This window comes from Humulus lupulus, chromosome 2, assembly GCF_963169125.1.
Source record: "Humulus lupulus chromosome 2, drHumLupu1.1, whole genome shotgun sequence".
Classification (NCBI taxonomy): Eukaryota; Viridiplantae; Streptophyta; class Magnoliopsida; order Rosales; family Cannabaceae; genus Humulus; species Humulus lupulus.
In genome coordinates, this window is record NC_084794.1 from 32,747,941 (window position 1) to 32,820,029 (window position 72,089).

Genomic DNA, 72,089 nt, shown 5'->3' on the forward strand with positions numbered 1-72,089 from the left:
TCCTTAGTACAAAATGACCCAATTACCCCTAAGGTAAATCCTTAATACCACCAAGGGCAATCCCGTAAATTGCCACATCCCGCTAAATCCTCGAGTGTTCCTATAAATCCCCATTTAATCTCGACATACTTAATCAGTCGCTAAAATACTACCCGTTATCTGGTGAATCCCGAACACCAACTGTGTTCCCAAAATACCTCTAGGCTCTTCTCTAGCCAGGTATTCGACCCTATTGTGACTATTTAGCTATTTTGCTCCCTAGAACTGTCTCGGATTTCACATTACAAATATATCACCACACTCTTGTGGTATCAAGCACAACATACAAATATATTGCATTTTTGCCCTCAACGGGCTAAAATTACAAATAAGCCCCTAATAACCAAATTGGGCCCGCATGCATATTTAATTCACATAAACATGCATTTCTTATCACATAATCATTAAATTCATATATTATCATAATTAAATCAATTATTACCCTCCCAGCACGCTAATTAAGGCCCTAAACCTTATTAACAAATTTAGGACGCTACAACTATCCCTTCCTTACAGAAATTTTGTCCTTGAAATTTACCTGAATAACTTGGGATATCAATCCCGCATATCAGACTCAAGCTCCAAAGTTGCCTCTTCCACATTGTTGTTCCTCCACATCACTTTCACTAAGGCAATGGTCTTGTTCCGCAAGACTTTATCTTTTCGGTCTAGGATCTGAATTGGCTTCTCCTCATAAGATAAATCTTGATCCAGCTCCATGTTCTCATAATTCAACACGTTCGTAGAATTTGATACATAATTTCAGAGTAGGGACACATGAAATACATTGTGAACCCCAGATAAAGTTGGAGGCATCGCCAATCTGTAGGCTACCTCTCCAACCCATTCTAGAATCTCAAAGGGGCCAACAAACCTAGGGCTCAACTTGCCCCTCACTCCAAATCGGTTCACCCCTCTCAAGGGAGAAACTCTAAGAAACACGTGATCACCAACTTGAAACTTTACGCTCTTACATCTCAAGTCTAAGTAACTTTTCTATCGACTCTAGGAGGTGAGCATTCAAGCTCTAATCTTTTCAATTGCCTCATTGGTCCTCTGAACAACCTCAGGACCTAAATACCTCCTCTCACCCATCTCATCCCAATGGATGGGTGATATGCACTTCCTCCCATATAACATCTCATATGGAGCCACTCCGGTCGCCTGATAACTGTTATGTTATGAAAACTCAATAAAAGGGAGATACTTTCTCCAAGATCCCCCAAAATCCAGCACGATGGCAACATATCCTCCAGAATCATCCTCTCAGACTGTCTATCAGTCTGAGGATGATAAGCGGTACTGAACCGCAACTGTGTGCCTATAGCCTTATGCAGGCTCCCCCAAAACTTTGAGGTAAAGGTAGGATCCTTGTCGGATACTATCAACCTCGAAGCCACATGTAATCGCACAATTTCCTTCACATACAATTCAACATACCGCTCCACTTTATAAGTTGTCTTAACAGGAAAAAAGTGGACTGATTTTGTGTTCCCATCCACAATCACCCACATGGAATCATACTGTCATACTGTCTTCGGTAATCCAACCACGAAGTCCATGGTGATATCCTCCCACTTCCACTCCGGAATCCCTAAAGGATGTAACAACCCTGCTAGCCTCTGATGTTCAGCCTTTACCTGCTGAAAATTCAAACACTGGGCCACATAATCCACCACATCCCTCGTCATTCCTGGCCACCAATACAAGGTTCTCAAATTTTGGTACATCTTCATCGTACCCGGATGTAAGGAATAGGTAGTGGTATGAGATTCATCTAAAATCTCTGGCCGGATATCGAAATCCATCAGAACGTAAATCTTATCTTTATAACTCAGTCAACCCACCTCTGAAATAGAAAAGTCCTTAGCCACTCTGGCTAAGAAGTTCTCTGTGTGCTCCCTCAACTGGAGATCCTCCACCTGTGCTTCCTTGATTCTCTCAAGGAGCGTGGACTGAAGAGTGATATTGGCTAGCTGACCAACTACCAATTCAAGTCATGCCCTAGTCATCTCTTCAGCTAATCTCTCTAATATCTGCCTCGAGCTGAATAACTGTCCCAGGCCCTTCCGACTCAATGCATCGGGCACCACATTGACCTTCCCAGGATGTTATAGAATATTGCAGTCGTAATCCTTTACCATTTCCAGCCAACGCCTCTGGCACATATTCAGATCCTTCTGAGTAAAGAAGTACTTCAAACTCTTATGGTCGGTGTATATTTTGCACCTCTCGCCATACAAATAATGCCTCCAAACCTTTAGTGTAAATACCACCGCTGCAAATTCCAGATCGTGAGTGGGATACCTCTGCTCATACTCCTTCAACTGTCTTGATGCATAGGCTATCACCTTTCCAGCTTGCATCAATACACACCCCAAACCCTGCCTAGAAGCATCACAATAGACTAAAAAATTCTCATTGTCTGACGACAAACTCAATACTGGAGTGGTGATCAGTCGATACTTCAACTCCTTGAAACTGTTTTCACACTTGTCTGTCCACACATATTTAGTCTTCTTACATGTCAGTTCGGTCAACGGAGTGTCTATTAAGGAGAATCCCTCAACGAACCACCGATAATACCCTGCCAATCCCAAGAAACTCCTAACCTCTGCTACACTGCCCGGCCTGGGCCAATCTCTCACTGCCTAAATCTTACTTGGGTCCACCAAAATCCCCTCCTTACTGAAAATATGGCCCAGAAAGGTTACTTGGGGTAACCAAAACTCACACTTGCTAAATGTATCATATAACTTATGCTCTCTCAACTGTTGTAGTACTAGGCAAAGATGTCGCTCGTGCTCTGTCTCTGACTGGGAGTACACCAGTATGTCATCGATGAATATGATCACAAACTTGTCCAAGTAATCCCTAAAAAACCTATCCATCAAGTCCATAAAGGTTTTTGGGGCATTGGTTAATCCAAAAGACATGTCTAGGAATTCATAATGTCCATACCTCGTGCGAAATGCGGTCTTTGGTATGTCCTACTTTCTAATCCTCAATTGGTGGTAACCGGACCGAAGGTCAATCTTGGAGAACACCATCTTCCCATGTAGTTGGTCAAACAAGTCGTCGATCCTAGGTAGTAGGTACTTATTCTAAATGGTCAAATTGTTCAAATCTCTATAGTTAATGCACATCCTTAGGGACCACATTCCGTAGAGGTATGGTTGTTGGATTGTGTATATCCTATGAGTATCATTTTCAAGTATACTAGCATTTCCTTAAGTTTTTAGTATACCATACACACGTACATGGCTTTTCAATGTATACCATGCATATTTCCACACACACATAAATATCAAACTATGTTGACACTGCAAAATATCTCAAAAAGTATTTTCAAGTAAGTTTTGTGCAACTGGAAAATGTAGAGAAAACTTGCCAATTGTGCAATATATGTATATTTATTTATGGTTGATTTATAGATTTCTATATTTTACTTACGTTTTTGTAAGGAGAAGAAATTAAACGTGGATCATAATGCTATGATAAAAAAAGTATATGTGTATCTTCGAATTTAATTAGCTAACCAAGTATTGGTATTAGTATTGTTTGAATTTTGGTTCTCTCTATATATATATATATATTCTTATTATAATATAATTATGTTTTTTATTCAAAAGTAAATAGTTGTACAAAATATTATAATTATATCATCAATTATCAATATTAATAATTCTATTTTTCTCTCATTTAATATTTTCTCAAGCTTGTAACAAAATGATATTACATTGTTTGGATTTGTGATTTGTTTTCACTATAGTAAATAAATGTTTTCTAGATTGTAATTTAGTAGATAATCTAGCAGTAACAAAAGATGTGAGGTTGATGTGGCACTCTAAAATTGCTCCAAAGCACCCTTTCTATTTTCTTCTTTTTTCACATTTTTTAATTTGAATTCAAATTTGATTAGATATTTAATTATGACAACTTTTTAATTAAATTATAAATATAAATAACTATTAACTTTTCTCATTTTTTATTTTACTTTTTTAATTTATGGCTATTAATTAATTAAGGAAAAAACTGTATATATTTTTTCTTTTTTCTCCTTTTTATTATAATAATAATAATAATAATAATAATAGATGCCAATTAAAAATATCCATATATAATAATAAATAATCTATATATCTATTTGCATTTTTAACCTTTTGACAAAACACAATGCTAAATACATTATATATTACACTCTCTTTTGTACTCTCTTAAATCAATAAATGACACGTGAATTCCACTAATAATTTGAAAAAATATTAAAATGTAAAAAATTGAATAATATATACATGTCATGCATTGATGAATGAGAGTGTAAAAGAGAGTGCAATAGAGAGTTTCCTTAGCACTCCTATAAAAAAAACAATAAAGGATCCAAACGAGTTATCAATATTTTGACAAAAAACAAAGTCCACAAGTTAATTTTAAAAAACAAATGGTCCAAACTGTTAGAATACTATAATCTGAATTTAGCCCTAATTAATTCAAGAGAATCTAACAATAAATAGTCAAAGATTAGCGGAAGCGTACCGGAGTCCATAGAATCGATTTTAGAGTGGTATGATCTTCCAATTTTGCATCAAAACTTTCTCTAAAACTTTTTGTCTCTTGATGATGGGGATTCAAGAGTGAAAAGATACAATGCAAAATGGGGACCAATACCTGTTTATTAATAACTGGAAAAAAAAAACAGTAATTAATCATTTATGACTATTTCTAATTTGGCCCCTCATCAAATCAGAAATTGTCTTTATGGTATCCACATATTAAAATCATGACAATCATGCCCTTAAGTCATAAACTTTATTCCAAAATAGTCCACATAATTTTGACTCATTTATATGATGACCCAACACACATTTTATATATACAATTGTGACCCAAATAAATAAATTTCTAACAATCTCCCACTGGGCCACATATGTATATATATATAAATGTGTTAACCGTATTGAGCTCATAACTTTATCATCATAACCATAGGCATATGCAATCTCATCCATTAACTATATCAACATAGGATCACAGCGATTTTCGTTGTATCAATAACAACTAAACCCATCAATGGTCACATATATCGATACAGTTAAATGACATAGATCAATCATGATAATGTGGTATGAAATTACATGCATGGTGATCTATTCATGTCAATTTTCAATTGGTCCTACTTTACTTTATAGAGATCAAAACTTTAGCTTAATGTACAAAGTGAAATAAACTGAATAACATAATTTCTTATCAGAAAAATATCCAATTATACAAGTTTCATGAAACACATAAAAACACAAAGGATAATAAAGACAAACTCCCACTGAATCTAGATATCCTCATACTCTAAAACACCCATACGAGCAGTGTGCTCATGAAAGACCTTGGGCGGCAAACCCATAGTAAGGGGGTCTGCAATCATGGAGTTTGTACCTAAGTGTTCTATACAAATCTGTCCACTCTGTACCCTTTCTTTTACAACAAGGAACTTGATGTCAATATGTTTTGACTTTGTCGAGCTCCTGTTGTTGTTGGAATACAATACAGCTGACTTATTGTCACAATACAACTTAAGTGGTCTTTCAATTCCATCCACAATGCGCAGCCTGGTGACAAAGTTTCTCAGCCATATACCATGGTTGGATGCCTCATAACATGCAACAAACTCTGCTGCCATGGTGGATGAAGCTATGAGTGTTTGTTTTGCACTCCTCCATGATATAGCTCCACCACCTAACAGATATATGTAGCCCAAAGTGGATCTCCTACTATCTTGGCATCCCGCAAAGTCGGAGTCAGAATATCCAATGATCTCAAAGTGATCTGACCTCCTATATGTGAGCATGTAATCTCTTGTTCTCTTCAAATATCCCATAACCTTTTTGGCTGCTTTCCAGTGATCAATTCCTGGATTGCTTAAGTATCTGCCTAACACTCCAACAATGTACGCTATATCCGGACGCGTACAAACTTGAGCATACATTAGACTCCCAACAGCTGAAGCGTAGGGAATCTTTTGCATTTCTTGAATTTCAAGGCTTGCGTTAGGGCATTGCTTAAGACTAAATTTGTCTCCATTAACGACAGGGGTATCACCTGGTCTACAATCTTGCATGCCAAACCTTTTGAGTACTTTTTCGATATAGCTCTTTTGTGATAATCCAAGAATACCCCAAGAACGGTCTCGATGTATTTGAATTCCTAAAACAAAAGAGGCGTCACCAAGATGTTTCATCTCAAAATTTCTTGACAGAAATCTCTTGGTTTCGTGCAACATGCCTATATCATTTATGGCAAGCAGTATGTCATCAACATACAAAACCAGGAAAACATGTTTACTCCCACTGAACTTGTGATACACACAATCATCAACAACATTCATCTCAAAACCAAATGAGAGAATCACTTGATGAAATTTGTGGTACCATTGACGGGAAGCTTGTTTGAGCCCATAAATGGATTTGGTCAATTTGCAAACCATCGTCTTTTGGTCTCCCGACACAAAGTTTTCAGGCTGCATCATATATATTGTTTCATCAATGTTTCCATTGAGAAATGTTGTTTTCACATCCATTTGATGAAGCTCTAAATTATAATGTGCAACAAGTGCCATGATTGTCCTAAAAGAGTCCTTTGATGAAACTAGAGAAAAGGTCTCCTTAAAGTCAATCCCTTCCTTTTGAGTATATCCTTTTGCTACAAGACGAGCTTTATACCTTTCCACATTACCTTTTGAATCTCATTTTGTCTTAAAAATCCATTTGCAACCAATCGGTTTCTTTCCTTCTGGTAATGGGACAAGCTCCCAAACTTTATTGTCTTGCATAGACTTATACTATTCATTCATTGCTTCAATCCAATTTTGAGAGTTAGAACTTTTCACGGCCTGATGAAAGTTGATTGGGTCATCTTCCATCATTCCATTGTCATCCTCATGTTCTTGGAGAAATATAATATAATCATCCGAAATAGCACTTCTCCTTTCTCTCGTGGATCTCCTTAATGACACTGGTTCTTGAGGTTGTTGAGTTTGTTCTTTTGGAGCAATTACCTCATTTTCATTTGGGGTTTGTTGAGGTTCCATATTCACTTTCTGATCAATGATAGGTGTAGGAACCTGAATATTGTCAAAAGTGATAGCAGAAATTGGATTTGAATCCAATTCCTCTTCAAAAGAAATATCTCTAACCTTATTTCTCCCCCCAAACTCAACATCCTCGAAAAATGTTGCAGTACCCGTCTCAAAAATATTTTTGAGTGTGGGATCATAAAACTTATAGCCCCTAGATCGCTCAGAATAACCAATAAAGTAGTTGCTCACTGTTTTGGAGTCCAATTTCTTTTCATGTGGCCTATAAGCCCTTGCCTCAGCTGGACATCCCCAAATGTGAAAGTGCTTTAAACTAGGTTTTTGGCTTGTCCAAAGCTCATAAGGTGTTTTTGCAACTACTTTAGTTGGTACTCTGTTCAGAATGTAAGCTGTTGTCTTTAATGCTTCTCCCCAGAGAGACTCAGGTAAGGTAGAATGAACAATCATGCTCCTTACCATATCCTTAAGAGTCCTATTGCGTCTTTCAGCTACACCATTCATGCTAGGTGATCCTGGCATGGTGTACCGTGGGACAATACCGCATTCCTCTAGGAATTTAGCAAACGGTCCTGAACGTTGTTCGCCTGAGCCATCATATCTATCGTAGTATTCACCACCACGATCGGATCTGACGTTTTTAATCCTTTTGTTGAGTTGATTCTCAACTTCAGCTTTATAAGCTTTGAACACATCCAGAGACTGTGACTTTTCATGAATAAGATATAGGTACCCATAACGTGAGTAATCGTCTATGAATGATATGAAATATTGTTGACCATTCCATGATGCTGTAGGGAATGGCCCACAAATATCTGTATGAATCAATTCTAAGACATTTGTAGATTTGTTGGCACCTAATCTCTTAGTTTTGGTCTGTTTTCCCTTGATACAATTGACACAAACATCAAAGTTTGTGAAGTCAAGAGACTATAAAATGCCATTAGCCACAAGACGCTCAACTCTACCTTTTGAGATATGACCTAAGCGCTTATGCCATAATGAGGCTGAATTTTCCTTATTTAATTTGCGTTTAGTACCACGTGATTCCACGTGCAAGGTTTCATTATAAGATGCAATTGTTTCTAGCAAATAAAGGTTGTCATAAGCATTCAAGTAACTAGTTCCAACAACATTTGAATTTAAAGACAAACTAAATTGATTGTTTCCAAAAGAACAACAATATCCAAATTTGTCCAATAATGAAACAGAAACTAAATTCCGTCTAAAAGACGGTACAATAAAAGTGTCTTTTAAATCCAAATAATAACCAGTTCCTAATAACAACCTAAAATGTCCAATAACTTCAACTTCTACCGATTGTCCATCGCCCACAAAGATGTGTCTTTCACCATCACTTGGCTTTCGGTAGCTTAGGCAACCCTGCATAGAAACACTTATGTGAGTAGTAGCACCAGAATCTATCCACCAAGTGTTTCTAGGTACTAAAGATAAATTAACCTCAGAACAGACCAAAGTAAGAAACACACCTTTCTTGGCACGCCATGCGTGATATTTTGTACATTCCTTCTTCACATGTCCAGGCTTGCCACAAAAGAAACAACCTGTTGGTTCCTTATGTTGTTTCTTTTGCACTAGACCCTTAGTAGCTTCATTTTCATGCTTTCTTTTCTTGCCCTTATCCTTAGAGGCACTGGCCAAGTGAGCACTTTCAGTTTTATCTTGCTTCAACCTTTCTTCCTCTTGCACACAATGAGAAATGAGCTCGTTTAGAGTTCATTTCTCCCTTTGACAGTTATAACTGATTTTGAACTGATTAAAATGTGCAGGAAGCGATATCAAAACCATAAGAACAAGCAAATCCTCATAAAGCTCGTTCTTAAGTGCCTTAAGTTTTGAAGCAATTTGGTACATTTCCATAATGTACTCCCTAACATTTCCTCGACCCTTATACTTCATGGACATCAAGAAAGCCAGAAGTGAAGTCATTTCAGCCTTATCATTTCTAGCGAAACGTTTTTCAATTGCATCAAGGAAATCCTTGGCCTTAGTGATCTCTTCAGATTCTGTGCCTCCGAAGGCTTCTGGAATGCATTGTTGCATGATCATTAGACTCATGCGATTAGAACGATCCCATCTCTCAAACTCCATCTTTTCATCAGGAGTGCTTTCTGCAGTAAGAGGTGAAGGTTGTTCTTGCCTTAATGCATAGTCTAATTCCATGCAACCAAGGTTTACAAGTAATTTTCCTTTCCAAGCCTTGAAATTTGTCCCATTAAGCATGGGAATAAAGTTAATGTTGGCAGTTATTGTGGCAGGCGTAGATGAATTAACTGAATATATAACAAAATAACAAAAAACAAGCTCACATAAGAATCCATATAATACAATAAAATTCAAATAATGGTTAATCTCATCTCAAGATACCAAACACATCATTAATATCAAGTCTTTGGACAGTAATATTAACTGTAAGCGGTACTCTTGTTGTAGCGAACAACCATTGACAATAAATTATGTCAAACAATATGTAATCTTTGGAATAACATATTATTCACACACAATACCTTATAATTGTCACACATTTATCACCACAAGTATGTATGAAACTTGGCCAAATATTAACTCACATTTGGGTTAGTTAATAAATGCATCAATTACATACACATTATTATCTTGATATTTTAATTGAATTAATCTACACAAAAGTGATCACTTTGGTGATATTTTGTTTTAATTAATTTAACTAAAATATTAGATATCTTTAATTAAATCCAAAACCAAAATCAAAATTTATTGTTACTGTATTATTCCAAAATTAATAAACTGTATATAAGAAATATATACAAGTAAGTTAATATAAGCAATTACTGTATTATATGCATACAAATATAAGCAATCACAAATTCTCCTCAAAAGAAACAAACATGATTACTTATATATATATATATATATATATTCAGAACTAATCCTTATATATATTAACCAAACACATACAGTTTCTTACCTATATACATATATAAACTAAAACAGATATACAGTTTCTTACTTATATACAGTTTCAGAATATATACATATATATCTTGGATATATATAAACTAATCATCTACATATATACCAATCGTAATTCTTTTATATGAAACACAAACTACATAATTTTTATAAACTTTATTGTTTCAATCGCATGAAGCAATAAAATATATATATATATATATAAACGATTATAATTCCAGAAAAACAAACCAGAACACGTTATTGGTAAATTTAATCCAAATATATATATACACAACTGCAAAAAATTAATTTCATGGAAGACCACTACCATATATTCTCAAGAATTAATTCAGGGATGCTCTGGTACCAAATGTTAGAATACTGTAATCTGAATTTAGCCATAATTAATTCAAGAGAATCTAACAATAAATAGCCAAAGATTAGCGGAAGCGTACCGGAGTCCATAGAATCGATTTTAGAGTGGTATGATCTTCCAATTTTGGATCAAAACTTTCTCTGAAACTTTTTGTCTCTTGATGATGGGGATTCAAGAGTGAAAAGACACGATGCAAAATGGGAACCAATACCTGTTTATTAATAACTGGAAAAAAAAACAGTAATTAATCATTTATGACTATTTCTAATTTAGCCCCTCATCAAATCAGAAATTGTCTTTATGGTATCCACATATTAAAATCATGACAATCATGCCCTTAAGTCATAAACTTTATTCTAAAATAGACCACATAATTTTGACTCATTTATATGATGACCCGACACACATTTTATATATACAATTGTGACCCAAATAAATAAATTTCTAACACAAACATGTAATCGGCTAAAATACAAAGTTCAAAATGGTGTGAGCCCTTATAGAAAACATAAATTATATAGATAATTATATATATTTGTAAAATTTACTTTTTATAAAGAATTTTTAACACATTGAATAAATACATAGTCCAAAGGTTCATTTTTAAAAATATTAAATGACGGTCAAAATACTCAATGTTTTCAAAATGTTGCACTTTTATACCCAATCTTTTTTTGGTGGTAAATATAATCAATGTCTTTAAAATGTTGCACTTTAATACCCAAAATTCTTTTTTGGTGGTAAATATATTCAATATTTTTAAAATGTTGCATTGTTATACCTATTTTTATTTATTTTGATAAATAATAAGAAAGTGAAGGAAAAATATAGGATTTTAATTCTTTTTAAAATTTTAAATTATTTTCTCTTTCTTATTCTTTCTCAAAATAATTATTTTAAACTAAACATTAATAAATGTTTTATTAAATTTTTTAAAAAATGATTTAAAATAATTAAAAAATTATATATTTTCATCAATTTAAAATATAAGTTTTAATCATCTTGATTAATTTTACTAAACTTAATTTTTTTTTATTATTTTGAAAGTTAAAATAATTTAAAATTTTAAAAATAACTAAAATCCTGTATTTTTCCTTCACTTTCTTATTATTTCTCAAAATAATTTTAAAAAATATGTATAAAAGTACAACATTTTAAAAATATTAGGTATATTTATCGCAAAAAAAAAAGTTCGGGTATAAAAGTGCAACATTTTGAAGATATTGAGTATATTTACTGCTAAAAAAATTGTGTATAAAAGTGCAACATTTTGAAAACATTGAGTATTTTAGCCTTCATTTACTCTTTTAAAAATAAATAGTCAAAACAAGTAATCAGCCAAAATATAGTGTTCAAATATCCAATCTGTCTATTCCTATTTTTAACATTTTGACAAAACTTGAGATCCACAAGTTAATTTTTAAAAATAAAGGTCTCAACGGATAATCTGCTAAAATACAAGGTTCAAAATGGTGTGAACCCTTACAGAAAGCATAAATTATATATAATTTAATTTTTATAATGAATTTTGAACCTTTTGAATAAATACAAGGTCCAATTGTTAATTTTTAAAAATAAAAAGGTCAAAATAGGTAATCAGTCAAAATACAATGTTCAGATAATTGATCTATCAATTCTTATATTTAATATTTTGACAAAACACGGGTCTAAAAGTAAATTTTTAAAAATAAATTGTTCAAACGCGTAATCGGCCAAAATAAGTCTTACGCAAAACTTAAAGTTTTCTTATACATAATTTAAATTTTTAAAAAAATTACGCAAAGCTAATAATGATAATAAAAAAAAAAATTAAAGCCACACATACAACAAGTTTTTTTAACTTTGTTTTCAGCACTTTAATTTTTCAAAAATTTTCAAAATCCTGCAAGAGATTTGTTATACAATAAACACTGTCATGAAAAAAAAATTGTGGTTAAGACGCTCTTTCGTGTCTATATAAAAAACATGTTGTACGAATAAGATGAAAATGAATCTCCACCTTACAATCTCTCAAAATCTATTTTAAAATATGTGTAATTTTTAATAACTATAAAAGATTGCGCGAATAGTGGTTATGTTTTATAGTTATTAATAAAGAATATGTTTAAATAATGACCAACGTGTGGTATTGTATTTTTTTTTTTTTTAAATACTGTGATTCTTGCACATTTGAACCTCAAAGATAAACAAACTTAGTCTAATTTATTTTGTAGTCAAGTAAAGTTGTATCACTCTAAAACTTCAAATTCCAATCAAATAATTCATTTATCATTACCATTAACGAGCTCTTTCATGAAACATTCGAAACGACGTGCATAATTTATGTATTACATTAATTAAATAGCGGACAAGACCAACTGCATCACAAAGTGATTTGTCCACATGTACGTACAGGCAGGCAGACTACGTACAGGCAGGCAGACTACTTATTTTATTATATTTAACTTTCAATATAGGCGTTTGCATACTTTATTCACTTAAATACAAAGTAGCACTTAATTAATTTTTCAATATATATGAAAATTATGGCATTAAAATGACATCTATCATTGTATTTGATTTTTGATATCAAAAGCAAACCAAAATGGAATGCAATAAAATGTTTGACCCAATAATTGAGATCTCAATTCCAACCAAGTTGAAGAAGGCTACAAAATCAGCATGATGAACAATAATGACTTTGTTTTGTCACTTTCGTCAGTGATTGCCTAATCCAGATCCAACAATTATTGTGTTGGTTAATATTTAATTGCTTTTATTTATTTCCTATATTATAATATGGTTCAAATTTATGGTGCCATATGAATTGAGGATTGTTACAAGGAACCTTACTTATGACATAATTAGCAAGACACCTTAGGGTGAACACCTTACACCCTAAAATACTCTTTAGTATTTCTCTCATGGATTAGCTACTTAAATAGAATAGCCTAAACTAGTTTGGTGTTGTCGACAAAGAGAAAACCAAATTTGAAATCTTAAATTTATCTACAACTACATGCATAGGCCCTAGTTGGTAGGGCTTGAGTTTTTTTTAGCTTATGTAGAAACACTTTTCCAATAAACATCTCCTATTAGCTTCTCTAACAAGGACTTATAATAGTAATAAGCATTTTTCATCTCTAAATCCAAACACTACATTTGCAAAAGCTTTTGTAACTAAAAACTACATGGAGTGCTTTTGGGAATATGTGCCAACCAGCCTAGTGTAGGTACAGTGGGCCCCTAGTAAAAATTAATTAGTTCCTCATAATTTTTTTATCATTTATTAATTATTAACAAAAAAAACTTTAAATTCTTGACAATTTACTAATTATTTACTCAATATTAACAAAAAAAAACCATAAATATTTTGTTGCAGTAATTAGTCCCTCATAAAAATAAATAAAACTATTAATTACAATTTTTATTTAAAATAGACAACTATAATTATAATTTTTATGTTTATCAATGCAAATTAATACATATATTTTTTGGGAAATTTTCATAAATATGGCTTTTTAGCCATAATTGTGCAAAAATATGGGAATCAATCTTTTTATAATATATATGGAAGATTTGATACAAGAAAAACTTAGAATATGAGAAAAATAAGTACATGCCATAATTGAAATTTAAACAACAACACATCAGCACAAATCAGGGGTACACATGTAATTACCAATTCAATCCCCCTCTCCTCTGCTCATTTGCTCATGCGTGAAACATGATCAAAAAAACACGTTACTATTCCTTCCATCTCCAGCACGCAATTCTCCGGTGATAGTTTCCTTCTCCGGCAATGACTCGTATCTCCAGCGATCACCGGCGATCACCACAACAATCGACCAACTCTAGCAAAGGTTTGACCTCATCTTCTGTCAAAAAAATGCAAGAAAAATCTGATCACTAAACAAATGGTCCCTTTCTGCAGAAATCAAAAAAATTCCAACATTCTTCCAATCAAACCAGCTGCAATCTTTGAAGATTCCGGCGACCTGCATATCCACTACACGATCAAGAACACAAGGTTTGCAAGAAACCGTTTCCTCTGTCAACTCTGTTCTGCTGTCATTTTTTTTTTTTTTTTGCAAACTATGTTCAATCTACTATATTATTTGCAACTATTATCTTGATTATAATAAAAATGATCATGATCAAATGTGCTTGCTGGAAAACAAAAACAATTTATAAACTAAAAAATAGGAAAAAAATATCGAAGCTCACTGGTTTGTATACATTGATTAACCAGAAAAAAAAACAAGAAACATTCAGAAACATTTGGACAACCAGTTACTTGGAATAACATACAATAAATTCAACTAAAATGTTTCAGTACAGTATGCAATTACAGATAAGGGAACCAGTTACCTTCCCACTGGTTTTTCTACATTCATTAACCAAAAAAAATAGGCAAGAAACAAGAACTCTGAAAATTTGACACTCTAATTTATCTTTACAAAAAAAAAAAAAAATTATTTGATGTAGCTGGGAAGATTTACTACAAAAACAATCAGTAACAATAGGGTAACCAGTTACCCTGAAAAACAGAAAATAAATAAAACTAAGAGGAAATTACAACTATATAAAACTAAGGGTAAAAATAAGCAATATATGATTCATTATTAAGGTAACCAGTTACCCTGCAAAAAAAACAAACAAACAATGTGTAAAACTAAGTGTAACAAGTTACCCTGCAACAACAATCAATATATATAACTAATTTGAAAAACATAAAATATATAAAACTAAGTGTGACCAGTTACCCTACAAAAGCTAAATGTTTCAGGAGAATATGTGATTAAATATTAAGTTAACCAGTTACCTAGCCAATTTAGAACCAACTAACTGCTTAAAAAATTGCCAAATTTTACAGATATGGACAATATTACTTCTTTGGTTCAATATGGAGGCAATTGGAATGAAAACAACGAGTACCAAGGATACACAATATCTGGGATATTAATACCACCAAATTGTTCTCTTGACAACTTGGTGAATTTGATAAAAAAGGAGATAAAGGAAAAAACAGCAACTATTGAAGTTTCTTATCAAGTAGAAAAAGGAACACCACCAATGAAGGTTGTAACAAACAATTCAGTGTTGTTCTTCCTGGAAATAAAGAAAAAATTTGCTACTAAAATAACAGACTTACCATTGTGTGTCACTATAATTCAAGAATCAAACAATGAAAATGGCCTTCTTCTACTAGCAAATCAGAAAGCTACAGCAGAAGAAATGGAGGTGGGGACATTATTAATGCAAGCAAATCAAGCTTCCATCAATGAACAAATGTTACTTGAAGAAGGAATGTCAAGCACAACAAATGAGGGCATAAATGTGTCATACATACCCCATTTTGCGGAAGAAGTAGCTGATTTCATAATTGAGGACAATACAAAAAGAAAAAAGAAGTTGGATGAAATCCAACTAGTAATATCTGATTACAGAGTGAACACAATAGAGCAAGGACAAATTTACAAGGATAAGAACACAGTCAAATCAGCCCTTAGCTATTATGCAATGCTGCATAACTTCCAGTTCAAAACAAAAAGATCAGAACCTAGAGAGTACCTAATTACTTGCGCAGATGAAAAATGCAACTGGTTGGTGAGAGCATCTAAGTACAGAAATCAAGATTTATTCAAGGTACGGAAATGCAATCCAAATCACACTTGCTCTGTTGAAATTGTTTTGGAAGACCATAGGCAAGCAAAAAGCATCGTAGTTGGGGAATTAATAAAGAATAAGTACAAGTCAATCAAAAGAAATTACACTCCAAATGACATCATGAATGATATGAATGATGACTTTGGAGTAACTATGGGATACACAAAAGCATGGAGATCAAGAGAGAAAGCTTTGCGTCTAGTAAGAGGGAACCCCGATGATTCATATCAGAAGTTGCCAATATATCTTTACATGTTGAAGAAAGCAAATCCAGGAACAATAACACACCTACTCACAGACAAGGAAGATAGATTCAAATACCTATACATAGCTTTCTCTAACTCAATCAAGGGTTGGAGATACTTGAGGCCTATAATTGTTGTTGATGGAACTTTTTTGAAAAATGCACATGGTGGTACCCTGTTTTCAGCATCAACGTTAGATTCAAACAACAACATTTTCGTGTTGGCTTTTGGAATATCAGACTCCGAAAATGATAACTCATGGCTATGGTTCTTCTCCAAACTGCGAGAAACCTATGGAGAACCCGAAGGTATGATAGCTTCAACGATATATTCTTGTTTACAAACAAATAGGAACATTTTACCAAAACAAAATACACAAATACATGCTATTTCTTTTAGAATCTGACCAAAGTAACTGGTTACCTTCACTAAAATAATAAAAAAAAATTGAAAAATACTTAGTTTTTGTTTTTTTATATTAAAATATTTGTACTCCACAGGATTGGCTATAGTTTCTGACAGACATAAGAGCATAGACAATGCAGTACATATGGTGTACCCAAATGCTTTCCATGGAGCTTGCATGTTTCACTTACTCAATAATTTGAAAGGCAAGTATGGGAGCCATGGAGAATAACTACAAATGAAATTCATTGCAGCAGCAAAAGCATACACACAGACAGAATGTGAAAACTACATGAAAGGCCTTGATAGAATTGATAGACGCATTAGGCCCTATTTAGAAAAAGCCAAGTATGAAACTTGGGCAAGATCATACTCGCCAACAAAAAGATACACCATGATGACATCCAACATCGCAGAATCACTCAACGCTGCACTAAAAGCTGCAAGAAATCTCCCCATTGATATCTTGGTTGAATGCCTTAGAAGTTTGGTTCAAAGTGGGTTTGGAACAACTCAAATAATGCAAATGGAACATTCACAAAAGTCTCTACAGCAACAGAAAATGAATTGAGACATGACATTGTTTCAAAAATGAAGTATGAGGTATGCAACTAAACATATTCTTACAAATCCTTATTCTGTCAATTGATGGTAACCAATTACCTTCCATAAAAACAGGAAATTTTTTTTACACAGAAGCATAACTAGTTACTTTAAAACTTAAGTCTAGTTAAAATGTTTATTATCTGATTCTAATTCATGACAAACTATTTTTAGGTCTTGCCTTTCAACACAATAGAATACCAAGTTCGTGATCAAAAGGGGATAAATTTCACAGTAAATATACATAATAGAACATGCACTTGCAATAGGTTCCAAGAAGATGAAATACCTTGTGGCCATGCAGTAGCTGTCATTGCAAAAAGAAACTTAAGTGTCTATGATTATTGTGCAAAATTCTACAGAACAGAAACGTTGAAAGCATTGTATCAAGAAAATGTTCATCCTTTGCCCCATAAAGATGAATGGAATCTCCCACAACACTTGGACATACTAGTGCTGCCTCCAAATTCAACAATCCCTGCAGGAAGACCAAGAAAGAAATGAATAAGATCAAGAGGGGAAAATAAGGTAATAATCACCTGTGGGAAATGTGCACAACCAAGACATAACAGGAAGACTTGTAGGAATCCTCCATTTCAGAAGCCAAATAAATAGAAAAAGCCAAAGACATAGATTCACATTCTACAGCAAAACAAACCTTTCATAGCTTTACTCATTGAAAGAGAGACTTTCATATTCATCAAGTATCATTCAGAATTTTAATAAGATTGTTTCAAAATGAAACACATTGATTGGTTATGCGAACTTATAAAATCCTTTCAAAATAATTTCTTGGATTTGTTTGCTTCTATTTTTCAATGCTACAATCACTATAAATAAACCATGACGGAAAAAAAATGATCATACCCAGTTACCAATAATTAACAACAAAAACAACGATATAGGTAACTGGTTACCCTGAAGTTTCAGTACAAGGTAAATTACCCCACTATAACAATCTAAAACCCAAAAAAAAAACAAAAAAGAATTAAAACCTTTGCTTTCTTCTATCACAAACTCGTTTATATATAATATTAAAGTTACTTTAATATTAATTTAATAAACTGGTTGCATAACTATAAAAAAGACAAGCTTAGGGGAAAAAAAACACTTAAGTAACCAATTACCCTCGGTATATTAGGAAACAAACAGCCTGAGTACCTAGTTACCCTCAAATATCACCAATAAAATTAGCTAAACAACACAACTAGGAACTAGTTTCCCTCAAGTTATTCCATAAAACAGTGGAAAAAAATACAAAAACAAACAGAAAACTAGCTACCTGATTTAAAGTGTTATCTAAAATATATATTAATAAATGTAATTAACAAACAACAAACCAATGGGGAAAAATTAAAATAAAAACAATTAAGTAATCAGTTACCCTTGGTATGTTAGAAAATAAACAACCTGGGTACCTGGTTACCCTCTAAATCATTCTTCCAAAAAGCTTACAGCAAAAGAATTAACAAAACGATATACTAATATGTATATATAAAATGACCTTAAGAATCTCAATGTTTTACATAAGAAGAAAATTAAAAAAGCTAACTGTTAAACTAGAAATTGATTCATCATTCAATTACAGTTGTAGAAAAGATAAAAAACCAAAAGAAATATAATATCACTAAAAGCCTATGCATCAATTTTCATTCTTTTCTGTCTCCTCTCCAGAAGCTTATCAGTGAACTCATCACTAGTTAAGTATCCCTCAAGTTCTTTGTTCTTTCCATGATAGTACAAGCTGACAGCAATGTCTTTACGAAGGAGACGAACATCAATATTTTTAGGCATCTCATTCTCCTTCCCAAGAATTATTTGCTCAGCAAAATAAGTACAAAACACCCCACAATCACTGCATAATAGAAAAAAGAAAAAAAAACAACTAAGAACATATAAACAAAACAGAACACAAAAAAAAAAAATAATAAAATCAAATCAAATAAACAAACTAACCAATCAGTCAGTTGAGGAATGCCTTTAGCAATGCTCAACTTAAAAGCCTCATTCTCTACCACATCATACGGGCTAACATCAAGATGAATATCTTTACGAACATAGAAATCAATCATCTCCAGAAGAAGAGGAATCAAAATAGCAAATGCCTCAACGACAGGTAAAGTCTGATTTTCATGCTTTGCACCAGACATTGAATCATACACCGTAAGAGATCTCTGCTGTACATAAAAGTGCAACAAAATCCAGTGCATAAGACCATTCACATTAACAGGCATGACAACATCATCAAGCAAATTCCAATGAGTTGCACAAAACATGGATTCCCCCTTCATTATCTTCAAAGCAACGCATCTCTCATCTATTTTAAATGCGCCACTACCTTTTTTCTTAAAATCTTCATACATAAACACTATGTTTTGCCCAAAACAAGTGTCAGTCGTAGATACTCTTCTCTTCAAATCTTTAGACAATTTAACCTTTCTCCTTAAGTAATACATCATCACATCAATATGCTGCATAATAAATAAAATACATGATTATAAAATGATATGGGTAGAAAAAAATCTACTATGACAGACAATAAAACTTTGTAACATAAGGGAAACTGGTAACCATCATCAACACAAAAACCAGTTACAATGATTGGGTAACCAGTTACCCAATGAACTACAACAAAGCAAACAGTAAGGTAACTGGGTACCCAATAACATCATAATATATAGCATAAAATAGATCACCAGACTTATTACCTTGTAAAAAAAAAAAAAAACTCCAACATGAAAAACCAGATAAATTAAAAAAGTGAGAATCTCACCGATGAATCAACGAATTGCCCAGAGAAATAAAGGCTATGAAACCAAGCCTTCTCAGAAATATGAACAAAAGTGAAATTAATTGGTGGGTCCACAGAATTATCATCATATTTTTTAAACCTGAAAAATACAATAAAAAACAAAATAAAAAGCTTAACAAATTAATCATACATATTACACATATAACAAACTTTAAAACAAATAATGGTTGTACATACTTGTTCATTTTCTTCAAACCATGATTAATCCACGAATCAAACTCAGACAGCTGTTCTTTAGTGTGATTATCACCAAGTTCATTGGAAAAGGGACAAATATTATCCAATATCATCCTCTTTCTTTTTTGTTTCACTCCAACTTCAGAAGATCCAAATTTTGTTAAGAAAGGAGATTTTACAACAGCGCTTGGCTTCGCTTGCCTTTTCCTTCCCAAAATTAGTCCAGTATCAACTGCTTGTGCATCATCATACTTCACAATTGACCACTTACTTTTATCCTCCAAAGAACTACTCTCTTTAAGTGGCCTCTCAACTGAATCATTAATAACTCTCCATATTGCATTAGAGACATGAAATGTGGGAGTTTGAGGACTTGAGCATACACTTGAGTCAACCTTAATTGGCTCCTGAAAAAGAAATAAAAATATACAACCAATACTACATTACAAACAAGAAAACACGGAGGAAAAAAACCAAATGTTTAAACAAAAAAAACGAAAATAAGATCTTACTTTAACAATAGAAAAAAATTGTGAAGCAATCTGAACGGAATGCTCCAAATCAGCCCCCAACTCCTCACCAATATCAACATTTTGGTAACCCCTAGAGGAATGGCCATCAAAAAAATCCTAAAAAATACAAAAACCAGCAATTTTTAAACAAAATAGACATCATAAAAGGGAAACACACACCACAACAGAAACCAGTTACCTCCGAAGAAGCCTCAGCATGCATAGGATCTTCAAACTCTCCACCAACATTATGATTACCAGCTGCCATAGATGCCTTAATACCATCCAACAAAGATATAACAGAAGAAAAATCAGATGCAAAGGCGGCCTTCAATTCAGAAATTGCAATCAATATAGACTTCTGCGAATCTTGCACTTCAACCAATTTTGATTGAATGGCAATAAGATCCTGATGCATATCTGAGGAACTAGCAGCATCGTCATCGGGTGGATCTGTCGGCAAAAACTTGCTTTCAAAAGACAACCCTCTCAGAATAGGCAGTCTCATTTCTTCAATAGTAGGCATTATGACATTAACATCATAATGCAAGAATCAATTTTTTTAAAAAAAAAAACAGGCAACACAAAAATAACTGTGACAAAGTAACTAGTTACCCAACTATAAAACAAACATAATAAAAACTAGAAAGAAAACGACAAAAAAAATGAAAAAAAAACAAAATCAATACCTCTTCCTCCAACAGAACGTTATCAACTAAATACTGATATGACACACTTCCCCTGCTTGTCCAATTCAGAATCCTTGGAAACAAACAATTAACCCGTCTACACAAAGCTTGAGAACAAGAGGGAATTGTCTCATATATCCATATAAGGAAAGCAATAGGGAAACCATAGCACTTATAACTATAGTTATCCAGTGATCCATCAGCTTTCCTAGGAACACAATCATACATGGCGTTCCTATCTTTCAAAACTGCCCGCATCACACATCTAGTTCTTTGCCACAACACTTTCCCAAAAGCAAACTTCTTCATCTCAGCAAAATTGGAATCAACCATGGCAAAGAATGAGTTGTCAACACGAGTCTCAGTTTGAGTCCCGAACAAAAAATTGGCTAACAAATGAACAATAGCCAACTTAACGACAACCTCGTCACCTTTCTTCTTCAAGTTTTTATCATTGAATGCACATGCAACCTCCTCTTTCCTAAGCTTTTCTTCCTTCCTGGGTTTACCTTCGTACAACGGAAAAAGAGATTTCCTAAGCCCTAAATCGGCCTCTTTGAACATCCCGAAGTCAACACTGCCCACACATTTCAAACCAGTAATCAGGGCAAACTCACTGATTGAGAACCTAACTAATGTGCCACCCAAGTTAAACCAAAACTCGGATTCTTCATTTTTTTTGATAAACCTCTCGAAGCAAAACACTATGAAATAACTGTGCCTGAAATGTAATATCAGGCATATCCAAAAAGTGACCAAAAGGAGTTCTTCGAAACATTGCTTTTTGTTTCGAACTTAAAACTGTCTTAATCTCACTAATAACAGACGGCTTATTCCACTGTTGGACTTTACTTCCAAAATGCCTGTCAGGTTTAATTATGAAATGCGCATCCTAAAAACAAACATGAGAATCAATTACACACTGATAACATAACAGTAAACAGAATAAAGAAACTATGAATAATATGAAGGGGGGAAACAAACAAGGTAACTAGGTACCTATTATAAAACAATAAATGTAAACAACTAACTCGGTACCTATAAATCCAACAAAAAAATATAAAAAATAAAATAAAAAGAAAAGTGGAAAACATACATAAAAATGAAAAGTTAACATTAAACTAAACAAAAATTATACAATAAAATCAACACAAAAGTAACTAGGGACCACATGATAACACATTACAAGACACTAAAACTTAAGAAACATAATAATACGATTAAACCATACAAAGTAAACAGGAACCACAGAAAGAAAAGCAAGGCCAAACACATATAAACTATTAACTTTAAAAAAAAAAACACTAAACATCAACAACTAACTAGGAACCTAAAAAACCCAAAAAAAATTATAAAAAAAGAAACAGTAAGGGTATAACATAGATAACAGGGAAACTTAAAAACATTAAAATAACAACAAATGATAAAAGTAAATCAATTGAAAAAAACTAGGGACCACATGAGAACACATGACAAAAAAAACTAAACATAATCATACACTTAAACCATATCAAATAAACAAAGCACCACAAACAGAAAACAATACCTCTAGAATGCACTTTGAACTTTGTTTTATATGTATGTTTTTCTAGTTACCTAGTTACTTTGAACTTTGTTAAATGTCGAACTGGCAATGTATGAAATCAGTAGTATACGTCAAGGAGTATGAGCAAGTTTTATCATTATTTAATTGACAAAACCACACACAAACACACATTAAGATATTTATATATATATATAAAAACATGCTCTAAACTTGAAGTTACAGCAAGTCAGAGCCAGTTTCATCATAATCTAATATAAAGATGAAGGCATATGATATTAATCATATATGTGGGAATTGCAAATATCATATAAGATTTCCCTCAAGGGAAAGATGCAGCAAAAAGGAAAAACATACATATACACATAGGAAAAAAAAATCAAGGTAACTAGGTACCTTAACTCTACTCTGACGATCTTTCTTTGTCCCAGCAGCAGTTCTCTTGATCCTTGAAGAACCCTTAACTTGAGGGGAAGAACGCAAACAGCCATCAACACTTGTTGAGGAAGAACCAACATTACCTTCCTTAAAAAACATAAACATAAATACAAAAATTGAAAATATGAACAATGAAAACAACATACAAATAAATATACGATTCCAACTCAAAAAAAAAACAAAAATCAAACTAACAACCAAACCAAAACACTGAAAGAAACACGATACATTAACGTTAGCTCCTGCATTGTCGGCAGGAACCGTCGGAGTTCGAGGAGAACGGCGCATTCCGACAATGATCAAGACAGTTCACCAAAATTTCTGAAAAATGCAGTCAACCAAACTCCTAAACAACAACTACGATGACCGAAAACAACTCCAATCACACCAAAATACTCATCAACAAACCCCGATCACCAAACCCAAACCGTATGCAAACAACTGAAAAAAAAAAAAAAGAACGCTCGGGAAACAAAGGGAAAAAAACTGATCGGAAAAGGTAAAGTAAAAGAAAACTACCTTTGTAAAATTTTAAAAAATTACATAAAATAAAATTACCTAACTACCCCTGGAATTAAAAAATAATCATTAGAAACAACATATGGCATAATAAGACATCTTAAAAAAAATATGGGAAAAAAAACCACAAAAGTGATAAAAAAGTATAAAAAGCCATACAAAAGTTAAGATGAAAAAAAAGCCATATTTTTTAAAATATCAATTAAAAGTCCATATAAAATGTAATTTCTACATATTTTTTAGTATTCCAAGCGCCTAGTGTACAAAAATTCTGGGCCCATTAGTGGATAATACTATAAGAAAGTTATTTTCTAAAATATGGAAGAACATTTTACTTTCTCTAGAATTTCAGGTTACTTATTTTGGGAGGAAATAGTATACCACCAATATATGTACTCAATAAATATATGTCACATCATTTAAAATTAGTAATTACTAAATTAAATTTCTAATTGTATTATTTTAATTTAAATATTTTAAATAATGTGACATGAATTTATTGGTTAACATAAATTAAGATACTAAAATTAGTCTCTGTTCAGCAATATAGATTTGTTCAAGTTGTGTGTCTCCCTTAAAACGGTTATATTAATATTTTATAGAAATAAGAGCAATTAATTCTCTTTAGTAAGTTGCTAAAAAAAAACTCTTTACTCAGTTGATCGATCGGGTTCAGATATCTCGGCTGGGTTTTGACTAATAAAGCTGTGCTGTAATGTATGCATGTATCATGTATAAATATATATATATATATGTATATGTATGTATTAAACTTGTAGTTACAGCACCGCAAGATACAGAAGAATCGAAATGAAAATGGCAGGAGTGAAGTTCATTAGCTGCTCTTCTGTACACTCAGTTACTTTCTCAAAGAGACCACCAATTGGAATCTCTGTTAGAGAAGCTTATTCATGGAAGAAGAACAATAAGCTTTCTTCATTATTCATGTCAACCAAGTGCCAGAGTACATCATCATCATCATCACCATTATCAATAGATAACTCAGCAAAGCTAGAGACTCAAGGCCATCAAGGGGTAAGTATATACTAATGCGACTATGGTTGTCCTTACTCTATAATTATTTAGCAAGTTTCATTTTTCTAAAATATGACATAAATGGATTTTTCTGTAATTAATTAGATGGTCGCTGATTATGACAATAAGAATACCTCGGAAGAGCTGTTCAAAAAGGTGCAAATGGTATTACGAAAACCTTGTGATCAAAGTACCAAAATGAGACTAATAGATAGCATCCAACGGTTGGGAGTTGGCCATCGTTTTGAAGAAGAAATCAAACTAATACTTCAAGGCTTGTCAGATTGCAACTCCGGCGAAGACAACCTCTTTGAAACTGGGCTTCGTTTTCGGCTACTGAGGCACAATGGCTTTCCAACTAATTCAGGTGCTCCATATAAACTCAACGACATTGTAATCTTTTAATGGATTTTTTAGCCATTTAGCTGCACGTATTGGATGGTTTTTGAACATTAATTAGCCAAACACTAACATATATATATATATATGTCACATGTATATTTGTTTAACCATATATGTTAAATTTTACATTTTTTTTTTTGTTCTAGCAGATGTTTTTGACAAATTTATCAACGAGAATGGGGAAATTAAGAATGTATCGAGCCAAGACACATGGGGTATTCTGAGCTTGTATGAGGCATCCTACCTTGCAGCAAACGGTGAAGAATCATTGCTCAAAGTCATGGAATTCACAAGATCTCATCTGAAAAATTCAATGCCTTCTATACCCACAGAGCTACAAAATCAAATTGGCAAAGCCTTGGAGCTCCCTAGACACCTGAGGATGGCACCATTAGAAGTTCGAAACTACATCGACGAATATAGCCAAGAATTAAACCACTACCCGGCTCTTCTTGAGTTAGCCAAGTTAGAATTTAACGAGCTTCAGTCCCTTCACAAAAGAGAATTAACCGAGATCATAAGGTAAGTTCATACAATATAATCTTAATTTTTCTAAAATTTTAGTAAAATAAATATTTAGTAATTATATTAATATAAGTTCAAATATTATTATTTAATATAAAATTAGATATTTAATAATTATATTAATATAAATTCAAATGTTATAAAATATAATTATTATAATAATATATAATAAATAATCTTAATTTTTATTAAATTTTTTATCATTTATATTAAAAAATATATGTTATTTTTTATTACTTAATTTAACTTATATAAATATACTATGTAGAAACAGCATGCAATGCACATTTGCTTAGTTTAGTTTCAAAGTTGTAAACATTATCTATAATTTTAATAAAAAATATTTCACTTTTAAAAAATATATTTATATATATAATAGAATGAATTATAATTCTATAGTATATATAAATATTTATATTAATAATCTCTATATATATGGCATCTAAACGCAACGTTGAGATAGATATATATTTATATGACTACACGACATATATATAAAATACAATAATATTTAAAAATAAATTAATAATAGAAATAAAATAAGAATAAAAAAATCATAGTGTAGAGAGTAGTAAGCATGCACAAAAATTATTTTTAGTTTCTAATGTATCTCACAATGTCCTTTGGTGAATTTAATGAAGAAAAATAGCTTCAATCACTTGATAAAAAACACACCATCACACAAATTTATAAGATAAAAAATGATATGTATGTATTTATTATTTGCAAATAAATATGATTTAATTATATAAATTATCATAAAATATCTTAAAAATATCATATTTTAATTTATTTATTTATTTATTTTTGTTTAAGTTTATGTTTGTTCTAGTTTTTTAATTTGGCAGTGACAACAAAAGATTAAATATTATAGGTTTAATATAATATTAAGTTTATGTTCAATTAAATTTTATTTAAGCTATACAATATATGGTTTTACTTTTAAATAATTATCATTGTAAAATATCTCAAAAATATCATATTTTAATTGTTTAATTATTTATTTATTTAATTATATTTAAGTTTAAGGTATGTTTACAATCTACTGTTAAATACAAGACTATTCTATTAAATATAAGAATATTCCGTTAAAGTTAACGGAAAAAAATTAAAAAATCATTAAAACCAAAAATTTCTATTATCTATACACATTTTTATATAGAATAGATATTCATATTAAATAACAACAAATATTATTAATAGATTATATGTAAGTGTCGTGTGTACAAATAGTATGTCTGTGAAATTATATAAAAAATTAGAATAGTATTTTTCTTTTATCAAGAATAAGCAAGATTATTCTCCAATTATTGATGTGTGATTTGAATAATATTATAAATGTTTTGTGGCTTAATAAATAGAGTAGTTTGTGATATAAAATGTTATAATTTTTTTTTAAAATGATAAATAATGTTTTAGTTAATTTTTTTTTAATATGTTTATGTCTTTCTTTAATATATAATATTTTTTATTTATTTAAAATTTATATAAAAATTTAATAAAATTAACCAAATATGCACTTTGGTTGCTTCTAGTATTTATAAGTATACATGTATGTCTACAAGATAATAATAAGGGTCATTTCTGGTTTTGTTTTAGGTGGTGGAAACAATTGGGTCTGGTTGACAAACTTGCTTTTGCCAGAGATCGGCCATTAGAATGCTTTCTATGGACAGTTGGAATATTCCCTGAAAAAAGCTATTCCAACATACGGATTGAGCTAGCCAAAACTGTTTCAATCTTACTAGTCATCGATGATATCTATGACACATATGGATCGTTAGATGAACTCGTCTTGTTCAATGATGCAATTCGAAGGTTGCATACTTGCATATAAATATATAAGAATTTTTTTAGGGACATTTTTTATTTTCGACACACTGAGAAAATATAACTTAATTTTTTGTATAATGGTGTACATTATAGTTATAACAAACATATCTCTACCCTTAAATACAAAAATATTCGGTTATAACAGACATAATAGAAAACGGTCTTTTGCCTCTAGCAAAAGTAATACCCTAACCTAACAAGCTTCTTTTATATATATATATATATATATATAACATATATAACAGTTTAAGCCACTTCATATCGGTACTAATTTTGCTTCGTCTTTTCTTTAGATGGGATCTTGGTGCAATGGATAAGCTTCCTGAATACATGAAGATATGTTACATGGCATTATACAATACTACTAATGAAATTGGCTACAGAGTTCTGAAAGAACATGGATTGTGCATTACACAACACTTAAAGAGAACGGTATTAATTAATTATCCATCTTTAAATTTTTACCATTTCTAAGCTAATGATGGTTCAGTTTCATGTTCAGACACGCTGATCACAAGTTTGTATGATTCTTGTTACAGTGGATAGACATATTTGATGCGTTTCTAACCGAAGCAGAATGGTTCAACGAAAAATACACTCCAACTGTAGACCAATATTTAACAAATGGGGTGACTAGTGGAGGATCCTACATGGCCTTAGTGCACTCATTTTTCCTCATAGGTCATGGTATTACAGACGAAACTATTTCAATGATGCACCCATATCCTGAGATCTTCTCTTGCTCAGGGAAAATTCTAAGACTTTGGGATGATTTGGGAACAGCCAAGGTACATAAATGTTATTTAAAATTACAAAGAAAAAAAAATTGTTAGGGTTTTTCTTTTAATAACATAAAAGACAACCAAAAAACATTCAAAAGATTGTTCTAAAAACTCAATTATTGTGTGTAGGAGGAGCAAGAGAGAGGAGATGTTGCTTCTAGCATAGATTGTTATATGAAAGAAGAGAATATTGAATTGGAAGATGAGGCCAGAAAACACATAAAGAAATTGATTAGAAGTTCATGGATGGAGCTAAATGGAGAGTTGAAGGCTCCTAGTGCATTGCCTCGGTCGATTACCAGAGCTTGCTTTGACCTTGCTAGAACTGCCCAAGTCATCTATCAACATGGAGATGACCAAAGATTTTCAAGCGTAGTAGATCATGTGCAATCTTTGTTTTTTCGACCCTGTGTCACTAATTTTTCATCAAAATCGCATATAAAAGATCAACATGTATGATGTATAAAATCATAGTGGGTGGGGGATATGGTTTCTCCTTTCCTTACTTTTAAGGGTTCACATAGAATTTATATAGGGTGGGTAACCATTTGGTATCCTGTGTTTTTGTAAAGTATCATTTTGGTACCCTCTGTTTTCAATAATGCTCATATGGTACCATGTATTTTAAAATCGTACATATTTAGTACCCTAAACTCAAATTTAATTAATAAAATTTTACCAATTTAATCAAACTGTTGTCAATTATGTAAATTACAAATTTAAATTTAATTACATAATTACATATAACTGGTGACAGTTTGATCATATTGACAAAATTTTATCTATCAAATCTGAGTTTAGGGTACCAAATATGTACTCTTTTAAAATATAGGGTACCATATGAGCATTATTGAAAACAGAGGGTACCAAAATGATACTTTGCAAAAACATAAGGTACCAAATGAGTAAATTCTCATTTATAAAATAAAGTTGTTAGCTACAAAAAGTGAATGGAAATGCATGCAAAAACATAATTGCATACAAAAAGGATAATACAGCAATATGCCAGTTTAATAAATATCATCTACATCTAAACGGCGGTCCTAAATCATTAGTGCCCAATACAAAATTTGATATTTTTAAAATATTTAATTTTGTATTGGGCGCAAATGCTTTAGGACCACCCTGTAGATGTAGATTAAGCACAAAGTTTGTAATATAACTTATAGATATTTAAATAAGGAGATTACAACTCTAAGCAAAATCAATACACATAAATATGACAATAAATGACAAGATATATAGAAGAAGAAAAAATAAAACTCAAAGCAAAAGTTACAAATCAAACAACATGAATAAAGAAGAAAACTCTCATACTCACACCACCTTAAGTGAAGAGTAGTGGAGATCACTAGACTTGAACAAGGTTTACGACCTTTGTCCAAAAGCATATTTCCTCCTATTTTCTTAGCACTAAGGGACTCTCAAGTTTGGAAATAACTCTCTAGAATTATCAAACCTTTTGTTTTTTTAGCTAAGTGCTAAAATGGATGAAAAACTTATATTCACAAGTTACCAAATGGTCTCTATTTATAGAGTTTTGAGACACCCTATGAATTTCAAATTCCACCAACCCCTTTGGTCGTTACCAATGTAAAATTAGGTGTTTATGGAATTAAAGGGAATATTTTGGAGTTACTTAAAGTGTTCCAAACGTTCAAATTGACACTACTAGAAATATAGGCTTTTACTTCGTTTTTTACACATAGAATATTAAAAAACTAAAGTAAAAGTCTTTCAATGGGTTTTTACTTCGCTTTTGGGAATGGTAGAACATAAAAATAGGCTATTACTTCGGTTTCTAAAAAAACAAAGTTAAAATAGAAAATGAGCAAGGGTCATGTTTGGTTTGCACGCTGTATTGGGGCTTTTCACATCGATTTTTATGAAAAAACTGAAGTGAAAAGTGGAGCAAATCAAACACGGCCCTGAAGGCTTTTACTTCGTTCTTATATAAAAATCGAAGTAGGAAGGGTACTTTCTACTTCGGTTCTTATATAAAAACCGAAGTAAAAAGGGTATTTTCTACTTCGGTTTTTAAATAAGAACCGAAGTAAAAGAGTTTTAATACCCTTAATATATTGCTCTCGCCTCATTTGTCTCTCTGAAGCAAAAATCTCAAACGTCAAACCCAGAAAACCTCCATTGTTGTCGTACTCTCACGAGGGTTTCACTAAATATACCATTTTTTATGTTTTTTTTACCATTTGAAACCATTTTTCTTACTTAAAAACAGAAATATTAGTTCTATTTTTATTTTTGATGGAGAAAATAAAGACTTTGGGTGTAGGTATTTTTAGGGTTCGAAAATGGGTATTGTTATTGGACTTTGACTGGTTTTCTTACATTAAAATGTGTTCTTGAGCTTCAAAAAATGTATGAATCACTAAATCTTTGTTTGTATGATTTTTTTTTATTTTCTATATTATTTTCATATATTTTTTCTTATAGATATAAGTGTTTCTTATATATAGGTTTTAGAGTTGCTAATATTGATTTAGAGTTTATTTTGAGCATCAAAGAATGTTTGTTACCTTAAAACTTTGTTTGTGTTAATTTTTTTTATATTATTCCAAATTTAATACTTATTTTTTAGTATATTTGTGTTATATTTTTTTATTTATTTTGTTATTTTATATAATGTTATTAATTATATATATATTAGTAAAATTTAAAAATTGTTGTGACTTGCTATTTAAATTTCTAAACATAGCTTCAATAGGTAATATTGTTGCAAATGTTAGAGCTTAAAATGTTTGGATTATTAGCGACATTTGTTTTTTATTTTCTATAACTAGCTAGCTTGATATGTAGTTTGATGATTATGTAACTAGTTTAATTAATTATGTAATTGATTTTTATTTGTTTTTGTTTAAGCTTTTTAGTAGGGTTGTTGATTTAGTTGCCAATTTGGTATTGATTTTGGGTGACTTCAAGAGTAATATTGGAGGTGAGTAATCTTTAAATTTTATTTATTACTATTGCAATATTTATTTATAAAATTAGAGTTAAATCATGCATATTTTACTTTAGTGAAGTAGGTTCTGGGAAATTTATTGTTGGCGGTGATATAAGGATGGAATTATGTGTGTTGATTTTGTGTTTGTTTGTGTTGAATTTATATATAATTATAAAATTGGGATATGCTACAAAAACAAAGGAAACTCTACCAATTTTTTATAGATTTTATTAATTGTTTTCCTTTTTCAATTCGCACACTATGTCGAGATATTTTGTGTGTTATTTACAGGTTTTTAAATTTTTGGAGATGTTAAAATGCAATTGTTATGCTGCCAAAATTTTGTTAGACTTGGGAAAATTTAATAATTAAATTTCAATTATGTTGGATGTCCTAGAAAAAAGAACTAGGAGTGGAAGATGTAGAGAGATATGAAATTTGGATAAGAGCGCGAGAAACGAAGAAGACTCTTGTCGAAGATAATTTGGACAAAAAAATTGAAGAAAGAGTTGTAAGTGTTTTAAAGCAAAGTAGGAATTTTTTTTAAGTGTTGTTGCAAGTTATTAATTTAATCTATCATTGGTTTGTTTCGTAGAATGAACTAAATGACAAAATTACTAGTAGCCTAATTGTCGCCAAGGGTCGGGAGGACATCTTGCCAATCCAACAAAAATAGTTAAGCCGATTGATGACTTAAATTTATTAGTAAGGCTATTTTGTTTATACATACTTTTAGTTTTATGTGAGTGTATATATAAATGTTTAGGCTATTTTACTTAATTACAATTATGTGAATGTATATATGAATGATTAGGTTATTCTACTTAACAATTATGTAAATGTATAAATATTTTATTTTATAAGAATTTTAATTCTAAGTGTATAAATTTTGTGATTTTTATTTTTGTTATAAATTAAATGAAAATAAACCAATTACAATTGTAAAAATATATATAACTATAAATTCATATCATTATACTATTTAAAAAAAAATAGGGCAAAAAAAATATAAATAGAATTGGGTCATTTAAAAATAATTAGAAATAATTATTAAAAAAAATGGGGGGCTTTCTACTTCAGTTATTTTTCACTTCGGTTTTTAACTACTTTTTACTTTGCTCCGAACTATTGCGGTTGCGAATTTTAGCAAAAACCGAAGTAAATCCAGCTTAAAAACCGAAGTAAAAGCTATTTTTTCTTGTTGTGCGATGAAAATGAAAAAATGTGATTTGGTGGGCTGTTAGCGCCCTAGCCTGCGACCTAGAGCTTGTAACCTCCCAATTTTTGCAATTTGCCACAAAAGCGTCCAAACTATTCTCATTTTGATTTTGTAACTTCCATACACCTAATAAGAGTTAAAATCACATCTCCAACAACCATATAACATAATGACGCATGAAATTCAATTTACAAATGTATAACTCTCATTTTATACATCATTGGTTGATCTTTTGGAAGTTACAAATAGTTACTGATTTTGTAAGATATGTAACTCCCACAAGTATGTTACAACTTTGGACACACACATTTGTCCCACTTATTTGTAACTCTCAAATTATGTTACAAAATGTGACAAACTCATTTTTTCATATTTATTTAATCTAACATTATATTATTATAAATAATATAACTTTCCCCTACTGGATTAAATAATACTTCTTTTGTAACACTTATTTACTCAATCAAACATTATATTAAGAATATAATATTTCTCCACTTGATTAAATAATTACTATCTGTATAGAAATCATTGCATTAGTGCATAAAGTAAAATGTCTTTCGACTTGAACTTTACCTTAGTGCACTTATCAGAAGGTTTGTTGAATTTTTGGTTGTCGAAGCATTGAACACTATTCCTTGATTATAACAAACTGGTGATAATACACACACACATTTGCTATGCTCACTTGAGAACTACTTGTCTCGCTTTATACCGTTAATGGCCATGTGTACATTCCGTTCATAGACTTTTCTTGAGAATGACTCTCAATTCTCATCAGGGGCGGCACCACCCCTAGCTCTATATAGCTAGAAATCTTACAATGTTTTGTTACCCTAAAATACTTGTCTTGTCATGATTGATTTCTTTTAAAAAAAACATTTTGGTTTTAACCCTCATTTTGGTACACACTAGTACTCATATCTTAGATGGGACACATTTGAGTACTTCTAATATTCAATTGATTGACTCGTTATTACCTATTGAACTTAATACTAGTTAGGTAAATAGTATGAAAATAGGTTACCTTCAACTGTAAATCTCTTTAGGGAGTTTAAGTCCCATCCCTCGAGATGTACTAAATCTTTTATAAAAGATTTAGTTATTTGTCAAGTTTTCACTTAACTTCTCAAAATTGATTCCATTTTGAATCGCTTCTTTTCTTATGTTATGCATGCATCTCTCAATTTATTCAAACTTTTTCCTACAAAGGGTACCTCCCCTTTCGGTTCAAAAGTCACCATCCTGCGCTTGCAGTCAATCGTCACCCCATACTTCGATAACCAATCCATCCCTAGGATCATATCGAAGTCATCCATCGCTAACTCAATCAGATCAACAAACAACTATCTACTGTCTATCTCTACTGGCAATGCTCTAACCCATCTACTAGAGACTACTAGTTCCCCAGTCGGCAACAAAGTCTGAAATCCCCTAGCATACAAATCACTAGGTCTACACAGCTGATCTATCACTCTAGTATAAACAAATGAATGAGTAGCCCCTAGATCAATCAATGTAGTAAAAGAATAACCAGCACTAGAAATCTGATATGTCACGACCGAGGGGCTAGCCTCAGCCTCGGTTTGGGTCAAGGTGAATACTCTGGCAGGAGCGAGGCGGTCGCTCTGCTTTGACTCTTCCTTCCTAGTTTGTGGGCAATCCTTCCTCAAGTGGTTGATACTCCCACAAGTAAAACAGGCCTTGATCCTGCACTGTAACGCCCTAAACTCCAAGGACCGTTACGATGTGCATTTTAAACAATGCTAAACTCACTAACCGAGTCATTTGGCCATAATCGTGTAACTAAGTATGATTAGCGGTTTAGGGTTAAAAATTTTGGTTAAGATACAACGTTTCACTAAAACGTTTACCATACACATTGGGATCCCAAAAATATAATTTAAAGGTTAATTACAACAAAATATTTACAACCAGCCGACCTAAGCGGCAAAATAGGGTTTAACCCTAGTTCCTCTTTAAACCCTCGGTCGTGGCAGTCGAGCAGCCGCATATGTACACATCAACACCTAAGCTCTCCAACTCAAGGATGGTCCAGCTTTCTTTTGCCTTTACCTGCACCACATAGCACCCGTGAGTCGAAGCCCAGCAAGAAAACTCAATATGCTCATGAACAAGTAATAACATGTTACTAAGTCATAATAGGCATGCCTAGCAGTAATAACCCTACTCATGCATGTAAGCAGGTACAAATAAATGTTTGTGATGTCCTGCGCTCTGAGTAGATGACTAATAAGTCTCGTGCTCTGAGGTAGATGACTAATAAGTCTCTCTGAAGAAGATGACTAATAAGCCATTCTTTAAACAGTTGACTAATAAGTCACTCTCTAAATAGATGAGTGATAAGTCTATCTCAGTCAGATGACTGATAAGTTTATCTCGTTCAGATGACTGATAAGTCTATCTCGGTCAGATGATTAATAAGTTTATCTCGGAGTTTGCATACCCTCCTAGCCATGTGACGTGTAGGTCACCTTAGCCTTTTGGCTCTGGCTCTAAATAACTAGCCTTTAGACTAGACAAGTGCTTTTAGTTTTCATCGAACTTGAGGTCGGTCCGGCATTAATGCTCATGATGAGTCATTCAATGCAGATGTCGATTAGATCTAATCTTTTTGCCTTGCGTTAAACACGCTAAAACTGTCCTTGACTCATAAGCCAATACCATATGACCAGTGCTCGGTACTACTACCAAACTTGACTAGTAAGTTACAGCTTCACAGTTAATACTAACACCATTGCCAATTCTGACTAATTAGTCAGTGCCATGTACAAGTGAGCAAGATTTTCTAAGCATTTGATATGCAATCAATGTCCACATTTAAACACTTAACATGCCTCATGAATAACCATGCATGTCACATATGGGATGCAGGTAAAGGCAAAAGAAAGCTGGACCATCCTTGAGTTGGAGAGCTTAGGTGACGATGTGTACATATGCGGCTGCTCGATTGCCACTGCCGAGGGTTTAAATAGGAACTACGGTTAAACCCTAATTTGCCGCTTAGGTCGGCTGGTTGTAAATATTTTGTTGTAATTAACCTTTAAATTGTATTTTTGGGATTCCAATGTATATGGTAAACGTTTTAGTGAAACGTTGTATCTTAACCAAAAAAATTAACCCTAAACCACTAATCATACTTAGTTACATGATTATGGCCAAATAACTCGATTAGTGAGTTTAGCACTGTTTAAAATGCACTTTGTAATGGTCCTTGGAGTTTAGGGTGTTACAACTTGGTATCAGAGCGAGCCAAGGTTAAGGGTTCCTGAAGACAAGTTGGACATGTACACTCATCACTGAAGATAGCTTCACTCAGGGAATGGTAACTATTTCTGTAGTTATGTGCTTAACTGCTTAAATAGAATGTAAATGCTTTACCTACACATTGTATTAGGGAGCATGAGATTCTGATAGAGCTTGGCTCTTGACTATATGATTACCTGCTCCGTGAATATATATATATGTGTGATTATATGATTACCTACTTCGTGATTATATAATTGTGATATTTGCATGCTGGAGTTGGAGGCATGGTGTGAATGTTGGAAGAGCAGGGATTATGATTGATGTATGAATGTTATGGGCATGTGTTTTAGCACTACAGTGGTTTGTGATTGTAGTGTGGTAAGATTGTTTATGTGGGGAAAACTTTTGATATGCTCATCATGTTTAATGGATCAAGTTATTGACTACAGATTCAATCGGCATGTATGTATCCAAGGAAGATAATGAGGCATGATGGTGGTTATACCGAGGCTAGGAGTTTCAGCCAGGGGTTGAGTTCTTCATCTGCCCCTCAGAATTTCCAGCAAATGTTTACAAATGTGCAATTAAGATTGCAGAGGCAAGAGGAAGAGATTAGGTGTTTGAAGCAACAGCGGAGTCTGTCGAGGAGCACCTCTTTCTTTGATATGCCAAGAGTGGCACTAGTTTTGGCTCAGCCTAGGGTTGAGAGCAGACGGGAATTTCTTTGTGGAATATTCCAGGAGTTTTACCCTCCAGTCTTTGAGGGAGGCCTAGATCCATTCAGAGCTGAGCAATGGATGGGTATGATTAGTTCCATTTTGGACAGTATGGGGCTGGTGGGACAGGATAGGGTGATTTGTGCTACTTATGTGCTGCGGGATGATGCCCAGACGTGGTGGGAAGTAGTATCCCATACACGAGACACGGATGTGATGGATTGGAAAGAATTTAGGCAGTTGTTCAATGAAAGGTATTACTGTGATGTGGCCCAGACTGCTAAGATGAATGAGTTTATGAACCTGGTTCAGGGCAATGCAACAGTAACCGAGTATGTTAACAGATTTGATGGGTTGGCCAAGTTTGCTTTTGATATGGTACCCACAGATGTAGCTCGGAAGGAAAAGTTTATCCAAGGATTGAGTTCCAGGATAGCTCAGGGCGTTAGAGTTGCCCCAGTGCATGAAATCTCTATCTACGCTCAGGTTGTAGGGAAGGAAAATTTTATCCAAGGATTGAGTTGCCACAGATGTAGCTCGGAAGGAAAATTTTATCCAAGGATTGAGTTCCAGGATAGCTCAGGGCGTTAGAGTTGCCCCAGTGCATGAAATCTCTATCTACGCTCAGGTGGTAGGGAAGGCTCTTGCTGTTGAGAGCATAAGAAATGAGAAGAAGAGTGCCAGAGAGCACGAAGCTCAGGCAGTGACACCTCCATTTATTGGAGTGAGCAAGAAAAATAGCTGGATGACTCATCCAAAATGCGCCCAGTGTAAGAGACATCATCTGGGAGAATGTTGAGCAAAGACATGTTACTTATGTGGAATGGTTGGGCATTTCATGAGGGATTTCCCAAGACAAGGAGCAGATGAACAGAGGGGGATGGACAGCTCGACTCCAACTCGAGTGTTCATTCCGAGGTAGCCAAAGTCAGAGACTGAGACTGAGGTTAGTTCCTCAAGGATGGCAGGTCAGCTTTCTAGTTATGATTTTGTATTGTGCTAACTAGTTTGGTGCCAAGTTGTTCTTTGTTGTTGCATCTAGAGAAGCATAGAATTGTTATGCAGATTGCATGATTATGTTGTGATGAGTTAGGTTATGGTGGAAATGACTCATCAGTTGTTGTGATAAAGTTGGTTATGACTGACTTCAGTATGATCTTGGATATGGATTGGTTAGCCAAGTGTAAGGCAATGATAGAATGCAGGGAAAGGATATTAATTCTTGGGTTTGAGAGTGGGAGACCCTTATGGTAGCTGGCACGGTGCATGAATTTGGTATGCTGATGACATTTGTACTTAGAGCTAGAGATCTATTGCAGGAGGAGGCATAGAACTCCTAGCTAGTGTGGTGGATACCACTTAGGTCGTGTCAGTGGGATCAGGACAAACTGAGTTAGTCTGTGAAGTGTCGGATGTAGCTCCAGGGGATTTGTCAAGGTTACCTTTACACAAAAAGATAAATGGTGATTGGATTGGTGCCAGGGATGGAATCAGGCTTAGGGCATTGTATTGAACGACTTCAACAAAGTTGTAAGAACTTAAGGCTCAGTTATTGGAGAAGATGGTATTCTCTAAGGTGGATCTTTGATATGGTTATTACCAGCTAAAGATCAAGGAGAATGATATGCAGAAGATTGTTTTTTTATCAGATAAAGGCACTAGGAGTGCTGAGTTATGTCTTGAGGAAATGGTTAACGCTAAGTTATGTTTGGATGGATTAGACGATCAGAGTACTCAAAGGATTATCTAAATTGGATTTGCAATCGTCTTGATCAATGGTATTGTGGTATACTCTCAATTGGAGATTTGCCAAGGTCAAGGAACGCCTTAGAGGGCAGGAGTTTCCTTGGACGGGCAGGATATTACATGTACTCTATGGAAGAGTTCTGAGTCTTCTTACATATCAGAATCAGTTTGTAGGTTGTTATGACACCTCAGTGACATGGAAAAAGGGATTGCCTATGCATCGTGTTATTTAAAGGATATGACCAGGACTAGAGTAGAGTTTCTGGTGGGCCAGGTGGCCAACTTTATGCTTGAGACTATTATTTCAGAAAGGATCAAGGAGAACAATTAAGTGAAATCATAAATGGGAAGAGTGACTGAAAAGTCTTAGCTGGATTAGCTAAGGATTATGCAGTGTCAGATATGAGCTTATTGCGGTATAAGGATGAGACTTGGGATCCGATGGACACTAGGATTAAATGGGAGATTCTGGATGAATCTCATATTATCCTCTTATTCTCTTCATTCAGGCATCATGGAAATGTAACAGGATATGAAAGCTTTATAGTGGTGGCCTGGGATGGAGAGGTACATAATGGAATACATGACAAAGTTCTTAACATGTTTGCAGGTCAAATCAGAGCATCAGAAACCAGTAAGGCCATTGCAGCCTTTGAGTATTCTATATTGGAAATAAGGAAATATCGCAATGGGTTTCGCGATAGGGCTGCCCAAGATAGTGGGTCAGCGTGGGTGGTTTGGGTCATTATGGACCAGTATTTAAAGTGAGCTCACCTTTATCAGTAAGGACAAGTATCATTGTTTATCACTCTCAGACTGATGGTAAATCAGAGAAAGAGTTATCCAATTATTATTGGAAGGAAATCTTATAAGATGAATGAGATATTATATCTGGATCCTGAGGGAGTTCAGAGGAGCATGGAGTTTTTTTGAAAAGGTTAAAGCTTGGATTCTTATTTCTCAGGGTAAATGGAAAAGTTGTATTGAATTGAAAAACAGGAACATGGAGTTCCAAGTAGAAGATTATATCTCCCTTAAGGTATCACCATGGAAAGAGGTAAGAGCAAGTTGAGCTCTAGATTAGAAAAGAATGTTTAAATCCTGGATAAGACCGGTCAAGTAGCCTTTGGATTGGCCATGTCTTTGGCACTGTCAGCTGTATACAGTGTATCTTATATTTTCATGTTGAGGACATGGGTTGGAAGAAACTCACGAGTTGAGTTATGAGAATCTTGGGATTGAGGCTAAGTTATCCTTTGAGGAGTAGCCAGTTCAGATATGAGACATAAAGAATAAGGTTCTGAGAAGAAAATTTATATCTTGGGTTAAGGTATGTTTCAGAGACAGTGAGGTCGAGGAAACGACCTGGAAAACTAGAATCAGTTGTGCGGAATTTGTATTCCGGGCGGTTCAGATAAATTTCGAGGACGAAATTTCTGTAAGCAGGGGATAGTTGTAATGCCCCAAAATCCCTAATAAGGTTTAGGGCCTTGATTAGGAGGTCAGAGCCATAATTGATTGATTATGCCATTAAATGATTATATGCATGTTTATGTGAATTATATTATTATATGATGATAAATGCATGCATATGGGTCCACATTTTATTATAAGGGCATTTTGGTAATTTGGCCCGTTGAGGGCGTAATTGTGTATTTTCATGCATTTTGGTGAATTATAAATAACACTACATTATAATGTGGATTTGTTCGAGCCATTCGGCATGAGACGATCTTTCACTGCAAGTTATCGGTCTGGTCATAACGGGATTAATTTTGGGGCTCGGGGTGAGTCTCGGGGTGATTTGAGGATTAAAACATTACAAGGAATTAAAGGGTAATGGGATATTATTTATTAGTATTTGAGAATGTTGAGAATAACTGGAATTGGAGGGTGTTAATTATGATTAACGAGATAGGCGGGAAAGGACGGTTTTACCCTTGGAAGCCTTTAAAGGATTTTAAATGGCCTAGGGGCAATATTTTCATTTTACCTAAGGATATATTTGAATCAAGGAAAGTTGTAGAAGCTTAAACCCAAAACAGAGCACCAGTTATCTTCTCTCCCTTACACCATTTCTCCTTTATTTCCCTTTGAATTTTGAAGCTCCTTTTGAGGAACCAAGCTAGGGAATCAAGTCTTGATAAGCTAGGGTTGTGTTCCACCATTGAAAATGGTGTAATTCTGAGCTTGGGTTAAGTTTTTAACCATAGAATCTCTTGTTCTTGCTCTGTTTTCATTTGGGTTTCAATTTGGTTTTTGAGTTGGAAAGTTGAGAATTCAGTGGGAGTTTTTGGCAAGGGTTACTTGGGTTATGATGCCTAGGACTTGTGTATATGGTATTTGGGTTCACTTGGGGGTTTGGATGGAGTTTGGGATCTTGTTTTTCAGGTTGCAATTGGAGGAATCGAAGGAGGGAAGAAACGGGGCAATTCTGCTTGTCCTAGCGCTACAGCGCTAGCCAGGGAAAAATTCCCCTGGTTGTAGCATTGGGGCGCTAGGGGGGAAGTGCTCTAGCGCTACCCTGTTTTCTCTGATGCATATTTTGGGCAATTTTGAGGGTTTTTGGCTCGGGGTGTCAATTCCTAAGGCTCGGGATCGAATCTACTAATCGTTTGGGTACAATTCGAGGTCCCGGGAGTGAGGTTTAGGTCAAGGCCCTTTTATTGTTAATTTCATTAATTGGAAGTTATATTTGGTTATGACTAGGTGACCGTTAAGGAATTAAAGGATCGATCATTCTCAAGGGTCGTTCAATTGTTATTTCTCGCTCGAACTGGAGGTAAGAAAACTGCACCCCATATGTGACATGCATGGTTATTCATGAGGCATGTTGAGTGTTTAAATGTGGACATTGATTGCGTATCAAATGCTTAGCAAATCTTGCTCACATGTGAATGGCAATGACTTATTAGTCAGAATCGGCAATGGTGTCGGTATTAACTGTGAAGCTGTGACTTACTAGTCAAGTTCGACAGTAGTACCGAGCACTAGTCGTATGGTATTGGCTTATGAGTCAAAGAAGGTTTTAGCGTGTTTAACACAAGCCAAAAAGATTAATCTAATCGACATCTGCATTGAATGACTCATCTGCATTAATGCTGGACTGACCTCGAGTTCGATGAAAACTAAAAGCGCTTGTCTAGTCTAAAGGCTAGTTATTTAGAGCCAGATCCAAAAGGCTAAGGTAACCTACATGTCACATGGCTAGGAGGTATGGGAACTCCGAGAAAGACTTATTAGTCATCTGACCGAGATAGACTTATCATTCATCTGATCGAGATAGACTTATCAGTCATCTAACCGAGATGGACTTATCAGGCATCTGACCGAGATGGACTTATCAGTCATCTGACCGAGATATACTTATCAGTCATCTATTTAGAGAGTGACTTATCAGTCAACTGTTTAAAGAATCACTTATTAGTCATCTACTTCAGAGAGACTTATTAGTCATCTACCTCAGAGCGGGAGACTTATTAGTCATCTACTCAGAGCTCGAGACTTCACAAACATTTATTTGTACCTGCTTGCATGCATGAGTAGGGTTATTACAGCTAGGCATGCCTATTATGACTTAGTAACATGTTATTACTTGTTCATGAGCATATTAAGTTTTCTTGCTAGGCTTCAGCTCACGGGTGCTATGTGGTGCAGGTAAAGGCAAAAGAAAGCTGGACCATCCTTTAAGTTGGAGAGATTAGGTGACGATGTGTACATATGCGGCTGCTCGACCGCCACGGCCGAGGGTTTAAAGAGGAACTAGGGTTAAACCCTATTTTGCTGCTTAGGTCAGCTGGTTGTAAATATTTTGTTGTAATTAACCTTTAAATTATATTTTTGGGATCCCAATGTATATGGTAAACGTTTTAGTGAAACGTTGTATCTTAACCAAAATTTTTAATACCGCTAATCATACTTAGTTACACGATTATGGCCAAATGACTAGATTAGTGAGTTTAGCACTGTTTAAAATGCACACCATAACAGTCCCTGGAGTTTAGGGTGTTACGTGCACTCTCCCTGATGTCGTCGTCTACACCGAGGACACACTGGGAAACTCCTCCAGTTGTCTCCCCCACCCTGATAGCCACTGAAAGCACCCCGTGTGATGGACCCAAAACGGGTATGTTTTAAATATTTATAAATCGCAAGCGCGCAAATCGTTCATATAAAATAGTGATCGTGTAAGCAAGGATGTCGAACCCAAAGAAGTTGTCTAAAATCGAAAAGAAAACTATTTTAAACCAAAATTAATAAATTCTAACCTAGCTCCAAAGATTGATGAGATTTTTGTATAAAAAATAAAATAAAAGATAATAATAAAGATATTAAAGACAATATATATACTTAAATTAAAAATTTTAAACAAGATGATAAAAGAAAGATTATTAAGATAAAAGAATCCACAAAATATAAGTTCAATAATATTTAAAAGTACATTGATTCCCAAGTTTTAGTAATAGTAGAAATTAATCAAACAATCACTTATTCAAATTAGATATTCTATTTAATCACAAATTTTTATAAAAATATAGGATCTATCTCCAGTTTTTAAAAAGTATAATTTCAAAACATTTAGGGTAAATCAATCTAATGAAATAACAAATAAATCAATGAACATTATTTATAAGGCAAAACATAATATTTTTGTTCTAAGCATAGATGTGTACAATTTAATGACACATCTTACATAAAGAATATTATGTTTTTGCACTAATGAAGAACAAAGTGTAAATATGTGCTAACAATCCAAAATACATGATATTTAAGATGAAAGAAGATATTTGAAGAAGAAAATCCATAAACTTTATTGCACAAAATGGGAAATCAACACACAACATAAATACTATCTAGTTACATATTGTTTCATCATCACCTTAATAATCTTAAAAAGATTAGAAACTCGTAAGTAAAATAGCAAATACAAACTAAAAATTACAAACATAAATAGGAAAATTTGGAGGAGAAACCCCCAAATTTTTCCTCTAAAAACTCATAGGAAAAATGACCAAAAAGAAGAAAAAGGTGAAGAAAATTGAGAGGTTTTGAAAGTGTAGAACTTATGGTATGGTAACCTCCTTCCCAAAAATTAAGCACCCAAATCCCTTATTTATAGGCAAAAAATGAGTATTAAAATAATCAATTTAAATTAATTAAATTAATAATAATATGGCAAATATGGGTAATTTTTAGGGTGTAATGATGATGTTTTGGGGTAAAATGTTTATAAAAGTTTGGGTAAAAAAATGGTATTTTGGGACATTGTGGGACAAGGAGACAATTTGTGCCTTTGATGGGCTCAAGAGAAAATAAAGAGGAAAAAGTGGCTGCTGTGTGTACAGCTGAGCAGAGAAGAGGCTTTTGGGCTTGCTAGCTGGGTGGCGTGGGCTGTGGTGGAGCAGTGGGCTTCGTTGTTGGTTCGACTCAAGTGGAGAAGGTAGGTGCTTTGGCTGGGTGATGCTGAATTGGGCCAGGCATGCCTGGGATGCTTCCGCTGGGAGAGCTTCAGGAGGCAGGGGCGTTAGGTGCTGATGGGTTCTGAAGAGTTGAAGGAACTTGGTGCTGGTAGGTGGCCTTTGTGCTGGAGCTGCAGGAGGCAGGCGATTGGCGGGAGGAATGGAAGCTTCGGCTTGCAGCTGGGAGATGAGGCGTTGGGCCTTGGTGCTGCTTGCTGGGCCGAGTGGGTGAAGCTTGTGAGCCAAGTGGGCCTCGGCTGGTGGTCCTGAAGGAAATGGCTGGTGAGCATTTTTCCAATTTTGCCATTTTTTTCCTTTCTTTTCCTTACTTTTCAAAGCCCTAAAAAAATGCAATAAATTCCCTACAAAATAAATATAAAATAAATCATAATAAAATATTTTCAACTATAAAATAAATCAATTTAATTCCTTGAAAATATTAATTATAGCTTAATTTATATTTAACATTTAAGTTCAATAATACAATATGTTTTTACCTCAAACTAAACAACAATAATTCAAATAATTAATTACAACATTTTACAACAAAATAACTATAAAAACACACAAAAATATATAAAACCAAAATAAACCCAATAAATTCAAAATTACTTAAAAACTTAATAAATGAATTAAAAACTCAAGAATTAAGAAACAATTAGCACATAAAAAGTGGTAAAATAACTCTATTTTGTAGAGTTATCACCGTGCCCTCCATCTTAGTTAGGAGGAACGAAAGAATCTAGGGCCTTTCTCTTCTGCTCACTGGGCCCACTACCCTGACTAGACCCAGAAAAAGGAGGCATCGTCCTCCGGGCATCGCGCCTAGCAGCGCCTTCTCTCCATATCTGATCCTCGGCCCACTCAACTATAAGGGCCTTGTCCACTACCTATGCATAGGTGGTAGTCCCCGAATCCAAGGTTATCTTAACGTCACGAGCGATCATAACATTCAATCCCTGCACAAACCGATCTCTCTGTGCCATGTCATTCGGCACCAAATGCGACGCAAACTTTGCTAATCGGTCAAAGTTTAAAGCATACTCAGTAACTGTCATACGGTTCTGAGTCAGGTTGGTAAATTCATCATCCTTTGCAGCTTGGACTGTGACACTGTAATACTTCTCATTAAAGATGTTTCTAAACTCTTCCCAGGACATAACCGCAACATTCCTTCTCTGAGTCACCACATCCCACTAGATGTGGGCATCCTCTCTAAACATGTAGCTGGCGCAAGCTACCCTCTCATTCCCTCCCACCCTCATGAAATCCAGGATGGGAGAAATCATGTTCATCCACTGCTTTGCCCGTAGTGGGTCTGGTCCACCCTCAAAGGTGGGAGGATGCTGCATCATGAACCTCTCATACAAAGGTTCCCACCTATTCTCCATAACAGGCTGGATTGGCACTGGTGCCACAGCCTATGGAACCTACAACCTAATGCCCTGAGGAGGGGCTTGTTGCCTCAACTGCTGAGGCTCTTCTTCTATTTGGTGAACTCTAGCTTCCATCTCAACAAATAATTGTTGCCAATTCGGTGGGGCAGGTGGAGGGTCCTGACCCTGGTTATCTTCCTCGGCCCTGTTGCCGCAGATTCGGATTGATCGCCAAGGCATCACAACATTATGCCTGCAATCAATTACGCCACTCATCAGGCATGATAACAACATCCAAAACCACCTCCCAATTCACATCAACCAACCACAATCAGCAATCCACATAACACAGATAGCATACAACAATCAAGGGGCCATGCCCTAACATCATGCATATGTCAACTCATTCATCGTGCTTTATTAAAATACTCAGGTAAACAGGACACTTTAACAAACATTTAAACATATAATTCAATAATTACCAACCAACCCTGAGTCGAGTTTGTCACTGGCAGTGAGCGCACATGTTCTGTCAATCTCCAGGAACCATAAACCTTGGCTCGCTCTGATACCAAGTTATAACGCCCTACTTCCTTAGAGTCGTTACTAAGTGAGTTTAAAATGTGCCATTAACTCGCCAATCGAGGTTTTAGGTTAAAAGTGTGACTAAACTGAGATAAAAGCCGTTACCAGTCATTAAATATAAAACATTTGGTTATTCATTGAAATCTCAAAGAGTTTTACAGTTGGGATCCCAAAATAATGTTTAGAAAATATTTACTACTCAAAATACATTTAGGGTCGACTAGGCGACAAATTCAAGTCAATACATAACATTTTCCCAAAAATAACCCTAGCCGTGGCGGCGAGGCAGGCCGACATGTACCCATCACTCCACGCTCTCCATACTCATGGTTGGTCGACCTTTCCTTTGCCCTTACCTGCACCATAGAGCACCCGTAAGCCGAAGCCCAACAAGAAAACTCAACACAAAACAAATAACATATGCATATCTATCAACAACATATAACAAAATAGCCAACAGGCTAAGCACCTAGCGGCCATGCCGTCCCAGCGCTTTATCAGGCCCTGAGTTTGCGGTCTTCACCTAGAAGATGACTCCAGCATCCTAGGAGGGTCTCACCCTAACGGTTCGCACTCCACATGCTCAACGTTGTTCCGGGCCCCTTGCCGTACTCGACTTTGCACTCCGCATGTTCAACGTCATTCCCGACCCCTTGCCGTACTTGGCTTTGCACTCCGCGTGCTCAACATCGTTCCCGGCCCCTTGCCGTACTCGGCTTCCTGCCGTTCTCGGCCTTAGCCATTCCCGGCCTTCGTCGTTCATTCAAAAATATACATCACATAGCATAATATCAACAAATATTTAAACATATACTAAACATAAACACTAAGGCTACACCCTGCAATTCAATCACATAGGGCCATGCCCTACAACATAAACAATAGGGCCATGCCCTGCTGTATGGGTACAACAGTCTTCTTACCTATGTCCCAAGCTTCTTGAGCACCGCAATCCCGAGCACAGTCCTCTAACCCGAGCCTCACTAAAATCCTAGTCACAACTCATTCACAATAGCCATCCATCAAGCTCTAACCCAATAAATAACTTCGAAACATACTTCTAGCCTCCGAGACCTTGGATTCTACCGAACCGGGTGGTAAAATCCTTCCCGAGCCTTAACATTTGGGTTCCCGAGCTAAAAACCTTCAAACATCCCATACTTTGAATTTGAGTCACGGCCCAGCCCCTTAAGGGCTGCAGCGCGCCCCAAGTCAGAGGAAAAATGCCTCACTGTTATGGACACGGATCGTGGCGCGCCTGGGCAGACAGAGGCGTCCAACCTCTTCGATACACACGGGCCACGGTGCCTGAAGAACAGGGCCACGACTCAAACCTCCAAACCCAGAAAATCACCATTTTTCCTGCATTTTCCTCGAGCCTAAACCTCAATTTCCATATTTTAAACATCACTTAAACCCATAATTAAGCTTGAATTCCGTATTCACATACCTTAGACAGCACAACAAGCCCATAAACAACCCCATATACCCAGAAAACATCCAAGATCATACTTTAAAACCCATTCTCATGCAAGCTTATAACTCTAACAAAATTCAACTTGAAAACCAAGTTTAAGAGCTTACCTCTGAATTTAACTCGACCCTGAGCTATCTTTCACAAGTCCTTAAGCTTCAGTTCTGAATTTCTCCTCCAAAACTCCAAAAATCAACTAAGTTTTCTAGAGGATGAGAGAGAGCCGAGAGAGATATTGAGAGAGAGATTGTTTTTGTCTTTCTTTCCAATTCCAGAAGTGTCCTTGCTTTTAGATCAATTAGGCCTACCCTCAGCCTCCTAAATCCTTAAAATACCCAAAATACCCTTGAGTCCATTCTAAATTCAATAATACCACCAAGGGCAATTTCATCATTAGCCATGCTCACTAATTCCTCAAGTGTTCCTATAAATCCCGACATATCCAAATAATTATCAAACTACTACCCGTTACTCGATAAATTCTAAACACATATTATATTCCCAAAATACCCCTAGGCTCCTTCCGAGCCGGGTATTTGACCCCGTTGTGACTTTTAGCTAAATTGCTCACTATGACTGTCTCGGATCGTGCATCACAAATATATCACCACTCACACGTGGTATCAATCATAATATACACAAATATTGCATTTATGCCATCAACGGGCCAAAATTACAAATATCCCCCCTAATAGCCAAATGTGGCCCATAAACATGCATTTCTAATCACACAATCATCAAATTCATTTATTAACATAATTAAATAAATTATTGCCCTCCAGGCACGCTATTCAAGGCCCTAAGCCTTATTAGCAAATTTGGGATGCTACAGGAGGCAAGCGTGAACCCCTCCTGGGGGAAGAGATCGGGCAAAGGACAAAACCGATCTGAGCCCTACAAAAAGAGCAAAAGGGGTTACGAACCCCAATACATAGAATATACCAACCTGGTGGATACCAGGGAGAACATATATCTGGCAACTGGGAGTACGGTCCATTACCAGATACCTACCCCCATGTTCAAACGGGGAAAGAACTCAAGAGAGACCAACAAACAGTGTGCCTATCACAAGGACGTTGGTCATACGAACGAGGAATGTCGTCAACTGAATGAAGAAATTGAAAATCTGATCAAGTTAGGGCATTTCCACCAATGGGTCAGAATGCTAGTGGGAGTTCCGGGACTGTCAGCATCTCTTGGACAACCTACGGCCCCGGGTGCACCTAGATCGTACCGACCTCCCTAGGGAGGATAGGCTACGGGTTCGGGAGCACAAGCCCCTCAGGGGGCCCCAATTGGGCAAACACCCGAGCCTGAAATTCCCTATCCTTCCGGAACCGCGCCCCAACGAATAGATGGCCACGTGGCCACCATATCGGGAGGGCTGCATCGGGGAGGACCGTCCCGGAATGATGAGAAATTCTACCTCAATGAACTCGACCACGACCACGAGGTATGCACCTTGGTTCAGACTCCGGCGCAATGCCCTAAGTTGAGGAACTTACCCATCACGTTCACAGAAAAGGACGCCCGGAACGTCCACTTCCCGCATCACGATCCTTCAGTCATCGATGCCCAAATCGCCAACAAAATGGTGTCCAGGGTGTTGGTAGATGACGGAAGCTCCTTCAATGTGTTCTTCAAGCTGGCCTTGACTGCCATTGGCTTGACTGAGGCAGATCTGGCCTCATGCCCAACACAGATCTACGGTTTCAATGGGGATTCATTACTCCCGATGGGGAAAATCCAATTGCCTGTAACGTTGGGGAATAAGATCCAGGGCTAGTTCAAATTTTGTACGTTCGTAGTAGTGGACTTCCCTACCGCTTACAACGTTATTTTCGGTCTTCCCACACTGATCAATTTCGGTTCCATCACCTCCATCCGCCACCTCTGCATGAAATTCCCTTGCAAAAATGGAGGGGTGGAAAGTGTCCGAGGAGACCAAAAGAGTGCCCGAAAGTGTTATCACATCTCTGCCCGACCAATTTACATGGTCCACGAAGAGCCTCTTGAGGATAAGATTGTTGATCCAGTCCCGCCCCCTCCCCCGGTGTGGAGGGTGACCCGGGACGAAGATGAATTGGATCTGCGACTAGGAGCAAGCAGGGCACTAGAACCCATGGAAGAGATAAAGGAGGTGTGCATTAGTGACAGCGACCCGACCAAAGTAATCCAGGTCGGGAAGAACCTGAACTTAGAAGTCAAGGCTGCCATTATCGCCCGAGTAAAAGAAAACCAAGACGTCTTGGGCTAGTCACATGCGGATATGACCGAGATTGACCGAAACATCATATGTCACGCCCTGAACATTGATGAGAATGCAACTCCATTCCAGCAGAAGCGGAGACCTCTAGGAGCAGAAAGGGCCGAAGCCTTCAAATTAGAAGTTGAAAAGTTATCCTCGATCAACTTCATCCGGGAGGCCTTGTATCCCGTTTGGCTGGCCAATCCGGTGTTGGTGCCAAAGTCGAACAGGACGTGGAGAACTTGCATCGATTTCACTGATCTTAACAAGGCCTGCCCCAAAGACTGTTTACCTCTGCCTCGGATCAATCAAATGGTAGATGCAACATCCGAGTATGAGATGTTGAGTTTCATGGATGCCTACTCTGGATATAACCAAATCTCAATGTACATAGCAGACCAGGAACACACCAGCTTCCAGACAGACAAGGGTGTGTACTGTTACATTGTCATGCCCTTCGGGCTCAAGAACGCTGGAGCCACTTATCAGAGGCTAGTCAATAGAATGTTTTGGGCCCAGTTGGGAAGGAACAGGGAGGTATACATAGATGACATGCTGGTCAAGTCCAAGACCTCCGAAGGACACGCTAACGATTTGGCAGAGGTGTTTGCCATCATTTGGAAGTATGGGATGAAGCTAAACCCCAAGAAGTGCACCTTTGGCATGGCATCCGGGAAGTTCATGGGCTTCATAGTAAGCTCACGAAGAACAGAAGCAAACCCAGACAAGATCAAAATGTTGATCGAAATGCCTCGCCACGGAAGCACAAAGACATTCAGAGCCTGACGGGAAAAATAACGACCCTAAGTCACTTTGTCTCGAAGTCCACAGATAAATGCATCCCGTTCTTCAATATCCTACATGGAAGTCAGAGGTTCGAATGGACGGCCGAATGTGAAGAGGCCTTCCAGAAGTTGAAGGAACATCTAGCTCAGGCACCAATCTTGGCAAAGCCAATGGACGAGGAGTCGTTATACCTTTATATGGTTGTGTCCGAACACGCCATCAGCGTCGCACTAGCGCGGGAAGAGGGAAAGGTCCAACTCCCAGTCTATTACGTTAGCAAAAGGTTGTTGGGCGCGGAGTCCGGATACCCACTAATCGAGAAATTAACATTTTGCTTACTGATTGTGTCCCGGAAGCTGAGACCTTACTTTTAGGTCCACGCCATAAAAGTACTAACAAACCATCCCTTACGACAAGTATTACAAAAACCAGAGTCATCAGGAAGACTTCTGAAGTGGGCCATGGAGCTTAGTCAGTTTGACATTGCATATGTCCACAGGATTTCAATCAAGGGGTAGGCCCTGGCCAACTTCATCGTGGAGTGTACCGGGATCACTGAAGATGAAGAACTCGTCGACTCCGCCGCACCTCTGTGGAAGGTCTTCGTGGACGGAGCCTCAAATGAAAATAGGGTCGGGTTTGGGATCATCTTAATATCCCCCCAAGGACATCAGTTGCAGAACGCCCTACGCTTCCAATTTGTAGCATCAAACAACAAGGTCGAGCACAAGGCCATGTTAGCCGGATTACGTCTGGCCCATGAGGTAGGGGAAGCAAGTATAGAAGTCTATAGTGACTTCCAATTGGTGGTCAGACAGCTCTCGGCGGAATACCAAATGAAGGGGGAAAGGATGGCCGCCTACGCGACGCGAGCCCAGAAGTTGCTCCAATCCTTTAAGAAATATTTCATCCGCCAAATCCCTAGGGAACAAAATGTGTTTGCAGACACATTGGCAAAGTTGGCCACGGATGTTAGCAGTGCTCTTTGGGCTTGTCCTAATCAACCACCTTCCTGCACCCAGTATTCAGGCCCCCACAATCAATGTTATAGATTACTCCACGTCCTGGATGGCCTCTCTCATCCACTACATAACCACGGGGGGGGGTTGCCTGTAGACAGAGCGGCCGCCAGGAAACTTCAGTACAGGCTCCCAGATACGTCATGATGGATAAAAAACACTATCGCATGGGGTTATCCGTGTCGTATCTCCAGTGCGTATCCGGGACAGAAATGAGTGCAATCATGCACGAAGTACACGAAGGTTTCTATGGAGATCACACTGTCGGACTAAGCTTGTCCAATAAAATCTTAAGGCAAGGATATTTTTGGCCCACGATGAAGAAGTATTGTGTTGATTACGTCCGCAAGTTCGAGCAGTGCCAAAGGTACGCGAAGATCCCGCGAGCCCCTCCAACAAAAATAACCCTGATGACCAGTCCTTGGCCCTTTGCAGTGTGGGGAATCGATTTGGTTGGATCGCTCCGGACCAGGAAAGGTGGTGTAAAATATGCCATCGTGGCTGTCGAGTATTACACCAAGTGGGTCGAGGCAGAACCAATGAGCACCATCACCTCCAAAAAGGCCCTGGACTTCGTCATCAACAACATTGTGTGCGGGTATGGCCTCCCTCATAAAATCGTGTTCGACAACAGGAATCAATTTGACAGTGTCCACTTCACTGACTTCTGTGAAAGACATGGAATCATGAAAAGCTTCTCTGCAGTCGCTAGGCCTCAAGAAAATGGGCAAACAAAGGTTTTGAACAAGATCTTGAATGGGGCATATTAAAGAAAAAGCTTCAAGCCTGCAAGAGCAAGTGACCGCAAGAATTCCCCACAACCTATGGGCATACCGGACCACAGAAAGAACGTCTACCGAACATACTCCCTACATAATGGTATATGGATATGAAGCGGTCATCCAAGTGGAAATGGCAGCCCCGTCTCATAGGCGAGACACGTATGATCCCATCCAGAACCACGCCTTACTCCAAGAATCCTTAGACCTCATTGAAGAGATTCGGGAAGAATCTTAGGTTCAGCTGAAGATGTATCAGGGAAAGATCGCTAGGCACTTTAACTCTAAGGTTAAAAATCGAAAATTTGAAACTGGTGATCTAGTCCTTAAAAGAGTCTTCCTTGCAACCCAAGATCCAGGAGTGGGGGTTCTAGGACCAAACTGGGAAGGACCTTATGAAATCCAAAATGAAGTGTGTCCAGGAACTTATCGCTTAAGGCGACTACACGGAACAAAGGTCCCAAGGGCCTGGAACGCAGAACACCTTTGTTGGTACTATCAGTAGTCAGGAGGGCTTGATTTTGTTGTCAATTTTTCTTGTAAATAATGTACGCCCCATGGCGATTTCTTACTTAATAAAATGGTGTGTACAAAACATCATAAAGAAATATTGTAAAAGAAATAAAAGTTCGAGTCCATCGTCCTTCTTTTTCTAACAAGTGACCCAAGACTACAGTCTTCGATCACTTGAGGGGTATGACCATCTATACGAACAAGTCCAGGAATAAAAACAAAACAGGATGCAAAACACAAACTTTTGTCCTGATCAAGATCGTATAGACTGGGGGTAACGAAACCCAACAGGACGCAAGGCTCAGGCCCAGTCCTAAGCTGGACATATATGTTTTGGGGGATACAAAACCCAACAGGATGCAAGGCTCAGGCCCAGTCCTAAGCTGGACATATATGGTCCGGGAGGTACAAAACCCAACAAGACAAAAGGCTCAGGCCCAGTCCTAACCCAGACATATATAGTCTGGGAGGTACAAAACCCAACAGGACACAAGGCTCAGGCCCAGTCCTAACTCGTACGTATATGGTCTGGGGGTAAAAACCCCAACAGGACACAAGGCTCAGGCCCACTCCTAACCCATACACATATGGTTCGAGGGGTACAAAACCCAACAGGATGCAAGGCTCAGGCCCAATCCTAACCCGGACATATATGGTCTGGGGGTGCAAAACCCAACAGGATGCAAGGCTCACAAGTGTGTTGAGGAGATCAAATTGAATTTTGAAGCTTACAAGGAGGCTCTTATTCCTAGCATCATAAGCCAAGAATGTGCAGGTTGGCAACTCCCTTTCAAAGGTTGGGTGAAGATCAATTTTGATGTGGCTTGTGGAAAATACTTCATGATGTTGAGTAAAGTAGCTATGGCTGATGTAGGGGAAGTTATTTGGGTAGTCACGAAGCACTGTATGGCTTCCTCCATGATGGTTGGAGAAGCCACAGCTGGGCTTCTAGCCATCACCACTGCTGTGAATAAGAAAATACTATATGTTCAAATAGAAGGAGACACAACTACTGTGATTGAGAACTTCAAAGGCTCCTCTCGTAGTTTGGAAATAGATTTCATATCTAGAGAAGTTAATTGTAATACTCTGGATAGCCAAGACCGTTTGTAGCGCACCAATTTTTTTTATTATTTAAATTTTGTGCTTTATTTTATTTAATTGTTAAGTGTTGTGAATTATTTTATTTATTTGTTTAAATTAATTGTTAGAATTGTTTGGTAGAATTTTTGTGAATTTAATTGTTAATTGTTTATTTATTTCAATATGTGAATATTTGAGTTTTGGTTGAATACACCAAGGTACATAGTAGGTAGTGATACACCCTAGTTATTGAGTGTGTACATGTGCATGGTTGCATGGTGCACTTGTGTAGAATTTTCTACACACTTTATTATTTTCCTTTTATTAGATTTATTAAGTTATAAAAAAAAAATAAGAAGAGGAAATGGCTTGGGCGTGTGAAGCATAGTGGAAAAGTGAGTGATTCTATTCCTATTTTATTTGACAATTAAAATGAAGACAATAGTTATAAAGGGAATGAGAGGTTGTCATCTTTATTTCCTACCAATTAAGAGAAAATCAAATTAAATAAAAATAAAAGAAAATAATCAAAAAAGGGGAAACTTACCAAATTTTTTTTCCTTAGGTTATTATGGGCTAGGTTAGAATAAAGAGGGAAGGAAAAGGGAAGAGAGCATTTTGCTCATTGGAACCCACGGCTAGAGAGAGAGAGAGAAGGAGAAAGAAAGGAAGAAAAAGAAAGGAGGAAGAAGAAGAAGGTCTTGGAAAGTCTAGGTATGGTTTCTTGTATTGTTAATCTTTTGTTAATTTTCTAAATCTAAGGTTTCTCCCACACAATCCTAAAATTTTTGTTCTTCTTTTCTTGTTATGAGTTTCGATTACCCTAGGGTACTCAAGAGTGATTGCCATTTTGGGTATTGGTTCTATCGAGGTAGTTGATCCCTAAACCTTATGCTTAATTTTGTTGTTTTATTGAAAGGATTTTGAAGTTTTGATGTCAATTTGAATCTATGCCATGTGTTGATTTGAGATATTTGAATATAATGATTGCTGATATTTTTATGCTTGTGTATATGTAGGTTTCGGCCTAGTCTTAATCTAGGGTTCATGATGTTTTGTGTGTATATTGATAAGTATATTTATGAGGTTGAATGTTTGGATATGGTGATTTTTAATTATTCTATGTTCATGTTAATGAAAGGTTTTGGCTCAAGCATGTATAGGGATCTTTCTTGTATGTTTGGTATTTCAATTATGTTAGATCCATATTCTAGGATCCTATGTAAATATTGGCATGGTAATTAAATATAGATTCCTGTGATCTTAGAAGCATGCCTATGATTTAATTGTCTATGTGATGATAGGGATTTTCTTAGAATAACAATATGATAATAGTTGCATGCTAGGATTTGTGATTTATTTGTATAAATTTAAACATGTATGGTTATTGTGTAAATTTTGTGAAGCATGATAAAAAAGATGGATTCTTGATTTGTTAAACATCGCTGATCTTGATGTTTAAAAGATTTAGAATGTGATAAAAATAATGATTTTGCATGCTTAAATGATTTTGCAAGTGTTATAATGTTTTTAAGAAATTAAAGGGAATTTTAACATACATTAAAATTGTGTTTTTACTCAAATAAATACCTTCAGATTTTTTTTTTATATATATTTTGGAAAAATTATGGGATTTTAATTTCAAGATGGTGATTTTGAAGATTTTATTTTGTTGCTAGAATTTTTGGTAAAAATATTGGAAAGTTTTTTTATTAAAAGAAAATTTGTGTGTTTGTGAAATAATATAACACCTAAACTATGTAAATATTAAAAATGATGTTTTTAATATAACCATGAGTGTTCATTTTAATAGATATGATTTTCTTTATTTTAATTAAGAAAAATGTTAAGATTAATTCACTTGTGATTTTTAAATAAATTAAATGGTGGCTGAAAGTTTAGTTTAATAAATTAAAATTAATTATTTGATTATCATATATGAATTTATACTACATAAAAATTAAGTCTTAAAATAATACAAACAAAATATATTTTTCTCACACCTAAAAATTATATTTTCTCACATCAATTTTGTAATTTTATTAGTTTAGATAAAATTGTGATTTTCTAAGGAAACATGAGAATTATAAGTATTTTGAATAATGTCAAGCCTTAATTATTTCTGTTATCCAAAAAACAGACACGGATGACATGGCAGGTGATTTCTAACACGTGGCTGACACCTGGCGGAATTCTGTTCGACTATCGACCAGTAAGGCATTGCAAGCATGGAGCTGAGTTTTATCACGACCAGCATGGTCGTACATTCTAGATATTTCAAAGATAATCTTATAGGGATCATCGTCATATCCGAGATTATCTCCCATGATTTACTGAATATCCGATTATTTAAGAAAGAATATATGTAACTAATTCATGTAATCTTCCTTGAGCCTATAAATAATGAGAAGATAGCTCAAGGAAAGGACTTTTGGCTTTTGCTTAATTAGAATTACATATTCAAGAGAAAATTAGAGCTATTAGATTACGATTGTACTATTTGTCTTTCTCAGGCTAGTGAAACTCAGAGAACCCTAGTTCTTTGATCACTCCTTCGAGATCTCATATCAATAATAGCTTAAGTAGACGTAGGTCATTACCAGTTCTTGGGGCCGAACCACTATAATTCCTTGTGTCCTTTACTGTTTTTGTCATTACATTCATTCCAACACCTCTTTCCACGTCAAGCGTTTTGACTCCATGTTAGTTGGCCAAATCGAGGGTCAACAATTTCTATGTAATTTAAAATAATAAATGGGTTTTTTTACGTCACTGTTCCCACGTACGCATGTTGCATGCAAATGCAATTTTACATTAAAAAATATGTCAAATATTCAACCATATGATTTTTACTTAAAAACCATGCATGTAAAATAGGTATAATTTGCATTTTTCTTTTGGTGATTTTATGTGTAAATATGCATGTTTGGAAAATATGTGTAGTTTTCACCATGTGTGCCTGACCCATGCACACATGGGGTATATGAGTTGGGCACAAGAAAGTCTTATGTGATGCTAAAGAATACTATTTGATTATGGTTATAGGCTCGTTGTGAAGTTGTCAATTTTTGCTTTGCTTGGACCTGAGGTAAGGAAGTTAGATAGAATTCTATTTGTTTATGCTATGAACGGTAAGATTGGCTTGTATGAATATAAATGTTAAATATGATGATGAACCATGTATGAAATGTTATTTTGATATGATATGATGATTGTAAGAAATTCATGTAGTTTTCCTTGGCTTTGATATGACTGGATTGCATGTATTTCTGTATGTTGTATGATATGTAATGGTTGTTAGCGTGTTGAATGCGACACAACAAAGGGGTAACTAAGGATATGAAGACGTAACCCAAGTTACTAAGGATATAAAGACGTAACTCATAGGACGGACGCGCCGAGGATATTCAAGGACCAGAGTTCCTGTTTACCTCAAGATGTGACATGGACAAGATATGGGTCATGTTCACAAAGATATGATGATGATGATGCTTATGTAATGTTCATGATGATTATGTATATGATGATGATGCTTATGATGATTATGTTTATGATGATGATGGTTATGATAATAATGTTTATGATGGATAACGATGTATGAATATGAATATATTTTGTTGTGTCTACTTGTGTATTGTTTGTACTTCCTTACTGGACTTTTAGCTCACCCTTTACTTTCCCTTCCAGGTAGCAAATAAGATTTCTCTTTGGCACGAGTGGTGATGTGGGGAGTTCCAATGTCAGGGTGTGTATGGCGTGGATGGTTATGATAATAATGTTTATGATGGATAACGATGTATGAATATGAATATATTTTGTTGTGTCTACTTGTGTATTGTTTGTACTTCCTTACTGGACTTTTAGCTCACCCTTTACTTTCCCTTCCAGGTAGCAAATAAGATTTCTCTTTGGCACGAGTGGTGATGTGGGGAGTTCCAATGTCAGGGTGTGTATGGCGTGGAAGGTACCCTATGGGTGAGAAAACGATCAGCTTAACGTCAATTTCTAAAGAATAATGTTATGTTTATTTTAACTTTTCAGAACTTATCAATGGGACTTGAACTTTATTTATTTTTAAAATGTTTCACGAAACTATTATTTTTATCTTTAAACTATTGGACCCAACTTGCATGTTTTAGCAAGGCCCCACTGAGATTTTTCATATAATATGTGGCTTTCTTCTGTAAGCTTATGAGCATGCAAATGTTTTACAAAGTATTAGATTATGGCGTTTTACACCGTTACACTGTGTACTTTAAATAGTGTTAGAGTTTCTAAACGAGTCATTTGGTCATAACCGTGTAACTAAACGTGATTAATGGTTAAAAAACTTGGTCAAAATGTATAACTGTTTCATTAAAATACTTACGTTCATACATGGGATCCCAAAACAATGTTTAAAAAAGGTAATTACAACTAGCCGACCTAAGTGGCAAAATAGGGTTTGACCCTAGCTCCTCTGAGAAACCCCCCGCCGTGGTGGTCGAGCAGTCGCATATGTACACGTCGCCACCGAAGCTCTCCAACTCATGGTTGGTCTAGCTTCCCTTCCCCCTTACCTGCACCACATAACACCCGTGAGCCAAGGCTCGACAAAAAACTTAAACATGCTCATAAGCAGTTAATAATATATTACTGAATCATAATAAGCATGCCTAGCAGTAATAACCATACTCATGCATGCATTCTATTCATATAAATGACTACAACTTCCTATCGGGACTAGTTTCCCTAATTAATTGACTAGTATGTCATACTGGGGCCCAGTGCCCTAGGATATGAGACTAATAAGTCACCCTGGGGCCCGTTGCCCTATCCTTTGTATAACCAGCCTTGGAGCTGGCCTAGCGTACCTGGCGCTTTAATTTTCCACGACCATTGGGTCAGACAAGCGTATAATGCGCTCCTGATTAGGCCTAACCATATTGACCAGCGCTCAGCACGCTACTGCCACCCTTGACTTATAAGTCCATGCTTTCGACCAGTGCATTATTGTCGTTCTTGACTTATAAGGCAAGTCTTTTCAATTAGATAATGCAAACAAGAATATATAATTTAACAATTATCCAGATATGGAGCATTCAAGCATGCTCAATCAAGCAATCACAGACATAATCATAATCATGCTCATTTACAGGGGCCCCAAGCCCTAATCACATATACCATGTATTGGGTGCAGTTTTTCTTACCTTAGATCTAAGCGTAAGATAAATATAAACAACCCTCGAGCACGATCCTTTCCTGAACCCTAGCAGTAGTCACAACCATAATAAGCGATATCCATCAATATCGAGTAAATAAAGACTTCCGAACCAGGCCCTAGTCTCCGGGACCTCGAATCCTACTAAACCGGGTAGTAGAATCCTTCCCAAGCCCTTATGTTTGAGTTCCCGCCACCCAAAACCTACTTTGGCCAAAAACCTCTATTTGCACCGCGACGTCCCATAATTAGAGTCGCGACTCTCCATAAATCAGAGAGCCCAACTCTCATTTTCCCTGGACACGGGCTGTGGTGCAGCTCCACAAGCGTTGCGGCGCGATAGCGGTTCAGAGAACCGACCATGCTCCTGGGTTCATGAAGGCTGCAGTGCAACCTCGCAAACCCAATTTTTCAAATGTTTCCTCAGAGCCAATTCCTCCAAAACAGTACCAACCTCATAATTCAATCCCAAAACATCATCAGTACATCCTAGGCAACAAAACCCAACTTACAAACGGATCAAAAACTCACCAAAACCATAAAATCCAATCAAAGCTTAACAAACTTAAGGAAAACAAAACTTAAATTACCTTTGGTTAAGTCACTTTCCAGCTAAATCCCCAAGTTATCAAGCATCTAATCTTCCCTAGAATCGCTATGACTCTAACCTCGCTTGAATCTGGGCTCTAAAACTCGAGTTTCCTTCGAAAACGCTAACGAGCAAAAATGAGAGAGCGGGAGAGAGGACGAGAGAGATTTATGTATTTTTTCTGAGTTAATAAACTCAGCCTTAACCATATATTCAAACGGCCCCGAATGAATGAAATACCCCACTCAACCCGCTTCTCTCTCAACACCTCATAAGGGCAAACATGTCATTTTCACACTCTAATCCCGCTCTATACCCAAATCTCACTAAATAATTCAGCCAAACCCGGAATATTGCTATTTCTCCCCAAATACGACTCACGCTACAATGAGTCCGAGTGACTCTCCAGATCACCTTAAATACCCATTGGCTCGCCCCGAGCCGGGTATTATTCTCCGTTGCGACTAAACCACTAACTTTTTCCCTAAAATAATAATGTGGTCTCAATTATAAACACACACATATATTTAAATATGTCATTAACGGACCAAAATTATGAAAATGTTATTCTAATAAGAAACGGGCCCGTGTACATGCTTAAAACACATAAACATGCCAATATAGTCATATTATAATATAACTCACATAATTCATATAATCATGCATATAATCACAAACATGCACATAATATTCAATTATTTACCCTGTGGTCTCCTAATTAATGATTAGACACTAAACTTTATTAGGAAAATTACACCAAGTTTATGGGTTGTCAATTTTCTTTTGTTTCGAGGAAGTTTAGTTATTTGGCTCATAATGTTACTAAATGAGCTATTTTGAACAATTTCACAAGAGAGTTAGAGTCAGTTCCGTTCCTGAGTATATTTTATGTAATGACCAGGCATTGTCTATCTAATTTAATGAAGTAATTTTCAACGTTTAACAAAAATAAAAAAATAAGTTAACAGTAAAAATGATGGTGCATCTCATTACTACATATTTAAAGAAAAATTACACATTTTCACTGTTTTTGGCCCTTTTCCGTTTTTGTTTTTATTATTTCAACCGGATTTGGGTATATATTGATATATTTTGTGAGAATTATGGCTATTTTTGTTAACAAATTGTAAGAACATCGTATTTTTGAAAAATAATCTCATTTGTTATAACAAACAATGTTCTCTCGTCTCGAAATATCGTTCATCCAACATTAGGGCTCTGTTGGGCCCAAAAGGAAAAGGGGCAATCTGGTAAAATAAGACTACATATAAACCCTAGATCCATCACTCTATGTCTTCAACCAGGGAAGTGTGTCATTTCTTCTTCGCCGCCCAAAAAACCTAATTCTCAGAAATGGGACGAGTCATTCGTGCTCAGCGTAAGGGTGCGGGATCAGTCTTCAAGTCCCATACCCACCACCGTAAGGGTCCGGCCAGGTTCAGGTCTCTCGACTTCGGCGAGCGCAATGGTTACCTGAAGGGTGTGGTCACTGACATCATCCACGACCCAGGAAGAGGTGCCCCACTCGCCCGAGTCACCTTCCGTCACCCTTTCCGGTACAAGCACCAGAAGGAGCTTTTCATCGCCGCAGAGGGTTTGTACTCTGGCCAATTCATCTACTGTGGAAAGAAGGCCAATCTCGTTGTCGGTAATGTTCTTCCTCTCAGATCTCTCCCTGAAGGTACCGTCATTTGCAACGTCGAGCACCACGTCGGTGACCGAGGTGTCCTTGCTAGGGCTTCTGGAGACTACGCCGTCGTTATCAGTCATAACCCGGACAATGGAACCTCCAGGTAATTCAATAATTATTTTTTAAATTTCTAATTTTTAATTGATATTTTTGGCTCTAATATATTCGTATTACACTTGTTTGAGCTGTTTATATTTATGTGATTTAATTCTATTCTGTTTTTTTTTGGGAACATAATCTTTCATAGAAATTGAATTTTAAGGTTAATGCTTTGGTCCATTTCCATTAACAATAGGAGCTCATGTTTACCTTCTGAATTTCATATGGGGTCGAATAATTCTTGGCTTATATTTGAACAGCATTCTTCTATTTTGATTTTACTCAAATTCAAGTGTGTTAGTGTTGAAAATGTAGTCAATTTTGTTGGGTATTCTTTCTTGGTAGCTCGTTCATATTGTTATAGATGTTTTTCTTTAGATTATTTGCTGTCATTTGTTTTTGAAGTTCATTATTAATATTTCACCAGACCCTCATACAGAGTCAGCTGAAGTTGTTCTTATTACATTGATGTACCTATTTTGTAGAGTCAAGCTTCCGTCTGGTGCCAAGAAGATTTTGCCAAGTGGTTGCAGAGCTATGATTGGTCAGGTTGCAGGAGGAGGTAGAACTGAGAAACCTATGTTGAAGGCAGGAAATGCTTATCACAAATTCAGGGTGAAGAGGAACAGTTGGCCTAAGGTTCGTGGTGTTGCTATGAACCCTGTTGAGCATCCCCATGGTGGTGGTAACCATCAACATATTGGTCACGCTAGTACCGTTCCCAGAGATGCTGCTCCCGGGCAAAAGGTTGGTCTTATTGCCGCCAGGAGGACTGGTCGTCTTCGAGGACAAGCTGCTGCTGCTGCTTCAAAGTCCGACAAGGGTTCTTAGACATTGTCCAGTTTTATGTGCCTATTGAAATCTTTCATTGTGGACATTTTGCTCTCTTCGGTACTACTATTTTATTATTCTACTTAGGATTGGCTTCAGTTTCTGGATTAGAACTACAATTTTGCGTTATGATAATTACATGTGTTTTATTTTTTTGCTTTTGTTGGAAAGTACTGATGAGTTTTGCTCATAATGCGATTTTAGCATGCTTGGCATTTTTATAATTTAGGGGAATTCACTTTGTTAGCTTTGCCGGGTTTTCCTGTTTTCGATACTCTGCTCTAAGTTCTCATCTGGGTGTCTTAAACGCTTCAGAAACATACTCTGCAGAAAAAATAGACATGAAGAACACTTCTTGAAACATACTTCTAAGTGTCTTAAACTGCATTAAATATGCTTTGGTTTTTCCGCAGTATACTTATTTTATTTTCATTATATATCGACATTTCTTCCGTTAATTGGAGGGCTCTTTCACTTTTCTTTGATAGTTTGTATTAGCCATAACAAGATTGGCACCCTTCTTGGAAGAAAAATTGCAGAACGTTTAACGAGTTTTGGGAAATAAATATTTGAATACAATTTTTAGCTTAAACTTGTATATATACTATATATAAACAACATGCATTAGGCCCGTTTTACTGTTTAATTTATAGAATTTATTAATTATTTTTATTAAATTTATATTAATATCATAAAATTTTTAAATAAATAATTTATTTATTTATGTTTAAGTACATATTTGTTCTAGTTTTTTAACAAGATTATATGTATAATGTAATATTAAATATTATATGTGGATTTTAAATTTAAGTTTCTTACTTGTTTTTCTAAAAAATTCAATTTGTTGTTAATTCACTGATATTATTTTAATAAGTGAGTAAAATTTAATTAAATTTTATTTAAGTTTTATTATAAAATATCTCGAAAATATTATATTTTAATTTGTTTAATTATTTATTATTTTTAGATAATTATTATTGTAAAATATTTCAAAAATATCTTATTTTAAAATTTTTAATTATTTATTTTATTTTATTTAAGTTTAAGTGTTTACAAACTACCGTTAAATATAAAAATATTCTGTTAAATATAAGAATATTTTGTTAAAGTTAACGTTAAAAAAAATAAAAAAAAACGTTAAAACTAAAAATATCCGCTATCTACAATCTAATTATATAGAAGAGATATATATTTGGATTTAATTTTTTAAAACTAATATATATATATATAATATATACAAATTACATCAAGTGTCCTAGAGATATCATTTAAATTTTAGTCACTTTTTAAAAAAATTAATTTTATACCAATATTTATTTGAATCTACCAATTATACTATTTAATCATACCTAAGTTATATATATATATATATATATGGATTTAGCTTTTTAAAAGGGATAAGTTGAAAATTAGCCAATTTAATGAGTTCTTAACTAAAATTACCTTCTAAATATTTTTAGTTTAATTCTATCTATTTTTATCACAGACAATTCCAAAAATACCCTTGACCACATGATACTCTTCTAAAAACAGTATCCACCAATTATAGGGGTATAATAGGTATATTGATTGAAATAGTAGTTATTATACTAAAACTTAAAAATTGTAGATAAAAAGAAAGTAAATTTTTCAAAAATATGGCTTTTATACTATCAATGTGCAAAAATATGGGAGTTATACTTTTTTTAATTTGTATGGGAAATTTATAAAAGAAAAAGTTAAAGTATGGGAAACACAATTACTAGCTAACTAAAATATGGAAATGTCACATTTATTTTATCATAGTTATGTTTTCTTTGATTTTGAAAGTAGTTTTATTTGGGAAATTTGATAAATCATGCTTACATTAGCTTAATATTTAAAATTTGAACCAAAGTTAACTACCATATGAAACAAATACTCATCTTTCATTTAATACCAAAAATACCCCCATACCTTTCCTCTCTATTCTCCATCTTTCTCTCTACCTTTCATTTAATAGCTTAATAATTAAAATTTGAACAAAAGTTAACCACTATTTAGAATGCTGTTTAGATGTTGGATTTGTAGTTTGTTGGTATTTTTTTGTAGTTTTTTGGGTGAAAATCGTGTTCTGTGAAAATCTGCGTTTTTTTTGGGTTCCTTGAGTTTTTTTCGAAATGCCCGATAGTGTCCGATAGAGGCCCGATTCGGGCACGATAGTTGTTGAGTTTCAAGGTTAGGGATGAAGGTCCGATGGAAACCCGATGGTTGCTCGATAGTTTTGGTTACCCGATAGTTGCCCTATCGTGCTAATGTCGTACCATCATCGTACATTTATGGCAAAAACTACAGTATTGCACACTATCGTACCCACTATCGTCCCACTGTCGTACCATCATCGTACCATTGACAAAGTAAGTTAACATTTTGAAACTAACTATTATCGTACTACCATCGTACCTATATCGTCCCACTACAAATTCTAAAATTACGATGTTATAGTAACTACTTAACAAATTCTATCGTACACCTATCGTGCTAATATCGTACCATCATCGTACCCATTATGGAAATAACTACAGTATTGCACACTATCGTACCCACTATCGTAATACTGTCGTACCACCATCCCTAACCTTGACTATCGGGCAACCATCGGGTTGTCATCGGACCTTTATCCCTAACCTTGAAACTCAATAACTATCGTGCCCGAATCGGGCCTCTATCGGACACTATCGGGCATTTCGAAAAAAACTCAAGGAACCAAAAAAAACGCAGGTTTTTACAGAACACGATTTTCACTAAAAAAACAGCAAAAAATACCAACAAACTACAGATCCAACATCTAAACAACATTCTAAATGGTGGTTAACTTTGGTTCAAATTTTAATTATTAAGCTATTAAATGAAAGGTAGAGAGGAAGAGGGAGAATAGAGAGGAAATGTATGAGGGTATTTTTGGTATTAAATGAAAGATGAGCATTTGTATCATATGGTGGTTAACTTTGGTTCAAATTTTAAATATTAAGGTAATGTAAGCATGATTTATCAAATTTCCCTTTTATTTTTACTTTATTTATTTTTTTCCATCATTTTTTTTATTATTTTTTTTCCTTGCTTGTTTTTTCATCCATTTTTTCCTTTTTCTTTTTTTTTTACCAATTTTTTCCTTCATCTTTTTTTCTTTCCATTTTTTCATTATTATTCTTCTTTTTTTTTTTCATTTTTATTCATCTATCTAATTTTTTCTTTCATTTGTATTGTTTTTTTTCCATATTTTTTCAGTTTTTTTTTTCATTTTTGTATTTATTATTTTCTCCTTCCATTTTTTTTTTCTTTTTTCACACATATGAGCTTTTTTTTCTTTTTTTTTTCTACCAATTTTTCATTCATATTTTTTTTTCTTTTCATTCTTCCATTATTTTTCTTCTTTTTCTTTTCATTCTTATTTATTCATCTATTTTTTTTTTCATTCATCATTTCTTTTTTTTCTTTTCATTTTTGTACTTATTCTTTTCTCATTCTATTTCTTTTTTTTTTCACACATATATTTTAATATTATATAATTATTCTACTATTTTTTATTTATTATTGTAATTTTTGTATAATTTTTTCCACTATATGTAAAAAAAAATTTAAATAAATTTTTTCAGTATTTTCTTTTTACTGTAACACTTATAGGAATATCAAAATTTGGAAAGAAAACTAATAAAAATATGAAAACGTGAATGGGTAACTGGTTACCTTCACATTCTTTGTGTGTATATTTCTAAGGGTAACTGGTTACTTTTACGTTCTGGTGTGTGTATATTTATGGTTTCTTTATGGTAACTAGTTACTTATGTTACTAAAATCATAGTTACTTCTTCTTCCTTTTTTAATAAAGTGTTCTTCCATTTTTTTCCTTCAAATTTGATGTTTATTTTCATATTTAATATGAGTAACTCGTCACCCCTCTTAGGTAACTGGTTACCTCTCTTATGGCAGAAAGTTACTCATCTCAGGATAACTAGTTACCCTTCCTGGTGCATGTTATTTAACCTAGCTCTATATTTTTTTTAAGATCAATCAAGTAACTGGTTACCCTACCCAGGATTTGAAAAAAAATGTACATCTTAAAAAAACATGTTTATAATAAATAAATAATAATTTTAAAAACAATTCATATTACAAAAAAAAATTTACAAAACAACCAAAGAAAAATTTAATATAAAATTAGTTATATAAAAACAATATAAAAAACAAATAACCTAAAAAATAATAATCAAATTACAAACATACCCTTCCAAATTTGATTAAGAGTAAAACTATGGCATAAACCAACTTTTATACAAAAATATAGGAAAATAAACCCATAAAAGTGAAAATTCTTAAAAAAAACCATAGATTAACTTTTTTTTTTGAAAAAAAGCCATATTTTTGCACACTCTATTAAAAATCCCATATAAAATGTAATTTCCTCAAAAAGAAAGGGCTTACCTAAAAATTGTTACTAGATCTAATTTCTACTTTTTAAAACTACTAACCAATATGTGGGCCTCCAAATTTTGAAGTTTTAAAAATGACAAAATTATGGAAAATTTTCATTTTTATAGGTTTTATAACAAAATTTAAAAAATTATGGGGAAATAGCTTTTCTCAAATTTTATGAAAATATTGGTGTTGTTTGGTAACACTTAAAAAAATAGTTTTTTATTTAATTAATTAAAAATTTGAAAATTAAACATAAAATGTGTTTGGTAACTCTATTTTTATTTATTATTTTTTTAAATTTTAATTAAAATTTATTAAATTTTGAAAATAGAATTTTTTTCACTTTCAAATTTTTTTTAAACAGTTTTCAATTTTTCATTTCTTTTTTTTTCTTCTCTTCTTCAAATCAACACTTTATATTGTTAAACAAAAAAATAAAAATAAAAGTTATCAAACGCGTTTATTATTTTTTGTTTTTAAAAACAAAAAACAAAAATAGTTACCAAACATATTTTTATTTTTTTAAAATAAAGAAACAAAAATAAAATTATATTTATATTTTTGTGTTTAAAAAATTATACATTAAATTTATGGGAAATAAAGTGGCGAGAGAACAATTCACAACTAAATTTATTCAGAAATCCACAATTCTCATGCCAGCCTCCTCGACTCCGACAACGGCCCAACTCTTCCGATCTTCAACTGCACCACTATGATTGTCTCCTTGCTTTTGTAAGACTGTTAAAATGATCTCCACCTTAGCCGTCGAACAAGGGAGGAAGAAGACCATGTCGATTGTTCGTCACCCCTGTACTTCTGTGGAATTTGATCTAAATCTCCACCTTTGCTGACTCTAGCTTGACAATAGCTTCCAAGGGAAAAAGAGTTCAAGATCACCCTCAAGAAGACCTTCCTAATTTTTCTGCTAATTAAGGTACTATAACATTGTTAGGCTTCGTAATTATCTTTTGCTTGACGTGGATCGGTGCCTGTGTCTGTGCGTGTTTTCCCTTCTTGGGTTTAGAAGGAGGATGTGTTAAATATAAAATAATACTATGAGCATAAATCCATAAATCAGATTCAAATCAATATAGCATGCTCATACAACAATCCAGGAACGCATTTTATTTAGAGCATTGAATTGAATATATATATAGATGAAACATACCTGACATTGAGTCTCCAATGTTCATCCTTGAATCTCTCACGATCTACACAAAACAATATTAGAAAAGCAATGCAAGAGAGATCTTATGGAAAGCAACCCTTACCAAACCATATACCACTGTACATTTCCCAACAACATATATGTTCTATATATATGTCTCATATGCCTTCTTACCCAAAGGGGTATATTGGGCCTATTGGGCTTATATTATCAGATATGGTGGACTATGATTTAATGGGCCAACCTATAGTCTTTAGGGTGCTACCATGTGCCTCAATTGCAATTAGATTAATATTAACCATCCCATTATGGTCTTTAACTATTCGTAGGCACTCTATAAAATGATTGTGATAATGGAATTATGTTTGTAATTATATTAGTCCATATAAAATTCTAACATTCTCCCACTTGGACAATATAATCAAACCACCATAATGTTGTCCATCACAAAAGACAGTCTAATAAATCATACATAATATCATATCGATAGGATAAATATATTATTTATGATTCGGTCTTGAAGACATTCAAAAAACAATAACAATCATTATACCAAACATGCATGTGGTACATTAATTTGAGACTATGCGCATTCATCTCCTTTTGTACCTGTCACTTCGGTGAACAATAGTATATACTTATATAAACATATATATGTAACAGCAACAATAAGAAGTGACTTCAATTATCATTATGCATGTTCATAACAAAACACAAGCTATAAGCAATCCATACAAAATACTAGCATGTTTGATACATAATAACAAAACTCCCACTGAGCTCAACAAGCTAGGCTCCTAACAATCCCATCCGAGCAACATGCTCCAGAAATACACATATGGGTAAGCCTTTCGTTAGTGGGTCTGCCAACATGCTAGTGGTAGGCGTGTACTCAATAGAAATGAGAGACTCAGCGACTTTCTCTTTAACAAAATAGTATTTTATATCAATATGTTTTGAGCGAGAAGTACTCCTAGTGTTCTTAGAGAAAGCTACTGCTGCGGAGTTATCACAATACAATTTCAGCGGCCTCGAAATAGAGTCTACAACATTCAATGCTGAAATGAAATTCCGCAGCCATATTGCTTGACAAGTAGCCTCATAACACGCCATATATTCTGCCTCCATCGTAGAAGAAGCTGTGAGTGTCTGCTTGACACTTTTCCATGAAACAGCTCCTCCAGCCATCATATAAATGTAGCGTGAAGTTGACTTTTTATCATCCACGCATCCTGCATAATCGGCGTCACTGAACCCAACTATATCAAGAGTGTCAGCTCGCCGATAAGTCAACATATGATCCTTTGTACCCTGAAGATACCTCATGACTTTCTTAGCCGCTTTCCAATGGCTAAGACCAGGATCACTCAAGTATCTACCCAACACGCTGACAACAAAAGCAATATCAGGGCGTGTGCATACTTGAGCATACATCAAGCTACCAACCAATGACGCATAAGGAATAACTTTCATTTCATCTCTCTCTTTATCATTTTGTGGGCATTGGGCCTTTGATAACTTATCACCCTTCATTATCGGTGCCGTCCCAGGAGAACATGCATGCATATTGAATCTTTTCAAGATCCGATCAATGTAAGTCTTCTGAGACAAACGAAGAATACCATTAGCCCTATCTCGAAGAATCTGAATCCCAAGCACATAGGAAGCCTCACCAAGATCCTTCATATCAAAATGGCTAAACAAAAGTTGTTTTGTCTCAGACAACAGATCAGAATTATTAGATGCAAGCAGGATGTCGTCAACATACAATACTAGAAAAATGAAACCGCTCCCACTGACATTCATATATATACATTGATCTACAACATTCTCCTTGAAGCCATTTGCAGTGACAATCATATCGAACTTGAGATACCACTGCCTTGATGCTTGTTTAAGCCCATAGATAGACTTTTTGAGCTTGCAAACCATGTGTTCTTTGCCAGACTTCTCAAAACCAATGGGTTGAGTCACGTAAACATCTTCAAATAAATCTCCATTCAAGAAGGCAGTCCTCACATCCATTTGATTGAGTTCTAGATCAAAATGAGCAACTATAGCCATAATGATTCGCAACGAATCTTTGGTGGAAACAGGTGAAAAGGTTTCTTTGAAATCAATACCTTCTCTCTGGCTATAGCCCTTAGCCACAAGCCTAGCCTTATACCTTTCCACTTGCCCATTGGAGTCACGTTTGATCTTATACACCCATTTGCATCCAATGGGTCTGCAACCTTTGGGTAATTCAACCAACTCCCAAACTTCATTTTGTGACATAGAATTCAACTCATCTTTCATTGCACCCATCCACAACACAGATTGAGGACTATTCATAGCTTCTTGATAGGTAACTGGCTCAAAAGTGTCTCCGACATCAAACTCATGTTCCTGTAAATAGACAAGGTAGTCATTAGGAATAGCAGACCTGCGGGTTCTCTGTGATCTTCTAACCATAGCTTCATCATCCCCAATATCAAGATTTTCACCTTGGTCTTGATTTTGAGGTTCATCATGAGTTTCTATCGGAATCTGTTAAATCACAGGGTCATCAACAGGAGCGGAAGCGGAAGCAACAGGTACAGGGACATAAACACGTTCTTCCCTGAATACAATTTCTCTTGACCCTTGACTTGAACCAAATTCTTCTTCAAAATAGACAACTCTATCTGATTCTATCACTCTGGTGGTGTGAGAAGGACAATAGAACCTGGAACCCCTCGATCCAATAGTGTAACCTACAAAGTAGCCACTAATAGTTTTCGGATCAAGTTTCTTAGATTGTGGGTTATAGGGCCTTACTTCAGCTTTACATCCCCAAACATGAAAATGACGCAAACTTGGTTTCTTACCCGACCACAACTCATATGGTGTCTTTGGGACAGACTTACTAGGTACTTGATTCAAGATATAAGCAGCAGTTCTTAATGCCTCACCCCATAAAAATTCTAGCAAGCTATAATGAATCAACATACAACGCACCATGTCAAGAAGTGTGCGATTTCTCCTTTCAGCGATTCCATTCTGTTGGGGCGTCCCTGGCATTGTATATCTTGCATCAATACCACATTCCTGCAAGTATTTGGAAAAAGGCCCGGGGTTCCTTCCAGTTTCATCATAACGTCCATAATACTCTCCACCTCTATCAGAGTTGACAATTTTAATCTTCTTTCCCTTATGAAGCTCAACATTCGTCTTGAAAATCCTAAAAGCATCCAAAGATTCAGATTTTTCACGAATGAGCTAAACATGACCATACCGGGAAAAGTCATCAATGAAGGTGATAAAGTATCTATAACCACCCATAGTAGGTGGAACAAAAGGCCCACAAATATCAGTATGAATAGTGTCCAATACATCTGTGCACCTGTCTGACTTGCTCTTTCTAACCTTTGCAGTCAACTTTCCTTTTATACAATCAACGCAGGCAGTGAAATCAGAGAAATCAAGATCCTGAAGTACACCATCCTTCACCAATCTCTCCATTCTATCTCTAGAAATATGGCCTAAACGTTTATGCCAAAGCATAGAAGATTTCAAATCTGATCTTGCACGTTTTGACCCAACAATAGCATTAAGAGAAGAAGAACAAGAAGAAGTAGAAGTAACAGGAACAACATCATGTAAATCAAGCTTATATAAGTTTCCACATAAAGTTCCATATCCAACCAACATAGAGTCACAATACAAAGTCAGTTTTCCAGATCCAAAATGAAGACTATAACCTAGTCTATCCAAAATAGATACAGAAATCAAATTTCTCCTAGTAGAGGGTAAATAAGTAACATCATGCAACTCCAAAAAATGCCCAGTATTTAGCTGCAGTCTGACAGTCCCAAAAAATTCAACTCTGACTTTAGTATCGTCTCCCATGTATACATGCTCCTCCAACCTACTCGGTCTTCTTCGGTTTGTCACTGCCTGCAAGGAATTAGTAACATGAATTGTAGCTCCAGTATCTAACCACCAAGTGTTTGAGGGCACATTAATAATATTGGACTCTAAACAAACCATCACAAGACAATTACCTTTCTTCTCTAAGTGAGCTTTGAGCTTTCGACAATCAGCTTTCTTATGCCCAAAGCATTGACAAAAGTTGCACTTCCCTTTGAAAAACTCATTCTTATGACCAGTTGAAGATGAGCTAGCTTGCCCATTTCCCTTAGGATGGTTGGCTTTCTTCTTAGGATGCTTTTGGTCACTAGAGTTGTTGGAAGTGAACTTTC

The 72,089-nt window shown here is 35.1% G+C and overlaps 2 protein-coding genes and 1 long non-coding RNA gene across 3 annotated transcripts; all 3 read left to right on the forward strand.

Moving 5' to 3' along the window:
- Positions 1-24,862: 24,862 nt before the first annotated feature.
- On the forward strand, positions 24,863-29,101 carry LOC133814116 (probable terpene synthase 11). Its single transcript, XM_062247114.1, has 7 exons — positions 24,863-25,081; positions 25,187-25,448; positions 25,633-26,005; positions 27,608-27,826; positions 28,135-28,273; positions 28,381-28,629; positions 28,753-29,101. Exons 1-7 carry the CDS (start codon positions 24,863-24,865, stop codon positions 29,080-29,082), a joined length of 1,791 nt encoding a protein of 596 aa, XP_062103098.1. The 3' UTR covers positions 29,083-29,101.
- A 25,482-nt stretch (positions 29,102-54,583) lies between these two features.
- On the forward strand, positions 54,584-56,481 carry LOC133815955 (uncharacterized). Its single transcript, XR_009884921.1, has 2 exons — positions 54,584-54,726; positions 55,996-56,481. It is a non-coding gene; the product is annotated as an uncharacterized LOC133815955 (long non-coding RNA).
- Positions 56,482-60,936: 4,455 nt separating this feature from the next.
- LOC133817636 (large ribosomal subunit protein uL2z-like) lies at positions 60,937-62,488 on the forward strand. Its single transcript, XM_062250208.1, has 2 exons — positions 60,937-61,437; positions 61,919-62,488. The coding sequence occupies exons 1-2, from the start codon at positions 60,998-61,000 to the stop codon at positions 62,262-62,264; spliced, it is 786 nt and encodes a 261-aa protein (XP_062106192.1). The 5' UTR covers positions 60,937-60,997; the 3' UTR covers positions 62,265-62,488.
- Positions 62,489-72,089: the final 9,601 nt, after the last annotated feature.

Coding starts and splice junctions, on each gene's coding strand:
- LOC133814116 (XM_062247114.1), top strand. CDS start 24,863: ATGGCAGGAGTGAAGTTCATTAGCTGCTCTTCTGTACACTCAGTTACT. Junction 25,082..25,186: donor AGACTCAAGGCCATCAAGGG/GTAAGTATATAC, acceptor GTAATTAATTAG/ATGGTCGCTGATTATGACAA. Junction 27,827..28,134: donor TTCAATGATGCAATTCGAAG/GTTGCATACTTG, acceptor TCTTTTCTTTAG/ATGGGATCTTGGTGCAATGG.
- LOC133817636 (XM_062250208.1), top strand. CDS start 60,998: ATGGGACGAGTCATTCGTGCTCAGCGTAAGGGTGCGGGATCAGTCTTC. Junction 61,438..61,918: donor CCGGACAATGGAACCTCCAG/GTAATTCAATAA, acceptor CCTATTTTGTAG/AGTCAAGCTTCCGTCTGGTG.